A 72,089-nucleotide genomic window follows, 5' to 3' on the forward strand; every position below is an offset into this window, starting at 1 on the left:
CAGTATTAGGCCAATGATAACCGCTAAAATGTACCGACTGGATTACTGTTGATAGAAAAGGACCGGATCGACGATTCAGAGAAGAAGTGCAGGTCTGACAAGCCAAGTTCCAGTTTTGACTTGGACGGTTTCATACTACGAATAGATAAAGCAGGCTCATGCGCAGGAGTCATGAAAGGGGGGGAGGGAGAGGTGGTGAGTTTTTGTCACACGTTAAACCTAAGTATTTTGTTTGATTAGACCATGTCAATTCCAAGCCATTCAATTTGATAATGTGATTATTATTTGGTTTAATGAAAGAAGCTCTTGTATAATGAGGAAAGATAATCAATTGCGCTTTTAATGCATTTGGTTTAATTTACCATTTTAAAAGATAATCGCCCTTATTCTGAATAACGACGTATTGATTTTTCGATCGAATGTGGTTCGATCGAATCATAGCTACCTTTGATTTTGCTAGCGTTATGGGGAATACGAATGAAATACGAGCGAAAAAACGATACGACGTTATTCAGAATAAGGGCGAATAACTGGAAATATTTAACCTTCTTTGTAGGCGACTGCAGATCACTCTTAGATTTCTACCTGTGGCTAACAGACTTGTGTCGTCACAGAATAGCGATTTCTGACAACCAAAGGGTAGATTTGGAAGATCAGAAGTGAAAATATTATACAAGATTGGAGCTACGCTCGAACCCTGTGGAACACCTGCTCGTACGGGTAGCAATTCAGATTTACAATTCTGATAGCTAACCTGGAGAATAGTACGACCAGTTAAATAATTTTGAATCATTTGGATCAAATAAATAGGAAACTGGAAGTCGAACATTTTTGCTATTGAATCCTTTGTTCATTTTTTTGGGGGTTAACCTTTTTTGTGCATAGGGCACATAACCATTTTCACATACTTTATGTTTCGCCTTCGACACGTCAGTACATAACAGTTTATGTTGATATAAACATAAACTGTTATGTACTGACGAGTCGAAGACGAAACATAAAATATGTGATGTATTAAACCTTCGTGCCAAGCACTGTCGAATGCTAGTCGAATGTTTAGAAGATTTATTTGCTTTTGTCATGTTCGTTATTCTTACAAACTGATGAGTAGTTAAATGTGCATGACGAAATCCAAGCTGCTCTGGTAAAAAAATTAATTCTCATTTATATGAGACATCATTCTCAACAATATATATTTTTCAAAAAGTATACTGATAGAAGAAGGTAAACTAATTGGTCGATAGCTTGATGTTCCGGTTGGATTTTCATCGGGTTTGAGGATGGTAATTACTTTTACGTTTTCCCATCTTATAGGGAAGTAAGCTAATGAAAAACCTTTGTTGAAAATTTAAATCAAGAGGTTCAAGGTAACATCGGGAAGATTTTTAATAAGAATATTAAAGATTCCATCATTACCAGGAGCCTTCATGTTTTTAAATTTCCTAATGATTTTTCTCAGTAATGTAATCTTGTAACAACACTTGAGTTGAAATAAGATCATATTTCAGTGAGACTTCATTTTCAATAGGAATCACAACGTTCAAATTTAAATTGTAGACACTCTCGAGCTACTGAGCAAGTTTTTGAACGACGGCTTTTGTAAGAAGTATTTGGTTTCCTTCCTTGAGAGCAGGAATTGGTTTTATGAGGTTTCTTAAGAACTTTAGAAAGCTCAACTTCTTTAGCCAAATTTTCATTTCGCAAAAAATAAATCTATGTTCAACTTCTTTTTGTAAATCCTTAACCATGGTTTTCATAGCCGGATCACGAGAACGTTGATATTGATGTCGACAGAAACGTACCCAGAGGGGGAGGGGGGATATATAATTATTTAAAATAACAAGACAGTAAACGTAAAGAAATGCAATATAATAACAGTTCCAGTGGAAAAGTTTAAAGTGTCTGTTAAAAATACCCGTAAAAGGCAAACCGAAAACTAGGTCTTCGCAGTCTTCAATAACATTTTTTTATCTTTGGGTCCCTCCCGAAACGAAGTCCTGGGTACGGGCCTGTTCGTCGACGAACATTTTTCAACCGAATGAGCAGTTGAAGATTGTCATCGATGATAGGAGAATTTAATTTAGTGTGAGCTTTGGGAACTGAAAGACTCCTAACTTCGATAATGTAATAATTCAAATTATCTATTGCTGTGTCGACGTCCCCAGAATTTTCTTAAATTATTTCATGATCCACATGATTTTCAATGTGAGATCTGTATTCAAACCAATTAGCTTTGCGATAGTTTAATAAAGAACTAATTTTATTAGTTAAAGCTTTGTTGGAAAGTCTGTATGTTACAGGAAGATGATCCGAGTCAAAATGAGCATGCGTAATCAGTTCACTACAAATGTGACTTTGATCTGTTAGAACCAGATCAATTGTAGAGGGGTGTTCATGGAAGAAAAACAAGTCGGATTACTGGAATAAAGAACTGTAAAGTTACCAGCAAAGAGTTGATTATGAAGTATTTTTCCATAACTGCTATTTTGCCTACAATTCCACTGAACATGCTTTGCGTTTTAGTCCCCTATTACGAAAAATTTCGGTCGATATCTCGTGAATTTTTGCAAACCACCTTTAAAGAAATTTAATTGTTCACCGGTTCATTTGAATGGAAAATATTCTCCGGCGATAAAATAAATTCCATGGATGGTTTCAATTTCGATTCCCAATCTTTCGATAACTTTATTTTTGAAAGAAGGTTTCGATGTTCGATTTGCCGTTGGAAAAAAATGTCAAATCGATGAACCACATAATGTGGATTGCTTTTCAATTTGACACTTGGTTTAAGAAATGTTACTGTCACAATAGCAATATGAATTTTGTGAACTTTGAGTAAATTATGAAATTCATCTTCACTCAATTTTAATGATCGAGCATTCCAATTTAAGATGTTTAAATAATTATTAACCATAATTGTTAAATTTCAAATTCATGATAATATTGTTCTCGAATTGCTACCCATCTTGAAATGCTTCAACAATTGATGAAGTCGAATGCATTCGGATGATCATTTGAAAAAGTTGTTCTTGTAGGTAGACCATTTTATTTTCCGTTATATCGCCTGAATCGACTTCGTTTAAAAAAGCGAATGTCAAATTTTGGTTCCATGGCCGAAGCCTTGGCAACAACAATATTGCGTTAAATTTGCAATACCATTATGCCGTTTATAATGTTCCCAAATAAATTTTAATGTGGAACATGGAACGTACTTTTCCAAAGTTTTCAAATTATTTACATCCCAGAGCGTGATTTAGAAATACCATTCGCTCGTTTTTTCATAAGTATTACTTGGGAAGGGGCAAACAAAGCAATTGTTTTAGTTCATTTTTAATTCAGTTTTTGCAATGACTGAGTGGAAACATATATTGGAGAACCCGAAAGAATGAAAAACTTAACAGAAAGGATGAAAAGATACAGGAAAAAGATATGCTCTGAGATAGGACTTGAACCTGCGTTCTTATGCATTCTGTGCATACGCGCTACCATTTCGCCATCCTAAGCCTTGTGATAGCTCTAAAATACGGTTACGCATGATAGAACGTACATCGAACATGGTCCACATCCTGGCCGTCTCCCGACCGGTACCATACATCCAAACATCTTTTCTATTCATCAAACACTAGTCTTCTCACCCTTTATCTATTTTCCGCTCAAGCACTGAGTAGGAGAGTGTATTCATAATCGCTTGTCACCTTCTCTACTGAGGTTGTATTGTTAGTCTGCCCTTTCCTACCAGTAGCAGATTGTTACGGAAAATCAAACCGCAATTGTGCTTAACGATTTATTAATTTTAGTTGGTTCGACGTAAGGACGCCATAACTAAGTTTTATGGCCTAGTGCCATCAAAAACGGCCAAAACTTTGAACAATTTAGCAAAGCGACATCGTTTCTCTATGTAAATTAGACTGAGAAAGCCGCATATATTGTTCAACAAAAATGTACCGATTTCAATCAGTGCACAGTTGAATATCCAGTGAAAAATCATATCGGGAATTAGATTACTTGGAGTGTGAAATTTTAAGGCAGCCCAATTTACAAATGAAGTTTTAGATGTCGGCCTGATACCATAAATTTGCTCCTTCAAAAAAACAATGCTCTGAAGTATCACATTCAATTCTGTCGAAGAAGAAAAATCACATTGCTACCGTCGCAATCACACATAGATTGTGCCAGGCTACACTGTTTATCTTTAAATTGGGTCGAAGCTTTTTCAAAGCAGTGTACTGTAAATAATCATTTGAATGAACACTTTAATTATTTTCACTATACTAGTGCCCTCTTTTGTGAGCAGTATATTGTAAATATTTCATTCGCTTACGTTAGACATGAGCGACAAAAAAAAAAACAGAATAGTGTTGTGAACAACAGGAAGATTTCGAGACGAGCAAGCCTAATGAGTAAAAAGGCGGGTGGGTAATGTCAGAGACATAACTGGATGTCGTGAATACGAAAACAACTGACACGTTCCTTAACACTTCCGAATATCAATTAGTTGATCAATTGTATGAATTATGCAAGCATTCCCCTTTTTCACATTCTTCGCAAAAACAAAGAAGGCTTCACTTGATCTCGATTACTGTGAATTTCACACAGCGAAAAGTGCACAAATCTAACCAAACTGTTCTTGATTTGCACTAAACTGAGGATAATTACCTTCGATTTGCGAACAACAAATCCTAATAGTTCTTTAGAAAACTTTTAAAGCCATTAGAACGGCTGATTTTGTGTAATGCTCTCCACCGTTGTTTTTTCTCCAATGCTAATGACTGGCAGCTGTGACGTAATCGCTCTTGTCGAAAGCGAAACTAGCTGTGCAGACGACACAAAACACATCTGCTCGCAGTGGCGATAGAATCCAAACCGATTCAATTTTTGTTAGGAGCTTTCTATTTACGTAATTTCGTTTGTAGCTTTTTCACTAATGGGCGGTCCTAACGGCTATAAAAATAGTTGCATACAGAATTTTAATGTCGATTTTTTCATTTCGGATTTGTATAATTTATTGAAAGAAACTATCAATATGCTGTAAGGATTCGTTTCTAGCATTCAGAAGGACCAAATAGAGGAACTCACTACGATATTCAACACTTTTCGAAAAAATTTTCTCGAACGATATTTTGTTCTCTTCCTCAGAACGCGTTCTGATTGGCTGGTGTTGACATGAGTCAAATAAGATAGGTTTTTCAATAGTGTACTATTGAAATACTTCAATGCTTTTGCTATACACGTTTAAGTTGAAAAATTTCGATTCTATTGGTAGTTAGATTATATAAATCCTTTCACAGATCACTGAGCTATGAGCATTAAAAATACGAGAAAGGCAAACGCGCCTTATGAATTATCCTCTTTGATACTCGTTTATAACAAACAATTCAGAAAAGTTTATTTTGAATTATTTGAGATTATGTCATACAACTGAAAATTTGATCATAAAATTATGATCATATTTCCGATGGCATGTAGTAAAAATTATGTTGATTCGTTAGATACAACAATAGATATTCACGATCAAAAACTTATCACTCTCTCAGAGGGTAAATTTTGAAAAGGCACCCCATAGTAAAGTAAGTCGTATTCACGACAAAAGCCGGTATTTCTGAGACCAAGCGTTACCGAGTACGACTTGCAGTGAATGAAAGTAGTTTTTTATTATATCTACTATCTACTATCTGCCATTAACATAAAAAACTACGAGAATCAGCCCCATGGAGTTGTTCAAGCTATTGATGTGGAACAAGAATAGTTATAATCAAAAGGTGAAATTATATTAACAATTGATTCGAAATTGACTGAGCTGTAAGTATTTAAAATCTTATTACATTTCTACGTGTATTTACCCTTGAATTTCTAATTGGCACCCCTATATAGAAAACAAAGATGTGGTCCAATAAAAAAAACTAAAGAAAACTAAAATTTCTAATAATCGATATTTTCAATCAAACAGTTCAATCTATAGGCATACTTTTGAAAGCAGGAAAACCCAGAACATAGGCTCTGCCTTGATTTGTATTTGTCTTATATCCGACGGGTTTATATCAGTAGCCCAAGTTTAAGCAATTCTATGTTATGTGCTCACTAGTGTAACGGATTTCGATATTTATGCTTATCTTCGCCAAACTTGTGTTCAAGTTTTGCATGCTTTCATTTATTTTATAGCGTTAAGTTTCCCTTGTGAATGTGTAACATAGGATAGTTGCAGATTTCTCAGACAAAAACGACATAACATAGCATTTCATCAACACTCGAATTACCCAAAATCAAAGCAAATTAGTTAAAGCTTTAAATCGTTTTATAGCGCTTTGTGTGATACTTGCTGTCTAGCAGTAGCCTCCATCTGACATATTTTACTTGAGCTTGAGCGACCACCCCTGGTTGCTACTCCGTTACTGATCGGGATTAGCTGAAATTGTACAGGGAGTTTCTAGTTGATTCTACCTGGGACTGGTAAATCATCCTTCAATGTACATCTTCTGGTAATCCCAGAATTCATTGATCAGTACCGGCGCCGGCCAGGCCCGAACGTAGATCGTCTACGGAATGGAAAGGAATGTTAGCCCAACACTTGTTGTTACTAGAGGCCGTATATACCTCTGCGCACTCCACAAGTGTCACGGGAGAAGGATATTTGTTAGTAAAAGTTTCAGTATTGGTAGTATTCGCGCGCGACTCAGTATGTTCCGGTTTCAAGATGCTCGGATGCACCACTAAACTCACTGACTTCCCGAGTGAACATTTCAACAATATCCTATATTGAAGTCCCGGGAAGTCTTGATTCACAGCTCTTATTCGAGGACACTAAAGAAAAATTTGCAATACTACAGGGTCCGGCACTCGAAGTGTAACCAATTAAAAAGGCCATAAATTCAGTTTGGAAAATTACTTTTACTTAATTCAAAGTACAAAATGTGTAAAAATAATACAAAATTCAGAATCAATTCACTTTTGCTCGATATGACCACCTTTTGTCTTGACTATGGCCTTGAGACGGTCAAAAAACGAATCGCAAGCTGCCCGAATGTGACTTGCAGGTGTATTTTGGCCCACTCGCGGACAATAACTTTTTTCAGCGCCTCGAGACTGGTGTATCTTTTAGTTCGGACTTTGCTCTCCAAAATGGTCCAAAGAGAATTATCCTTTGGATTCGCATCTGGTGAATTCGAGAGCCATTGTGTGGACGTGATGAAGTTCGGAACGTTGTTTTTCAGCCATTCTTCGTTCACTCGAGCTTTGTGAGACGGTGCCGAGTCCTGCTGAAACGTCCATGGTCTGCCACCGAAATGTTTGTCTGCCCACGGCTTCAAAGCAACCTCCAGAATACTTTCCCGATAATATGTCGCATTTACCTTGACGCCAGGCTCGAAGGTCTGAAGTTGGTTACACTTCGAGTGCCGGACCCTGTACCGCGCAAAGAATAAAAACTTCCCTATTTTTTATAAATGAAATTACGTGATACAAAATAAACGAGTGAATAGGATTAAGACAAAATAGTTGATTCATTGCATTGACATATTCTAAACAGTTGTTATAAAATCATTTTGAATCATCAAATAAAGGTCAGTTCGTGCTCGCATCTCAGCCAACAAAGTCGAAAATCGTTTGCGGTCGAAGCAAAAGAAACAAAGACAATACAGTGCAGTGAACAATAGAGTGTACGGAATGGTCAAATACGATTTAACAAAGCCTGAAACTTGGCCAACAAGGCCAAATTCAATTTGTATAGATTTCAAGCGTTGCAAAGTTAGACCAGCAGCAAATGAAATTGAAATCTTACTTAAAGAACGAATGCATCTAGACGCTAATAATGTAACTGAGATTCAATTCAACAAGGCGTCTAACTGTGTGTACATTATGTTTAAACGTGAAAGCGATGCAATTGCATTCGCTTCGGTTAACAACGAGGTGCACAGCGTTGAGTGTGACAACATTAAATACAAAATTCCTGTGCACATGGTGGACAACGCCATACAAGTACGCGTGCATGACCTTCCCCCGCAGTCCAGCGATCAGTGCGTTCGGGAAATTATGTCGCAATACGGTGAAGTTCTTTCCATCGAAAGAGAAGTATGGCGGAATTTTTTCCCCGGCATCCGGAATGGCGTGCGAGTGGTACGTATGCAACTACGTAAGGCAATTCCATCATACATCATTTGTGGTCAAGGTGGGACACATCCGTGTAAAACGCTGATTACCTATGAAAATCAGCTGGTTACATGTCAGTTTTGTGAACAACCTGCACACTACGGTAAACCTTGCACTGAAACTGCGAAAAGAACATCTTCAACCAAAGACAAGGTCAACCGTTCAACAACGAAAACTAGTGAGCGTAGTACTCCTTTTTCTCCATCAAACCAACCAACAACTGCAACCAATGTACAACAAGGCGCTCCTACAGCAACTAGCAACGAGCTCAAGACTGCGAACAACAAGGAAAACGAAAAGAAGACGGAAATCAACAACAAAACCACCGATGCGGCAATGGAGGACGAGACGAGCCACGAACAAAGTGCCCCTCAACCCTCGCAGGAGGGAAATGGAAGCTCTTCTCCTCCTAGAAAAAGAGTGACAACGAGATCCACTTCAAAACATTGTTTATTTAAAAAATCGGCTAATTCGGCCACGTAAAGCTTGTACGCAAATAGGCCTGAATAAAAAACATCTTTTAAATAAAAAAAAAAAATCAAATAAAGGTCAACAGATTTCACTCGCGCCTTGTTTCTTTATTATTTCCGCTTTATTATTTAAATTATTTATTAAAATTATTAATTGGTTACATTGGTTGGTCTGGGCTGGCGGCTACAGAGAAAAATATAAATTTATTGTCTGAAATATATAGTATTTTTACTATGCATTCAATATACCGATATATGTTATCTCTGTTATTAACTTTGTAATATCAACGTATTTGCACAATAGTTGATTTTTATCATTCAATTTATAATCCTGAAAGACACTCAATAATATTGAAGAAGAAAAAATTCTAAATAAAACTTTTCTCCGAAGCTAGACGGAAATTGATAGGTTCAATGAAGAGATAATTTATTAGAATAGAGTAATCAGAAGTGAAACGTTGAAAATATCTGATAACTGAAAGGAAAAAGAAACTCCTGCAATTGTCGCCTTTTACGACATGGAAGCAGGAACCCAGTGGATCTATTCTTGGTTCATTTTTTTCCGCCGGATTCCACACGGCATCTAGGCTGGTACTGTCCGGAGAAAGCTAATAGGTACTATCAATCTCCTAGTAGACCCCAGCCCTTTCCTCATCTGACATATTTTTCATATATTTACAGATTCGCGTGCTTTCACAATTTCGATTTTTCAGTGACTGACAAATCAAAACCATGCTTCTCAGCTGATAAATCGTTTACTCCTGCAAAACCATCGTCTCCGTTAGGGAAATCAAGTAAAGCAGCATTGAGTCTTAGATTTTTAGCATACAAAATAGGTAACTGCCCGCTGTTAACTAATATTTTAGTCATATGTAATTAATAATTTTTTTTTTTTTGTTTCCATTATAGAGGTTTTAACATTGTGGTCATTCATCTCTTCGGACCAGAAAAGTTTTCTGACCCTATGTGCGGGGTTGGGAATCGAACCCAGGTGGGCTGCGTGAAAGGCATCGACTTATCCATCACGCTATACCCGTTCCCCATTAATAAATTAAAATCGAGGCTTATGAATAGTTCTAATCAAACGGTGAAATTGTATTAATCATTGATTCACAATTGACTGAGCTGTAAGTGTTCAAAATTTTATTACATTTCTACGTGTATTTACCCTTGAATTTCTAATTGGCACCCCTATATAGAAAACAAAGATGTGTTCCAAATAAAAAAAAGCTAGTCACTATCAACTATAAACTGTCTAACTTATGATCTAACAGCTTCAAATGCTTCGAAAGGATGAACATTTGGAATCTTTTTCTTACAAATACCTATAAATCAACATGCTTTGCCTCGTCGAAAAACACCATGGCCGATAATGAATACTTATTTGTACAAATTGGAAATCAATTGACCGAACTGTTCCATTTATTAATTATTAATTGATTTATGGTGTATCTACTTATAGATACTCGAAGTCATGGATGGTTTGGAATTGGTTATGAGTAAACAGTGAACCGGCATCGCCGCTGCCGTCACTGTCTCGAACGATATCTAATCGACCAGCAAACGACACGACAATATTTCATCTTTAGTCGTTGCGACACGACACTGATGATAGTTGCGCGATTGCACTGTCAAAAATGTGTCCACTGGTGTTAATGTGTAAGGAATAATCGATATACAGTATGAATTCCACTATCGCATTAATTACCGGCATCCGGGCTGGTGACAAAAGTTAAAATTGGATCAATGAATTTTCCTCCCGTTTCCCGACGCATTCATAACACAAAACCCGAGAACAACAAGAAACTAATAAATTTCAATTCAATATTCACAATTAGCATTCACTTACATTTTCCTTTATTACTATTGTACATGAACGGAATCATTAGAATTCTCCGGCAATGAATTGTCACCAACCCTGGTTGAGTGAAAATTGTACTGCCAGTGTAGACACAGGCCGGCGAATGGAATTTGTCATGTGGGTTTTGTCAACCGAGTGAACCATGCCGGGTAGGGTTTCCAACATTTTCACTGTCACTGTTTTCCGAGACTAAAACTGCTCTTGGCATTAGTCCTGATCCACTTAATCGTGGATAAAATTTTGCTTGCCAATCCAAGGTGCAAAGCTGCAAAGTATTTATGCACCTTTGAAATGGCAGCCAGTAGAGAAGGGAGACTGATTTAATTTTTTTGTTGATATTGACAGAATCAAACTGATTAACATTCAAATAGTCAACTGTAGCAATGGTAACATACATCAATTACAAAAACTGAAAAAAAGATTTTTAATCAATTGGATTCATTTCCAAGGTATCATAGGTATGTCTCTTTCATTCAAACTATTCCAGTACTGACATTCTCGGAGTTCTCACTGTTCTCCAGTTGCAACTCAACAAAGTCTGAATTCGAAATTCTTGTCATTTGGTTTCTCTTGTTTTATATACTCTCTGTGTTAACTTGTACTTATTAAAGTGAACAAAATTCCTTCGCAGTACAGTACATCAAGTCAAGTGAGTGTGGGAGGAGGCCCGAGACAGCTTGCATACGTTGCTGTGTACTGATGTCATTGTAATTACAAACGATAAATTATTACCCGTTCATAGTGCGCGAAAGTGCGACCAAACTGAAACCGAATCTGGCCTGGGGGTTAATCGATGCCATCTAGCCGTGGCGCAGCGTGTGCCTCTGTAAGCAAGTGAACCCAGTGCGGAATATGATACGTTACAGTGGCGTATTGGCCTAAAAACTTCCCGTCTCCCTCCAAGCGTATGTAACTGTGCATCAAAATAATTTATGTTTCGACTCTTGTCACCCGACCGGTACCCCCCTTTGAGCATCATCGTTTCAACGATAAATAGGTGTCGCAACGCTTTGAGCTCTGATGCGGGTTGCAACCGCCAGAACTGTATCAAACTGTTTCAATCAACATTGATTTAGCAGTATAGTTTAGAGTGTACACAGCGGTCGACGCAGCACCGGCTGATGCAATCGAAATGCATAAGCAATTCTAGTTTAACCCAATGTTAGGAGAAAACGGCACAATAGTAAAACAATAATTAGGTATTTGAAAATAACCCAAATATTTATTCATTTCGTTTGTTATTACGATTACATTTCGGAGAAGTTAACCGGAGCTAAGTCTATTTCAGATAATATAATATTTAAGGCCCAACCGTGATTTTACATGACAGCTTAGATTAAATAACCGCACTAGACTACTGGAGGTTGTATTTGAGAATTCACAGAGAATAAGATGAAAGATATAGCTCGCTTCTATAGATCGCCCAGAGAGTAAGTGTTTGGTGAATTTAAAATTGTATTTTCATAGCTGTAACAGTTCGGCTGAAAAGTTCGTATCGTTTAATAGAAACACTCATTTTTTTGCCAAAATTCGTTTTTATTATTCAACATAATTGCCATCAGAGGCGATACAGCGATTATAGCGATCTTCCAACTTTTCGATACCATTTTTGTAGTACGATTTGTCCTTTGCCTCAAAATAGGCCTCAGTTTCAGCGATTACCTCTTCATTGTTTCTACATTTTTTACCAGCGAGCATTCTCTTGAGGTCTGAGAACAAGAAAAAGTCACTGGGGCCAAATCTGGAGAATACGTTGGATGAGGGAGCAATTCGAAGCCCAATTTGTTCAATTTCAGCATGGTTTTCATCGACTTGTGACACGGTGCATCGTCTTGATGAAACAAAACTTTTTTCTTCTTCAAATGAGGCCGTTTTTTTTAAATTTCGTCCTTCAAACGCTCTAATAACGCTACATAATAGTCACTGTTGATGGTTTTTCCCTTTTCAAGGTAGTCGATGAAAATTATACCATGCGAATCCCAACCGGTCGATTGTTGAGTCTTTCCACGCTTTGGGCTCGGTTCATCGCGTGCAGTCCACTCAGCTGACTGTCGATTGGACTCCGGAGTGAATTGATGGAGCCATGTTTCGTCCATTGTTATATATTGACGAAAAAAATCGGTTTTATTTCGATATAACAGCTCCAAACACGGCTCAGAATCATCAATTCGTTGTTGTTTTCGATCGATTGAGAGCTCACGCGGCACCCATTTTGCACAAAGCTTTCTCATATCTAAATATTCGTGAATAATATGTCCAACACGTTCCTTTGATATCTTTAGGGTGTCAGCTATCTCGATCAACTTCACGTTACGGTCATTGAAAATAATTTTGTGGATTTTTTTCAAGTTTTCATCGGTAACCGCCACTGCGGACGTCCACTGCGTTCATCGTCTTCGTTGCTCATATGACCAGTACAAAATTTTGCAAACCACTTACGAATTGTTGTTTATCTGTAGCACAGGTTTTTATAGCGTGAATAGGACGAAGTTATGATGTGGTTCAGCAAGGAAAGTAAGCATTTTCTGATTCTGCTTTTGTGCCGTCAATATCATCGAATGTTATCATTTATATAAATTATACTGTTTTTTATTTTATGTTTTTATGCGTATCCCCATAAAATTCGTCGTTCCATTTTCTTTGCAATTCCATTCGATTTTAATATAAATAACTTTGACAAAATATAACTACGTTTTATACGCAAAAGAATCTAGGAACTAGGATCCATGAAATACTTGGAATATTGTCCTACACTGTACCACTGGAAGAACCTCAACGGCTTTTGTTTGCTTGTCTATTTATAGCTGTTTCAGTCGTCCAAGATAGGTCCTAATATCTACAGGAGCAATTGGCAGCTTATGAATAACTTGGTATCGCGTGTACAGACCGTAATTTATCATAATTTATCACAATGCACAGTGGGGAAAAATCTATGAAACCCCGCAAAGAATTCTGTAACTCATTAACTAATTGAGATAGGTTAACAAACTAAAGCTTTTCTTATGTAAAAATGTCCAAGGAATTCAATGGAATGGTTTACAATGTCGGCACGAATTGCAATTCTGCTCGTTTTACCTCAAATGTACAGCAGTTTTGGGGTTTCCAATAACGTTCGCTCTGTAACATGGAAAGAAGTCGATTGCGGTATTCTGGAATAGCCTATTTTCATATAAAAAAAGTCTCTATAATCGATAAGAAGAACCCACACTGGCCGCAACGTTTTGGTGGCTCCATTTCCTCCAATATGTGAAATTTTCATCTAAATCATCCTTAAGTCTTAAGCGAACCACGTTGAAAGCATACGAAAACTATCTTATATTATGTAAAAGAAGTCTGGAGAATCGAATTGAAGAACCTGCACTGGCCGCACGAAATGTTTTGATGACAATTTCACCCCATTTCCTCCATTTTATGCTTTTTTTTGTAAATTGTCTTCAAAAAATTTATGGGACATCCTTACGGGGTTGTTGGGGTAGAACTGCACAACTATTATCAAAATCACTGCTTTGTTAATCAAATCAAATTTGTTTTGAATACTTGGGTATCAGCTATTGTGTTATATATGAACTCATTTGCGAATTATAATTCGAAAATCATTTTTAGAGAATTTTGGATACCCCGAACGATGATGAAAGGTGCTGATCGCATGCTTCCATACTCCATGATCAACGTCATCATGCAATTTTTTTGAATACCAGGAAACAGTAGAATTTTTTTACTTAATTACTGGTACTTCCAGACAGAGATGTCCATCTCCTCTGTGTGACGAAGAGCAAGCAAAATTTCTCCCCTCGCACTGACAACTTCAACGAGAGCTCTTCTCTTTCTGTTGTATAAAGTGTGCACGCATCATGAGGGCGTTTGTTTATTTCCTTTTACCTCCTCCACTGAATCGCACCAAAGTGTATGGTTTGCGTAGAAGAAGCGTGGGCACGCAAAATCAGCAAAATAAAACAATTTATCGTTAAATTTTCGGTTTTCATTGCAAATTTTTCATAGCAAGGTCAGATCTACTCTCTATTAATTGAAGTTCACAGAAGTGTTCGCTCACCATCGCGCGCAAGTGATCACTTGGGTGTATTCAGGCGAGAGCACGTGAGAACGATTCGTGCGAAGAGAATGTTATTCTCTCGCACCAGCTTCTTTCAACACAAGCACGCACATAAAGTCTGTCTGTCTGGACACTGAGAAGAAGTGCGCTTTCCTCTTTGTGTGACGCGGAGCAAATGTATCCACAGTGTTTAATTGAAACCTACGCCCTGGTGTATCACTGTAGTGAAATGCCACCTCTGCTTCCAGAAACGGAAACTGGCGTGTATAATGGTATCGTGTATAATGGTATCCAGTTCGTTTAACCGTCAACTAATTTAATCAGATATTAATACCGTTTTCGTTTTTGAACCTACACGCGGGCGACTCTGACTCCGAGTAAAACAAACACATGGTACGCGCCCTAAACAACAACTCATAAAAAAAAGATAAAATAAACAAACTCGCATGGATGTCGTGTGCGACCCGAGAAAATTTTCAGAGCGAAACTACGCGATTGGAGTCCGAGCTAGAGCGACCCAAGGTTGCTAAAACAAACATATCAAACGTTGTTTAGGCGACTCTGGGTTAGCTCTCGGGCTGCTCTGATCAATAAACGAAAACGGTATAAGACAGTAATTGAGCCCAGTTTGGATGAATTTTTAATGTTTGCGCCGTCGTATTTAGCGATTTTTTGAAATTTCAATCACTGATGACCCTCATTAAATTGAGCAATTATGTATGATATCATTTTTTTAATCTAAGCGTGTAAAAATCGATTTAGCATTTCATGAGGCAATCGAAAAAAGGCCATCAACATTTTCAAAAATTAAAGAAGTTTCATTGATCGTTTTTTAAGATCAACTAATCAATCCTAAGAAAAATTATCGCGATTTCCCCATTAAAATAAGAAAATCGGTAGTGGAATAATCAAACAAGAAACAGTTTTTTGTTAGCGTTTGCTCCTCCTTGTTGTGTCACTGTGATGCCAATATTTAAACAGGCGTTTTCTATAATTCAAAAAAAAAAGATTCCGAGCTTAACAACGCGCTTTGGCAAAGTGTTCGATGAAGCCGAATCGCAAGCTTTATTGAAAGAAAATGATACGCATACCCAAAGACATGCTTCAGAAGCGCTTGGAATTCATTAGCAAGCAGTTTCCAACCGTCTACAAGTTATGGAAAAGATTCATAAGTGTGAAAAGGGGATGTATCATGAACTGACCGAGAGACCGAAAAGTGTCGTGTAAAACGTAGCTTCAACGGTACAAAATAATATTTTGCCAGCAGCATACTGTCGACGAAAAACGATTTTTTTTCTTTCCATGTTCATGTTTCAGAATAACTGATTGATTGAGGTGTTATGCAATTGAACGGAATCTCTTATATTCGGTTTCAACTATTGCATTCGAAGGTTTATAGTTATATGAATATGTGAATGTGTGCATTAAACAACTTGTCTGCCTTATAATTTATCAAACCACTTATATTTTGATGAGTTATCGCCTTTCTGTGAGAACGGCGAAGTAAGATTATCGCTCTTCCTTGTTGAAAATGGCGATGAAATGCGTGATTCGAAATATAGTGGTATTTATTAAAATATATAATTTCGCAGACATTTCTTTGTTCACTGATATAATATATGGTGTGTATGTGACAAAAAAACTCATTTGTTTTTTCAAGGTCACTAATGAATTTTTAGGATCCAACTTCCGGTACCGAATTCACAAAGTGGTAAATACTTATTACTTCAAGCTGTCATTTAGGGTAACGATCCAAATAACGTACAAAATCTTCTTCAATTTGGCTCAATTTTTTTTTTCATTTTATAGGTTGCGTTAGTGGGTGACCAAACGATCAAACTTCAACTATACCGGACCTCAACGATCAAAAGTAACGGAAGTTGTGACCTAAAACAAACTTTTCCTCGAGATGGCTGGAACCGGTTACACAAACCTAGATACGAAGGAAATGGGTTAAGGTTGATGTAGAATTTAATCCGGATTTCCAGATCGGGGAACACAGGGTGATGTGTTTTGTTTATAAGTTGGCTCAAAACCGTTCTAATTCGTGGGTTATAGCGTAATGATTGAGTCGATGCTTTTCACGCAGTTCGCCTGAGTTCGATTCGCAACCCCGCGCATAGGGACAGAAAGTTTTTTTGGCCGAAAAGGATATGACTTTGATTAAAACCTCTATAATCTAAATTCATAACACCATCAGGTGGATTGGAGTTTTTTGTTTTGTTTAATTGAAGTTTTATCCTTACGATCTGAACAAAAAAAGATTTAATCTATTGCATCGGCATATTTCTTGATAATTTCGTTTATGTTTAAAATTTCACGCACCCAACAAAGTAAGAACAAAAAGTAAAGCGTAAGGAAAACATGAAAAGATAAACAGTAAAATACTGGATTTCCTAACAGAAACGAGACAAGAAACACATGAAATAATATTTTCCGGCCCGTAACCGCGCACACTGTTACTAAAAGATCAACAATGGCGCCCCAAAGGTTCGGAACGAAATGAAAATATTTTCCTCCAGCTTTATTCAATTAACACTTGTCGGTTGGAATCACTCCAGCGGATGGTGAGATCTTCCTTTGCTCTCTTGAATTCAGGAAAATGACGAAAGAAAGTAAGTTTCTTTTTTCTCAAGCAAACAAAGCAACTGCACCCCTCCCACTGACAGCTGGCTGTGAAGGTAGAGCGACAATTTCCCGTTCGGAAGCAAGAACAGAACACCGACACAGCTTGCCAACGGCACATTCTTAAGCAGTTCACCACTCCAACTGCGGGTGGCGTTGCACCCCCGGCGCTGGGTGAAGCCTGAAAAACTTTTTAATTAAATTAAATTTTTCTCACCCTGCTGATTTTTGTTGGTGTAAGTCCAAATTTTTTCGTTTATTGAAATATATGCTCGCTCACACTGATTTCAATATCGACGAGGCTGTATCCTGCTGATTACCCATCGGTAGGATGATAAGGGAGAACGGGGGACGCTTGACACTACAAAAAGGACGAGTGGTGAACGAATGCAGAATCTATTCCATTTACTCTTTTATTTGAAACTGCTCAAGTTTATTTTGTGCTGGGATTTTTCGTATATATGCGTGGGTGCTTGTGGATAATTAAAAAGTGCAATTGTTGATTTAAATTATGCGAACCCTATTCTCTGAGAGATAGTCGGATTGATTTTCACAAAATTAGATCTTAGATTCGTGAGGTTCATGGATTAATATTGAAATTCATTCGGATTCATATTGTGAATCCTCACTCCTCGCCAAATCAACTGCAAAAATGTGTCACTGTTGACACTCGTTCACGTGTACAGTTCATCACTATTTAAAAATTTCATGGTTCTTTTGAAAAAATTCTCTTCTCTTCTAGGTTGCTAAATGTCAATAATATTAAAATTGGCATCTCAGGATTTTTAGTTGAACCTTCAATGTACCCATTTTCCTTTAGATAAATATTGACATCGCATCGAATGTACTGTTGGTATCTATCCGGCATTGTTTTCTATGTCACTGGAACTAGGACATTTGACTAACTATCGGCTTTGTACGAAATAACTAAGCCAAAATATGTGAAACATAGGGAGAGGGATAGACAGAGAAAACACGTGAGAAAATGTTCACTATTAGAAAACGTAGGTATGCGTATTGCTGTGTACAATGATTTTGTTGGACTAATTTTCCGGAAAGTGAGGCAAAATCGTATTTAATTGAATTCGGTTGCAATGTTTGGTGTTGATGTTTCGCATGCGCTTGGTTATGATTCGAGTAAATTCAATTATTATTCCCTCGGGATAATAACATCAACAGTTTTATGGAGAAATTTTGCGAATAATTTAATCAATGTCAATAAAAGCAAGCACGTACTTATGATGGCTGCACATTTAGAGAAGAAATGAAATACTAAAAATGTAAATAGTTGTAATCATAATTCTTAATCGACTTGATCGTTTTGGAGGACCCATCGATTTAAAGTAATGCTCGTTGGTAGTGAATTTGTCTAAATCAACTCTTAATAAGTGGAGGGTTCAGTGATTTTCTGTTTTTGATTTAAGTTTTTTGGATGGCAGAAATTGAAATTCCTCATCAAATGTTAACTTTTGTGTACAATGTGAGCCAGATATTGGGATGGGTTAATCTGTACTTAATGTTGACTCCAAACCCTGCATAGAGGAAGAGAAATTCTGACTAAGAGTCATAAAATTGAAGCCTCTTTCACCTAAAATAAATGAAATTTTGAAACTTCATAGCATGTACAATGGAAGTCAATTTTTCCAAAAAGGGAAAAGCTCTAGCGCTACTGGATTCAAATAAACAATCGCACGTGGAGGATAGATCAGTAGGTCTAGAAGAAAACTTCGGTTGCTTACAGGAAACTGAGAAATATTCATTGGATAATTTAGATGATGTATTTAGAATGTGTCTGCTTAGGGAATGTCGTTATGTGTTACATAAGTTCACGTAATATTTCGGGTAATTATTTATTGATGCATTCAACAAATCTTACACTTTCAATACCTGAGCTGGAAAAACAAATTGAAATGTCAAATGAATGAAAACTCACAGAAAAACTTTTTTTTTGGAAAAATGTGTGCCAGAAGCTTGGATTCAGACAAGCGTTCTAATGCATCCCTTTTGTACACGTTTACCATTTTCGCCACTGTGAACTGTGGTAGACACAGTTCTATAAAAGCACCGAATTGGTACAACATAAATCGAACTTTTTTTAAACTAGCCGCCTCATCTTCTCTGTTCATGATACTCCCCAATTTTCTTGCACTCTCTCAATATTCCACTCAAACACTAGGTCTACCACAGCTCAGGGTGGCGGAAATAATAAACACGTTGGGGAAAGTGGGACAGGTTTGATCACTTATTTTTCGAGTGTTTTTTGCCTTTCTCATATAAAAAGGCTATGCAATCGCTGTGAAAACAGACTTTACAACCGCGTGTCATATACCATTCGACTCAGTTCGTCGAGATAACAAAATGTCTTTGTGTGTATGTGTGTGGCTGAACCGATTTTCACAAACTCAGAATTAAATGAAAGGTTTTACGGTCCCACAGACTGCTATTGAATTGTATACCTTCCGGTTCCGGAATCACAGGGTGATATGCACCAAAAAAATGGAAACAAAATAGTCACGCACGTTTCACAGAGATGGCGTGACCGATTTTCACAAACTTAGATTCAAATGAAAGGTCGAATGGTCTCATACAATTTTTGAATCCGACTTCCGATTCCGGAATTATAAGGAAATATGTGGAAATTTAGAAAAAAACAGCGCACTCAATTTTCTCGAAAATTTCTTTATCGATTTTCACAAACTAAGATGCAAATTTTTTAAAAACTCCCAGAAAAATTGATCAAGATCCGACTTCTAGTTCCGAAATTATAGGGCGACGAGTATCAAAACATTCAAATCGTCATTCAAAATGACGATGCAAAACTGGTACGAGTCGGTACGTGCGGTTTTGCTCCATTCGCAGCGTGCTTTGTTAAATTTTGTATAGCGTGCAGGGTTGCCATGTTTAAATCTATATTTTTCAGGTAAAAAAAAAGTAAACATGCAAATATTTTATTCAATTTTTATTAATTTTTTGTATAATCTATTGTCCGAGAAACACTTGTACTTTGTGCATGATGATTTGTCGACAATACGATTCAGTTACATAATTCTTCCTCAGGGCTCATGCTTACAGTTTTTTATACAGGCTTTTTATACAGTTTATACGTTAGCAATATAGATGAATGTATCAACACATCTTGTACGCTAAGACAACTTGCCGATAATAGCGTTGTGTCTGTTATAGGACCCAAAGCTGCCGATCTCCAAGGACCACTACAAGATACCCTCAACAACTTGTCGACATGGGCTCTTCAAATGGGTATCGAGTTCCCTACGGAGAAAACTGAGCTGATTGTATTTTGAAGAAAACGAGACCCTGCACAATTACAGCTTCAACTATGGGGTGAAACCATAGCTCAGGTCTTCGCATTTAAATATCTCGGGGTCTGGTTCGATTCCAAAGGCACCTGGGAATGTCACATTAGGTATTTGAAGCGAAACTGGATCATGGTGGGGTGCCCTCCCAGGGGACTTAATCAGGTTGTACCAAACTTCCGATCCGCGGCGAACACCCATTTTATCAAGCTGGAAAGGGTTCAGTATCGTTGTTTGCGTATTGCCTTAGGTTGTATGTAGTTTATTTTTTTTATTTAAAAGATATTCTTTATTTACCTATTTGCTTTACGTGGCCGATTGAGCCGATTTTTAGAATATTTTTTTTTGAGTTGGATCTCGTTGTCACCCTTTTTCTAGGGGGAGAGGAGCTTCCATTTCCCTACTGCGAGGACTGAGGGGCACTTCGTTCGTGGTTTGTCTCGTCATCCATTGCCGCATCGATGTTATTGTTGTTGGTTTCGTTGCTAGTTGCTGTCGATGAGCCTTTTTGTACATTGTTTGCAGTTGCTGGTTGGTTGGATGGTAAGTTGTTAACTGCAGCTAATGGACTTTGTTCTATAGGGGATACGTTGGATGGTTTCGTTGAAGAAGATGCTTAACTGTTGTTGGTGACTGTTACAGGTGTACTGGGGTCGCTTTGGGTTGGTGTGAAGGAAGCACCGTTGTCCTTTGGTGTGGTTGTCTCCTTGTCCAGTTTATCACATGGCTTATCGTAGTGAACAGCTTTTTGGCAATATTGACATGTGGCCATCTGATTGTCATAGGTAACAAGCGATTTGCACGGAATTCTTGTATCTTGATGGAAAATCACATAAGAAGGTATAGGCCTCTTCAAGTGTATGCGTAATAAACGTACGCCATTTAGAATACCGGGGAAAAAATTCTTCCACTTTTCTTTTTCGATAGAGAGAATCTCTCCTTATTGGGACATACTTTTGAGAATATATGAATCGGTGACGCTTGAGGGAAGATCATGCACACGCACTTCTATAGCACTATCTTCCATATATACTGGAATGTTGTACTTAATGTTCTCGTGCTCCACATAGTGCACATTGTTATTGTCTTTTGCGAATTGAATTCCATCCAACTCTTTATAAAACTGGATGTAAACAACATTATTCGTCTTATTGCATTGAAGTAAATGCACACGTTTAATGTCAAGATGCATTTGCTCCTTAAGCAAACCTTCAAGTTCTCGTATCGAATGTCGAATTTTCCACTGCCTGAAGTCAACAACAATTGTATTCTTTCGTGTCGGCGGTAGCTTTTGTTCGTTTGGTTCACTCACTTGGAGGTCGTTCTATTGTTCACTACACAATACTGTACTTGGTTTCTTCTGTCCCGAACGTAAGCGGTTTTGTTTTATGGACTGACTTGGTTGAGATGTCTGAGTTGTATGTAGGAGACTCATACGTTGAGTCTCGAAGTGCTGGTGGGTGTCTTCTTGTTGAAAAACCGAACCGTTGAATCCGATGGTGATTGAAGACTTCGAAAGGCTTGTCGAGTTTAATTAGCGTTTTATGTTCCTATATTTTGATTACATGGCTTCGAATATTATTCCTTCATTATTTGTTTTCAACCGTGCTCATTTCGTAGATACTTCTAATTCTACTGTGTTTGACAAATCCATGAGAGAAGAGATTCGTGAAATTATGGACCACGTAGGCCCTCAAGTGTCCCCTAATTTTTTTTAAAAATAAATTTAGAACAGTCAATTGTGAAAAGATGTTTTACACTGACGGATCAAATTTCAACGGGTCCACAGGCTTCGGCATATTCAATCACAACATCACCGCTTCGTACAAATTCAGTGATCCGACTTCAGTTTACGTCGCAGAATTAGCTGCTACTCAATACACCCTCGAGTTCATTGAAATCTTGCCCAAAGACCATTACTTCATTGTGACGGATAGTCTAAGTTCAATAGAATCTTTCCGGGCAATGAAACCAGGGAAGTATCCCCCATATTTCTTGGGAAAATACGAGAACACTTGAGAACTGTCTTTTTCAATATCGTTAGTCTGGGTCCCTTCCCATTATTCCATTCCAGGAAATGAAAAGGCAGACTCAGTACGGGGACGGGTATAGCGTGATGGGATAGTCGATGCCTTTCACGCAACCCGCCTGGGTTCGATTCCCAACCCCGCACATAGGGTCAGAAAGATTTTCTGTTCCGAAGAGGCGAATGACCTAATAAGATGTTAAGCCTCTATAATTGAAACAAAAAAAAGGCAGTGGCTAAGGTGTACACATTAGAAGGTGATATTTATGAAAGACCAATCTGCTTCAATTAATTTTTCAGTATCTCTCGTCAGAAAACTCTCGAAAGTTGAAGCAATGGAGACGCCAGATCGAAACTACTGGAATCCCTTAGGGTCCGAGGTAGGAGTCCCGAGGGGCCCGCCTAAGGTTCCGATTCGGGATTTGTTGGCGAGTCGGGATAGTTCGTGTAGGCTTCTCATACACCAGTACCTTAAAGACATGAACATACAAGTGTAATGCTTTGTATCTGGCAGAGAAAGTTCTCCTTTATCTTGTCGAGGCTAAGAACAATCGTCACCCACAGGTTCGTCACTAACATCCGCCCGATTCTCCCGACCCCGCTTCTGTCTGCCATCTCTATAGAAACTAACAAGATCTTTTTGCTGTCACTGACCCTCACACCACCACCTTGGTCCAGGCCTTTAGTCAGTTGATGAAAATCTGCAGGGGTGGCTAGGATGCTTAGCTGCAAGCAGCCAAACGAGTCCACAGGTTGCGGATAGTGGAACGGCTTCCAGATATGGAGTAGTATACGTTTATCCAACTGAGGGTTAGCATGACCTTTTTTTCGATCCGTTTTCGGTTTATTCTCCTTCCATTTTTGCTATCTTTCTCAGTGAAAGAGTGAAGAGAAGAGTGTAAACAACAGGACGCAGTCATGAAAATTCTGAACCATTGCGAAATGGCAGCGGTTTTTGGTTGCGTCCATACTTTCTGGGACAGTCTTCAGACTATGAGCGTGTCCTGGGGCGCCATGGTCTTAGAGATATGAGCGACAACGGTGAGCTGTTTACAGAGATTTGTGGCAATAACGACATGGTGATCGGGGACTCGCTCTTCCCTCATCGCCCAGCGCATACAGTCACGTGGGGTCCCCGTGATGGAAATACTGAAAATCAAATCGACCACAGCTGCATCAGCCGGAAATGGAGACGGAGCCTTCTTGACGTCCGGAATTAGCGCAGTGCCGACATCGCGTCTGACCACCACCTTCTCATTGGAGAGATTGTTCAACGTATTACGCGGGTCATGCGACAGGAGGAGAGGCTCGGGCGACGAATCAACACATGCCGATTAGAAGACCCAGCAGTTAAGAGGTCATTCGTGGAAGCACTGAAGACCAGAGCTGCGGGTATTATTGAAGGTGGGAGCGTTGAGGAACAGTGGACGAGGTTCAAGAATGCCTTTACAGAGACCTGCAAAAATAACCTGGGTGAACTGCGCGCCCGGAGGAGGGAGTGGATCACAGATGATACTTGGCGGAAAATCGAGGAACGGAGAGACGCAAAAGCCGTGATAGAGCGAGCGAGAACCAGAGAAGCGAAGCGCCAAGCCCGCCAACAGTATTCGGCCCTCTCAAAGGAAGTAATGTGCTCGTGTGAGCAGGATAAGCAAGCGTAGGTGGACTCGCTGGCCTATAAATGTGAGAAAGCCGCAACAACCGGCGATAAACGTCTTCTCTATGATATCTCACGACGCCTTAGTGGAGCAAGGATTAATACACGGGTGCCAGTGAAGGACGCAACTGGTCAGCTGCTAACCGACCCCACTGACCAGTTAAAACGTTGGTTTGAACACTTCGAACAACTTCTTCAAGTTTCGACGGTCAACCAGCCATCAACATCTCGGCATGAGCCGCCAAGAGCGCGACGCATCTCTCGTGTCAGCTCCGAGGCGCCATCTCTACTGGAGATCAAAGCCGCCATCCAAAGCATGAAATCCAACAAGGCTCCTGGGGTTGATCGCATATCAGCGGAGATGCTCAAAGCTGACCCCACGCTATCAGCTCAAATGTCTCATCAAATATTTCGGAATATCTGCGACACCGCGACATTCCCGGTCTATTGCGACAATTGGAGAGGTATCATGTTACTGTGTATTGTTCTCAAAGTTCTGTGTAAAATTATCCTCAACCGGATACAGGAGAAGATCGATGTGACTTTCCGACGGCAGCAGGCAGGATTCCGTGACGGAAGATTCTGTGTGGACCATATTGTCACGCTCCGTATTATCCTGGAGCAGGTCATTGAATTCCAAGAGTCCCTTTACTTGGTCTTCATTGACTACAAAAAAGCATTCGACCGACTCAATCACGAAAACCTGTAGGGCGCTCTAAGGCGCAAGGGAATCCCAGATAAAATCGTCAACCTCATCGAAGCGCAGTATGAGGCCTGCACGTGTAGAGTACCGCATAATGGATCCTTGTCTGACCCTATTCGCGTAGTCGCTGGAGTGAGGCAAGAATGTATTTTATCACCGCTACTGTTCCTTATCGTGATAGACGAGATAATGGTTGGTGCCATTGACCGTGTACAAAACCGTGGGCTGCTTTGGCAGCCTATGACTATGGAGCATCTCAACAACCTCGATTTGGCAGATGACGTTGTTCTAGAGTAAGCTCAACGATCTCGTCGAACGCTCCTCAGCGGCGGGTCTCAACATCAACGTCAGCAAGACTAAATCGTTGGATGTCAACGCGTCCAATCCATCCAACTTTACGGTAGCTGGTCAGGTAGTGGATAAAGTTGAAAGCTTTCAATATCTTGGCAGCCAGATAGCGTCAGACGGTGGGACCAAGAGCGACATAGGCGCGCGGATTATGAAGGCAAGGTCTGCCTTTGCGAGTCTACGAAATATCTGGAGATCAAATCAGATCTAAGATCCGAAAACCCAAACGTGAAATCTGTACTGTTATACGCCAGCGAAACCTAGGGTATACCATCTGAAAGCATGCAAAAGCTGCAGGTGTTTATCAACCGATGTCAGCGGTATATAATTCGTGTCTGGTGACCTTACAATTGGAATTGGAATGCCGAGCTCCGTCGTCGTTGTCATCAGAAGCCGATATTGACTGAAATTCGGGAACGTAAGTGGCGGTGGGTCGGCCATCACTTCGAAAGAGCGGAACCGAAATCTGCAAGCAAGCGCTAGCATCCAGCCGGACATCGCAGTAGAGGTAGACTTAGGGGCTCATGGCGGCGGCGCCTGAACAAGGAATTTAAGCGAGTCGATCAGAATTTGACCTGGGCCCAGGTCAAGGCGAAGGCAAACAATCGCCCAGGGTGGAAATCTTTCTAGTTGGCCCTTTGCACCACTGCCTTCTCACTCCTCCTTCCTCGTCTCTTCACCATCTTGTTTGTCAACTAACTAGATCTTATGTCGTTCTTAGTCATTTCGTTCCCATACCTCCTGTTTTACTCCATTTTCCACAAAATTTACTTCTTTATGTTTCTTTCATGCTCTTTGGCAACATCACCATCATCGCCCACGGGAAGCCGCCTCAGTTGATGATCAACATGCGGACCACCCGTAGCTCGGGGTTGTTTCCCGCGGACCCATAGATACGTATCAACCTTGCCTGGAGGACTATCATATATTCAATCCATTGGCCACTGCCGATCACCAGTTGCAGACTGAATCTGACAGAATCGACCATTATGACCGGAATACGATATTACCTAATGATACTATAATAGTTTTAAGTTATTCGTTAATTGAAATGAGAAAATGCCCTTGGAATCGTAGAGCTTAAACAGTGTGCATTCAAAAAAATTATTTTAATAAATAAAAAAAATTATGTGAAACTAATCAATCGATTTTATATATTTCGGACCAATTAGAGGAATAAATATCCCTTTATACTATGAATAATTAACTCACATCTAAGTAATATTTCAAACATATTTGCAGCGCTATAATTATTTGAAAGAATTACTTGTAACATAAAGATGGATGAAGACGAAATGCTCCAATTAGTTTCTATTTCAATATTAAACGAAATCATACATGAGACTTAGTGTTTAATTCACGGCAATACCATTGAATGTGGTACAAAACCAATTGCAGCATTTACTAAGCAACGAACACCTCTTTTTCAGACCTTCCTCTAGAATCAAGGCAACAACGATATGAGTCTTTATGGGAACAGTTGTGGTTGCAGTTTCGTCTGAAGATTTTTTTAGATTCAAAACAAAGTTATTATGCAGATTTTTTTAGATTCAAAACAAAGTTATTATGAATTGAAAAAATAGTAAAACTAGCATATAAATGAACACAAAAAGGTTATAAATCTTCAAAAGTTTGATTTTTATGCTCATTTGATAGAACGTTTTGCTAAGAATCTACGAATAGTTTAGGCATCATTTTTTCAAATTTTTGCATCTAATTAGAAAGCGATACCCATATGTAAAAGATCCTGCAGTTGAATTCTTGAACTTTACAGGCAGTTGACTTCGAAGATACTCTTGAATCTGGTCTGGAAAAATCAAGATCAAAAAATCATTAAACCATATTCATTAGCGCTTGTGATCTTTCCCAATAAATCACATCGATCTTCCGTCACACATAATCGATAGAGATTTTGAGCTACTATTTCACTGATTCCTGTAAGCTCACATCACAAGCCAGTTGTCGTATGTTCAAGCCTCGACTTGGAAGGATTCTTAGTGTTAGTAGCATCGTAGAACTAGCCATGTAATGATTTTGTACGTTATAAATCGGCTACGAAGTCTGTTGAAACAGAAAGGCCAAACTCCACGGAGGAATGTAATGCCAGGACTTTGATTTTCGATCAGCTTTGAGCATTGTAGAAAATCACATATTAGCAAGATCAGACATGAGTGCCGATTGATTTACGTCTAAAATCCATTTTTAGTCCTTTTTTAGTTAGCGTAGCAAAATCCTGCACTTCTGTTACTTTTGTGTATGATATTCAAGCTTCAAGCGCTCTGTGATTGGACACGTTTTTCTTATCATAATAATTATTATTCATCTCAGCATGTATGTTAAAATTATTAGCTGCTTTTATTGATGATATAAATCCACTACGACGGAATCACTGAGTAAATTTCAAATACATCATCAATTTCAAATATACATACCGACGAAATAAACTCATCTAACGAGCCTAAAATTATTAATATCGGATAATCCATATCCGAGAAGTTTGAGCGGTAATCAGTTTTTACGTTTACGTCACTTATACCATTATATCACCGGAACCGTGAGTGATAGCCATTTGAACTTCAAACCTGTTTAATGAACACAGAGTAGCATTAAACGAGCCTAATTTTGTTGAAATGTTGATTCCGGTTATCGGACAGTGATACCAAAACCAAAATTTATCTTATCAAAAATCATTCGTTTCAAAATTCATTATAATATCTACAATAAATATGTGATATGAAAAGATAATATTGACTTTTTTTATTTACTGTGTGCGCGTAATGAATTCTCGAGTCTGTTTTTTGGTTCAAATCACCCGATGGACACGAAATAGCTCTTGGATACGATACATATAGGTATTTTTTGGAGAAGTTTACCAAACTCAGCGCATTATTAGCGAACTCGGCCTGCGTACTATTTGAACAAGTGACAAAGTGATTTCTAACTACGATTATAATTTGGAATTTGACGCAACATCCAAACAAAAATTATGGTAACTCCATTTTGATATAAAGTACATTTTCTATGGTCGAAAACGAAAAGAGTATGACAGATTTTATATCCACATCTGCCGTATTGATATGAAATTTACAGGGAAGGTGAACTGTAGCCGAATGAAGTTAATGAGACCAAAAAATAACGATGAACATTAGCAGGATGTCGCTATGAGCAATTATATGTATTGCGCACTATTACCCGCCTCTCCCTTATATCCTGCTTTCAATGTGTACTCTTCCACATTTTAATTTTATTAGCACAAGCAACAAAGGTTTCATAAGGAAACCCTCGGATTTCACTTACTTGATGAATGCAATATCTCTGTTTAAAATGAAACACAATTCGGATTCCATCATATCAACGCTCGTTGCGGCACGATTTCTTTTTCTCTTACATATTCGCTTCGTACTGAAAGTCTGTAAATAAAATTGTATACTAAAATATTAATTCTGTTAACATTTTATTCTTATGTAAAATGTAAACTTGATAATTGGATACAATTGTGCAAAAATCATAAACAAACAATCGAAACAAAGAAACTTTGGCAAAAAAAAAACAATCCATCCCATCTTATACAATGAATACTATAAATGTCTGTGCGTTCAATAACACTAATTCTAGTTGCTCAACATTTTCGTTCTTGTTTTTTATCTGAATAACGGAACAATTTAACTGTACTTCAATTAACATCAGAATACCCATTCAAATAATAAGCCAATGTGCACGTGCAGTTGAGTGCATCGTTTAATCCCAACAAAACTAGCAATTTAAATTTCAACCTGAGTGCGTTCTAAACATCGATCCTCATCAACAATTTAACCGCCCATCCTGGATTCCTTTTGCACCTCAGTCCCTATTATCGTAACTAATTTTCCCAGCCACAATCGCTACCCAGCAGTCTATTGATTGGCCATCGAATTTGCGGCACAACCCCCTAACTTCATCAGGTGCAACACTTGAAACGAGGAAAAAAACTGCGCTATTCACCAACTAATTCTAGTGCAATCAATCTAGTATCGACTACTCCCCAGTTTCAGTTATTCACTTACGAATACACACACGCACATACACACATAAACACATACACACATGCACATCCATAGCAGGTCCCTTTATCACATTCTGCCCCACGCGTACGTTGTTTATTGCGGACGCCCGCAACAGAAGAACTTCAAAGCATCGCTTTGCCGTAGGTCTGGATATGCCATTGAGCGATACAAAAAAAATGAAAATCATACGCCTCGTTAGGACATTTTACCCAACCAATTAGCCTCTGTGAGTGCCAATCGGGGGTGGCATCGATCAATGAATATCCGTATGTGTAATTTTAGTTTTGAGTGTGAGTTCATTTGCGATGAGGGTGGAATTGGTGTTTCTAAAAGTACTCGCAAAACATTAGCAAAGATAAATATAAAATCATTGTTTATAATTAGGTTCATCACATTATATGATTCCGTTCGATACCAAAAGTGAACGAGTCGGTACCTCAAACGTATGTACGCGGGACCTTCGAACGACAAAATATTCTAATAATGTTTTCGTTGGCATGCATAGAAGTGAGCTATGGAACATGTTTTGTCACTTGAAAAGCTGATTAACTATCGTGAAAACCTCGAACAACTCAGAATAACCGGTATAGGATAGTAAACGAAAATAAAATCATATTACGACCACTAGCAGCAGTACTGCCAGATATATTAAGGATGAGCTATTGTTCGGACCTTGTGTCGGTTTTACTTCAATAACTTTTTCTGCAAATATCAGATTATTTTTGATATCGGAGTCTTTGAAGGTTTTCTTCCTCATGAAATTTTCTACGAAATCAACTCATTCGTTAATTTTTGGAGTCTATGGAGTGATCTTCAGACGGCTTTTTTGAAAAAGGTACTAAATTCCATATAAACTATAAACATGCTCTACCCAAATCCATATAAACTATAAACATGCTCCACCCTCGATGCAACAGTATGCTTCGATTTAAAATATTTTTTATAGATTTCTAACGGTTGTTGTAATGTAGCTATGAGAGGATAAAAAATATTGCTTCCCGAATGCTAGGAATGGGTATCGAGAGGTAAAATATCGAGACTTGGAATCGCTATACCGTTTTGTCTTTTCAGGTATCGATACCATAGAAAAAAATATCGATACTTTGTATTGATATCGGTATCGATCGAAAATATAAGTTGGGCCGATTTTGACCAAACTAGTCTAAAATAAAAGACCTTCCCAAAGAGCCAAAACGCTGTTGATTGGTTTTGAGATTGAGTTTTAATTAACAAGTTTGCGTTGACGGTGTTATTATTTCTTCTATGAAAATCAAAATTCGTTATCCAAACTGGATAAGAACACTCGTTGAAAGTGTGCAGACGTCAGACGACAACATTATCTTACCGGCTAATGAAAACAGGCGTTCGTTTTTATTGAGGTCCCCAACGTCGCAAGAACATTTTTTGGCTAATTGATACAAATGATGGTAGATCGATTACCCTGTTTGCAGAGGGTTGGAAGTTCGTTATACCGAGTTTCTATTTAAGAAGCCTTCATTTCAGAGCGAGCCTCGCTTGAAAAATCGTCGACCGGATGCCGATTACTAAAAATCGTATCATGTGAACTCCATAGATTTTGATCGGTCGCTGATTCCGTCGTATCTCCGCTAATAATCGAACTCGACGTCTCCATAACCGCAGCCTCGTTGGCTTCTTGTTTCAAAGTTTTTACAAGTTCAGCCTGAATCAATAGTTGCGAATTCGAAGATGCCAAAGCACTTTGAAAATGCAACCTCATGAACCTGGGATCCAGTAGTGTAGCTAAAGCGCACGGCATTTTTTCTCTGATTCACCGAATCCAGCTATTTTTTCGTCTCCTCATCTGTTGTGTTAGGTATATATGGGAGGTCGCTGTTTGGTAATTTCGGGAACAAATTTACCAATTAGATTATTTTATATTATATGCTCTTACCGGATTGTTATGGGAGCGGGTCATTTCACCGAAAGCCATTTCGCCGAAAGCCGTTTCGCCGAAAGCCATTTCGCCGAAAGTCGTTTCGCCGAATAGGTCATTTCGTCGAAAGTCGTTTTAGGTCCCAACGAGCGGTAGCGAGGTCGGAGTGCACATCAATCAACACGATGTGGCGAAGCCACATTAGATTTTTTTTAATTTTCACTTAATAAACGAAAAATACCACATACATTTGCCTTGTAGATACACCTATACAATTGCCTTGGTGCTTAGTAGCTAATAGTCAACAAGGGAACTCCGTTCTGAGATACTTGAATCAATCTTTATTCAAGAGTACAAGAATCAATCAAGAAGTACAATTGTAGGTCAACAAAACGGGCGTTAACGCTATCATCTTTCATTTGTCTTTATTTTAAATCAATTCTAATTACGATTTTTTGGATTCGGCGAAATGACTCTTTCGGAAAAATGGCATCCGGCGAAGTGGCCCATTCGCGAAATGTCATTCGGCGAAATAACCCTTTCGACGAAATGGCTATTGGCGAAACGGCTTTCGGCGAAATGACCCTGATCCAATTGTGTTATATATATTCATCAGAAATCTTTCATACAATGGAAATTACCTTACTAGGAGCTGTATTCTTTTTTTCGGACATTTCTTTGGTTGCAAGATATTTGCTGCTCTTACAATATTTGCGGCACTGTCGATCACACAAATCGAAACTCGATTGGGAGAAACTCCCCATTTAACAGAATTTTAAAATTCGATATTCTGATGTGTGAGAACTTGCGGCGAATTTAACTTCTAAACGAGAGGTGAGCGTTGAACGGGGAGTGTGAAATATGACCGCGCTTCTCTCACTTCATACTCTCTGGCTTGTTTGTGAAAATTTACTTACCAATGGCGATACTAGCAACTACTGCGAGCCTGTGCATGCCAAATACAAAGTATCGATATATCACCTAGTATCATAGAGCAAGTAATCATAAGTGGCCTTACATGAGACAACGTTACCGTTAATACTATTAATACTGCTAGTGTGATCGAAAACGACAACGAATGAATGCATTGATGACGGATTTAAAATACTGATTATTGACAATAATATTCTCCCGGGTTGGCAGTTCAATCCATAGGGCGCTGGTCTTACGAACCAGTTGTCATGCACATTCATCAACTTTAGAGCTTCAACATGGCAACAGTATTTCTTCTAAATCAACCCATCCAACAGGTCCACACAATGCAATCCATTCACGACATCTTCTTGATCTACTTGCCAGTGTCACATCACTCTTTTCCACCTGGTGAGTGACCCCTTTTCCCCCTTTTTGGTTAAGGGCGAAATAGATTAAACCAATTTCAAATAAACATACTATCTATCAATCACATTTCTTCTATATTTAAATCTTCTCTCTCGCATATTCTTCCGTAGTACCAACGCGAACGAGAACATATCCCTTAAATTCTAAAAGTACGCAAATTAGTCTAAGAAATGAATTATTTTCACCCACACGCTTCAGTGTAGACAGATAAGTCATCTCTATATGGCAGAATAGTTCTTTTTTTAATGTATAGCCACGACAAGCATGGCCCATTTTAGTAGGCCTTCCCACAGAAAACTGACAACATACTATCATTTTACCCTGAATGTTTCAATTTACTAGTACCCTGTAGCCTATAAGCCCGGGTTGGCGGTTCAATGCATACGGAGCTAGTCTTACAAGCCAGTTGTCATATGTTCGAGCTCCGACCTAGAAGGATTCTTAGTGTCAGTACGTAGTACTAGCCATGCAATGATTCTGAACGCTATGAATCGGCTGCGAGATCTGTTGAAACAGAGAGACCAAATTCCACAAAAGGAATCTAAAGCCAAGATTTTGCTTTTCTTTGCTGTAGCCTATAAGAACGTGGTTTCGCTATTAGTGCGAAGAATTTTGTAGTAAGTTCCTAGTAAAACGAATTCGTATTGTGGCGATTCTGCGAGTCATTTAGGTTTTTGGTTAAAAATAAACTATTAGCTTTAATTGCGCCTAACTACGAGGGCCACTACTTATATTTCGGAAATAGAGAATAAGAACAAACATTTTTAAGTGAAAATGGCTTTATTATTTTTCAAAGTATTCTCCATGATGATCGATACACTTTTGCATACGTTTGAACAAATCAGAAAAGCATTTTTGTCACTATAAAAATGGTGCTTCAAAAACATGGTTTTTGAATGCTTCAACGTAGAAAATCGTTTTTCTTCTTAATATGCTGTTTTGTATCCAGCTTATACTTATATATCCATGATTCGTCACCTGTTACGATCTTATATACGTCGGGTGATGCACCGCGATCGTATTTTTTCAACATATCCTTGCACCAATCCGCAAGAGCCTCTTTTTGAGCGATTGGTAAATTGGGCGGGCTACAACGAGAACAATCCCATATTATGGCCAGATGTTCATGCAATATTAAATGCACGCATGGAACTAATGCACAACGATATTGCATTATCAGTTCAAGCACAGCATCGATGGTTTCTGGCAAAACAACTGATTTTGGACGACCTTCACGAAATCCGTCGGCGACCGAACTACGACCGCGATTAAATTCAATATACCATCGTTATACACCAGCGTTTGAAGGTGCTTCATCGCCATACAAAGAACTAAGGTCATCGACGCACTCTTGTTAAAATAATCGACGTCGTGTCCTCAATTCAGGGGGACAAAAAAATTTGGGGCCAAACCTTATACTTTAGAGCTATGATGTCCTCAAAACAAATGATCAATGAAAGATAAGCCATATTCTGATGTACATGGTATTAGGGTGCCTCTTATTATTAAGGTGATCCACAATTATTTTCCGGATGTGTTGAGATAGAAGACTTATATCGGGCAGCTATGCATACTCCCGAAAGTATTCTTTCCCGATAAGTAGAAAAAAAATTATTCATTTATTCATGATGTAATTAGCGAAATATTTCTTCAGTAAGCAATCTTAAATATCCACTCTTATAATGCGAATAAGACAAAAAACTATTTTGTTTTCTGGTAAATCGTCAAATTGCCCGTATGTAAGAATTTTGTTTGACCAGAATTATAAACTATTTCTTGAATAATCCTGACCATATTCTTGAACGTATGACGATATCTGATATTTGTTTATGCAGGATGAGAATAAGACAATTTTAGTACACTTTTTGACCCCTGGAGATATCGGAAACAACCAAGCGATCATTCTTATCAGTGAAGCAATACGATACGAGAAAGAATGAACTCAGACCAATTATTTCAGAAATCTCGTTTCGAGCATCGGCGAACTAGCCTCATCAGCATAATCATCAGCCCAAGTCAAAACCTTCCTTGTAGAGCTTGGTCCCTCAGCGGAGGAAACATAAACAACCGGCTGGTAGCGGGTGCAGACTCAACAATAAAGCTAGAAGTCAGAAATTATAATCGTAATATTTGCATAACTCGTTAATAATATCATTTTATGCTTGTTTCCTTTGAATTCTAAGAGTCTCCGTTTCGCATTGTGCGCATTCGTACGAGTCCCAGAGCATTTACATTGAAAAGTGCAAGAATTTCACTCGATACTGCATCCTTTTAACAGTCGCAGCTTAAACACTCGAATAATATAACTGTTGAGCTCACTGCTAGAGGTTTTTGTAGTGATGTCAGCTCATTCTATGATGTGGATATTCTTTGTGTTTTCGATAAGCATATTTATAAGTGAAATAATAATAAAACAAACACCGGTGATGCCATTTAACCGGCATCGGCTTGTTGACCGCCCACCGTATGACTGCAGAAAGGATGTGCTCTGTGGTGTGTATGTAAAAATGAGGCGATTGTGTAAACAAAGTAAAAGATATTGTTAAAGGTAGCCCTCGAATCAAGAGCCGGGATTTCGGAGGACAATTGATAGCAAAAACAATGATCAAGGGTTTTACGTGCAAGAGCAACAGCGAAAAAAATCAACACCGCTACGTTGGTCGTATCTGGAAGAAAAAGTTAAAACAGTAAAACGGCCACTGAGACCTGTGGGAATTCAGCTGCAGGGTTTGCACTCAAAGATTGTTCCATCACCTATGTTGCCAACGATTTTTCTGAAAGTTGTATTGATTTAGAAAATTTTATCACAGAACTAGGTTGATGGTGTTTTGAATTTACATTAAGTTATTAGTTCAACTGTGTCATGACAGAATTCAGCCCTGATTCAATTTGCAACTTCTAGCTGACCTCCGAGAGATACTAGGCCGCGACTTGACAGCGATTTTACTTGCCATATCTGCGGTCGGTCGGTCAACGTTGCTACCGTTTTCAGATGGTTTGAACAACGTTTACCAGCTTAGAGCAATCACCGTGTCCCTATGGTTGCCACTGCTTAATCATCGTTTGTGTAGTTACCTACACTCTACTACTTTTATTTATATTTTTCCATTTCTCTATCGTGGTACTCAGGGCGGACTTTTTACCATCGTTACCTCGTTGATGCACCGTGTGACGATTTGATTATGAAAAAACAAGCTTGTAACCGTATGTATTTATAGCATCAAAACAACAACAACAATGGTAACAATCCTTTTTTTGCGAGTCTCAGAGAGAGAAAAAATGAAAACAGTAGTACGCAAACAGACGGTACGAGATAATGAGATGTGAACCCAAAAGACAATGGGATATCAATGTTTGTATTTTAATGAGGACGTGGCCAAGCAAACACATTATTCAGGAAGCCAGGAAGCGCAGAATCCATTTTGCGCCATGTTGCTAGCGTACATCAAAGAGCTTCCTAGTAGCATAACAAGCACAGGTAAGTCGAGGTCGGGCAGAGAAATGATACGCTTTATGCTAACCAGATGTGACAACGCAACTTTTTGTTCGCAACCAGCACGATGGAAATCCCGGGTGAAGGATCCAGATGGCTTAGCGGTCCAAACCGGTGATGCTGGATACAAGTTTTGCAACAATAGTTTATATTGCTCAGTGGTTTATGCATAACTGTTTGGTTAAATAGGCAAACAATGAGACTCGTGAAACGTTCACATCGTTCGGCAGGAACAGTTATGGAATACCTCTGATGAACATCAGTCGACGTGGTTGCAGCGTTAAAATTGGATAACCTGTTAATTATTTGAATTAGACGACATTTGTGTACTGCTTCGAATAAAGAATCCTATCATCAAACGTGAATATACCATTCTCCAGAAGAATTCCCGTGCCTAATCGTGTGATTGCATGCTCAATACAGTACAGTGTAGTCGAATAAACCCTAATACGAATTCCAGAAAATTTATTTGTTTCTCACCTCAATCCTATCCGATTAGGCTAAACGGATACCAAAGGGACAGTACTCAAAAGACCGAGCATTTGCATAGTTTATTCTCGCCCATACTACGGATTTCGATAAGAATAGGAAGTTAGATGATGCATACCTGAGCGCAATCTCTTTGCGAGCTCCTCTATATCAGATCAGTTGTACCACTCTATCGGTGGCGTAAATGTAAAGAGCGGTACTAGACACTTATCCCACCTGCATACAGAGTAGAGCCGTAGGATGCTAAGAGTAATAGAAATTTGAGCTAGTGCTTTTCTCCGCCATTATTTCTCAGTTCTTTTACCTACAGCTAGAGTAGATGATGCATTCCTTTGCGTACCGATGTACTTTTCTACAACCCCTATTGCAACTGGCAGTGGAAGCTGAAGAGCACTATATCAATTGGTTTCCACTTGAGTATGCAAATTGATTTGTTCGTTTTTTCCTTCATTGTATATTCTCTCTCATTCCGCCTAGAGAAGAATTATTTCGTATAGTGAATCGCTTTGCCCATGTTTATGATTATGATATTGAACTAGCTCTCAATTCATTGAAGACGTTTTTTATCAAATCTTCTAATTTACTCACTGTGAATCAACGGAACGGCATGAATATCCTTATATTAATTTTGTGTATGTTATCGACTTTAATGCTTCAAAACATTTATGTTACAACCTCTTTGTTGGTCTTTGTTGCTGTAGTAGTTTTTGTTACTCTGTTGCAACCTACTAATGTGTATGTTTATTTGTGTTGCATATTGTACTAAATGCAAGATACTTGAAAGTAGTAGATCGTGCTCAATGGGCTAAAATTACTTAGAGCATAAAATGACAAATAACGCGGATTACCACGCTAACGCAGGTCACTGTAGTATGGGAAGGAATGCTAGTTCTACGCTTCCTGCTACTAGTGATTGAAGAATTCTCTGCATCATCACAAGTGTAACAGGGAAGAAGTGGTATTAGTGAAATGAACAAATTATCAGGATTTGCCTTAGTAGATATTATTTGCTAATCATATATACTTCCACACGCGATGTTCGTACGATTGTTCGTACGATTGTTCGTACGATTGTCGTTTATGTGTTGTCGACCACAAACCGATTGAAATCAAATATTTTCAATATCAATATTCCCTAAATAACACGTATTTCTACCTGGTTCTAATTCCGCGCGGTATTTATTTTCCGATGAGAAAACAGATATGGATAGATAACTTTGTTAACATGACTTTCGGGAAGTAAGAAAACTTTTTGCTGCATTCAAAACAAATTTGAATTGCCTGAAAATCAACACAAAAGTTTTTTTCTGATTTATTTTATAGTATCATAAATTGAAGAGCATCAATCGGAAAGGTGAGTGGATTGAATATTCATGAGGTGAAATCGATCGATCAGGCGACTGGTGATCTCTCGGTATTCGCGAGAGTGGCGCATAAATCACCAAGTTTCATACTTCATGTTGTCTTGTACGCGAACGGCTACATTTTTTTTGCAACCAAAGATTTTTTTTGTCATTTTCAAAATGTCTACCGATTTCGACTACCGGCACCCCAAGGTGTTCGGTTACCGGCAACCCATTTTTTCGACAAATCGTGAAAAATTGTCAGTGATATGCAGGCTGCTGTCGAGACAAAGTAAGCCAAAGATGCTCCGGCTAAGAAAAAAATGTGGAAGACCGGCCAAATCAACACCAAAGGCGCCACCATCCAAATCATCGGCCAAGAGAGTCTAGGCGAAGTCACCATCAGATAATGAAGACTTTTGTCCAAAACGCCTCCGAAATTAATAAATATGTTTTTTCCTTTGAATAATTTCAGTTTTTGCTTATATTTTTCCATTTTAAGCGAAATTTTTTGGGGTGCCGGTAACCGAACACCTTTTTTGAAATAACCAAAATTTATCACTTTACTAAATTGATAATATCGTTTTTTCGATCAAATGAATCAACTTAGTTTCTTAATTAGTTGTTAGCTAGGGACTTTAGCTTTCCATTGATGTATAGCTGTCCGCATAATGTACACTAAGTCAGAAGTTATGAGCTTAAAATAAAAGGGTGCCGGTAACTGAACACTCTCCCTTACATCGCATGTACTTACTAGTATATCGGATTTCGATATTTTATGGCGTTAGGTTTCCCTCGTGAATGCGTAACATAGCGATTTGTGATCGTTTTATGGTACTACCATTCGGCGATTTCGGTTGAAGCGATAAACTTTTTCCCATTATTAATCGAATTAATTCGAAATTAATCTTAAGCACTCGAAATTTACCCTGGGAAAGTTGTAGATTTTTTCTCAGACAAAAACGACATACTAGCATTTCATCCAAACTCACATGACACAAGTTTCGCTTTTGCAACTGACTGAATTTCGATATTTAAACTTGTTTCGCCATGTTTGTGTTCAGGTTTTATTTATTTTGTTTATATAATTTATTTATACCCGGCTTTAACCTAGTTGCGGTCGCCAACGGGTTCGTATGTTCAAGTTTTACTTGCATGTAGTTATTTTATAGCATTAAGTTTCTCCTGCGAATGTTTAACGTAGCGCTTCGTGATCGCTTCACGGTTCTTCCAGTCTGCGGTTTCAATTAAAGCGATAGAATTATTATCATTATAAATGGAATTCATCTTATTTAAACGAGAAATTACTCTTGAGAACTTCAAATTGTCCCTGACTCAGTTCCAGATTTCTAAGGAAACCGACATGACAGAGCATTTCATCCAAACTCGCTTAGCCCTAGAATCAGACGCGTGCGAGATACATTGCAATTCATAAAAACACCTATACTGAAACTTCAAATCATTATATAGAGGTTTGTGTGATGCAAACTGTCTAGTAGCAATCTTTATATTTCATGTGAGACCAAAACATTGGCAATAAGTTTATATTTATAAATTCACAGGCTTCCATAGTTTTGCTTTTGCTTTGAATGATCGAACAGAGCGAAGTATACCAGTTGTTATATCGCTTACTCCTTCAAAGCCATTGTCTCCGTTAGGAAATGCCAGTAAGCCAGTATGGTGTCCTAGATTTTTATCAAACAAAATAGGACACTGCTAACTAACGGGTGATTTGACGTAGGACTACGTCTTTCTGTACTATTCTCACTTGGGTACAGTTTTAAAATTTTACAACACGAAAGTGTAACGAAATTACTCTAGATTTGTTTCCCTAATAACTTTTTCCCTGTTTGATTATTTTCTCTAATTCTTTCACGAAACGAATGGAAAAAGATGTAAGATTGTTGTTAATATCACGTTTATTGCGAAAACATTGTTTAAATAGTAAAAAGGCTAGTGAGTAGTATCACAGACATAACTGGAGGACGTGAATACGAATAAGAATGATAATCGTATCGAATAAGAATGAAACTGAACATGACATAACTCCGGAATTACACAACGGATTGCAACCAAACTTGGTACAGATACTGCTTGCTCTTCGAATATTGTCATTAGGCTAGTTTTATAGGGGACGGAGCGTAGCACATCAAAAATTGCCTAATTCACCCAGTGGTGTGATAATGCCTTTTTCTTTCCATTAGAATACATTAAGCTTTTCTTTGGCATTAAAAATGCCTTACCCTTCACTACACGGGGCCGGGTTTCAATTAATAGTTTCAAAAATAGCCGCGTATCCTTTTTGTGTCATAATTTTGAACGTTAATAGCTAAGTCATTTGTTGATGGATTGATATAATTTAACAACCAATCGATTCGGAAACTTTTAAATTAAACATGTATGACAACGTTGTTTCAGTATTTCAATAGCATACTATTGAAAAATGGTCAGAATCGACCTATGTTTTCAACCACCAATCCCAGTTGTCCAAATTGACGTCATTTTCGGTATAGCAAGCTTTCCGTCATGCATAAAAACACCACATCGTTCTGCGTAGTATGAAGAGGAATCTATAAATATATACTGCAAATCATTTCTTGATTTCAGTTGATGCTTGACTGCGAATGAAACAAGTAGCTCGTCCAATGAGGTGATTACTAGATTGTATATGCGTTCGCTTGCTGGATTGTTGCCTTTGCTTACTCTTAAGAATACGACGCTGGGTGTCAATTTAAAAATGCAAAACCAACCGCGTAATCTTTCTCTGTCATATTTTTGAACGCTTATAACTCAGTAATTTGCTGATGAATTTATATAATTAAATTACCAATCGATTTGAAAACATTTAACTTAAACTTATGCGGCAACGTCGTCCGATTTGCGCAGTATGAACTTGTTATAGCACAAAATAAATTCTATAAATATATGCCCGAATGCATTTCTGCTTTAGTTTGCCCATCGGCCATCGAGGAAAGGTGAGTGGACGACAAAGCTGAAAGTTACATTTATTCTCTCCCTGGATAGTTGTTATTGTATGAGTGCGATGTGTTGGTACTGTATTCACTAGTATTGAACGCAAGTTAGCTGTTTATTTTGATTCTCCGGTAACTAGCAGGCCAACTGAGAACTATCGGCGATAGATTTTTCGAGCCTAATTTGAAGCGTTTGTATCTCTGTGATTTATTTAAGAATTTTGCTCAATTAACTTGATTCGAAATAGTTTAAAATTGTTTTAATTTGTCAAAGTGTAGTGTGCATACTGAAATCTTGATTTACATACGAACAACACGGTGGCGCGCAAATAGATTCAGTATAAAATTGTGTTATGATGATAATGATAGGGACTTCTTTTCCATTAAATGTGGCTAAACACAATGAACTATCTCTCAGCATAATCCCTCAGACCCTATTATTGAACTAAACAATAATCGGGTAACCAAATTGAATAGTTAGAAATTAATCAAATCTTGTAAAGCATAATATTTTGGTCTAATCTTGCTTCCAAGGATCTTATAGAAGGGATCCAGACTATGTGTAGTAAAAATAATGCAATGCAAATCGTTATGCAGTATCAATTTGAACTAACTGTCCAGGAAACGTTTCAAAAGATTCGGAACTTAGTACAAATAAGTTACACAGACGCACATATATAGAATTATGAGATGCAATAAAATATAGTATTAGAGATAAACTCAGGATAAGCTGATCTGCGATTTTACATGTATCATTTGAATCCTCACTAAACTCGGGTCAAAACAACAAGTGTCTTATCACTACATGCGTTGTAACTATGACAATATTCGTTCCTGTATTAATAAAATCAAGATACAATATAAACAAAATTATGGGGACGGGTATAGCGTGATGGGTAATTCGATGCCTTTCACGCAGCCCACCTGGGTTCGATTCCCAACCGCGTACATAGGGTCAGAAAGTTTTTCTGGCCCGAAGAGGCGAATTACCTTAAGGTTAAAACCTCTATAATCTAAACAAAACATAAACAAAATTGAGGAATTTGGTTGCATGTGGCCTGGGGTGTCCTTTGCTGTATCAAGAATACGTCTCCACATAACTCGGTCCATGGCTGCTCGTCGCCAGCCACTCAAGGCACGGACGCTTCTGAGATCACCCTCCACTTGATCGATCCACCTAGCTCGCTGCGCTCCTCTTCTTCTTGTACCACTCGGATTAGATTCAAGAACCATTTTCACTGGGCTTTCGTCCGACATCCTTATGATATGCCCAGCCCATCGTAGACGTCCGATTTTAGCAGTCCGTACTATAGGTGGTTCTCCTAGCAGCTGTTGCAATTCGTGATGCATACGCCGTCTCCACGTTCCGTCTTCCATCTGCACTCCGCCATAGGTGGTCCTCAGTACCTTTCTTTCGAAAACATTGAGGGCGCGTTGGTCCTCTGCCAACATAGTCCAGGTCTCGTGGCCATAGAGAGCAACCGGTCTAATGAGCGTTTTGTAGATGGCCAATTTCGTGCGGTGGCGTACTTTTCTCGATCGAAGGGTTTTTCTGAGTCCAAAGTACGCACGATACCCTGCCAAAATACGTCTCTGTATTTCTTTGCTGGTGTCATTATCGGCGGTCACCAGTGAGCCCAAATACACAAACTCGTCAGCCTCGATATCGTCACCGTCTATCATTATTCGTGGTGGGAGGCGTAGATGTTTCTTCTCTAGAGCCTCTTCCTCTAATGTATTTTGTTTTGACGCATTTATGGCCAGTCCGATACGCCTAGCTTCAGCTTTCAGTCCGATGTAGGTTTCCGTCATCTTCTCAAGGTTACGTGTCACAATATCAATATCGTCAGCGAAGCCAAAAAGTTGTACGGACTTTCGGAAGATCTTCCCTAATCGTGTCGATCCTCGCTCTTCGAAGCACACCTTCCAGGGCAATATCGAACAAGATACAAGAAAGTTCATCACCTTGACGTAACCCTCTCCGAGATTCGATGGGACTCGAGAGCGTCCCAGATACTCGGACGTAGCACATCACTCTATCCATCGTTGCTTTGACCAATCGCGTCCGGGAAACCGTATTCGTGCATTATCGAACATAGCTGTTCTCGATCTATTGTGCCGTATGCCGCATTGAAGTCAATGAATAGGAGATGCGTGGGTACGTTGTATTCATGACACTTCTGGAGTACTTGTCTTATCGCGAGTATGTGATTCGTAGTGGCGCGGGCTCCAGTAAATCCCGCTTGGTACAGCCCTACGAATTCCTTAGCTATTGGTTTTTCATAGCGGCAAAGGATTTGGGAGAGTACCTTGTAGGCGACGTTGAGCAATGTAATTGCAACAATCTAGCTTATCGCACGGTAATTGCAACAATCTAGCTTATCGCCCTTTTTGTAGACGGGACATACCACTCCAGCCATAAATTCCTGCGGTAGAATCTCCTCCTCCCAAATCCTAGAAATCATCCAGTGCAGCGCTCTAGCTAGTGCCTCTCTGAGTTTATTGGTTGACGGTTATTCACATTTTTCACATTCACATTTTTCGATCCAAATATATAAAATCTTCTCTAATAGTAAAAAATGATTAAGTTTGTACGTTCTCTGTTTTGCAAATCATTATGATATAAAATCGTTTCATTTGTCCAGATTTATATCTTGAGGTTGTTCGTATCCAAAATAGATCTTTTAAGTAACTTTGAAATCATCATAATTGACTTTCATTTAAAGGAATTTTTCCAAAAATTTTGAAATGAAAAAAAATGACTGAATGGCTGCAGGAGATTAAACAATGTAGTTGTGAACGGAATATCTTGGGTTTTTCCCTTACTGTGTTAAGCGGAGCTATGGCACAGTGGACGATTTCATTCTTCGCAACTCGTGGGATTTAAATGATTCAAGCATTTAAAAAATCCTTCCATTGTTCGCTATAGGCGATAATAAGCCAATATATTTTGTTTATTCTAGTTGTTGTACGATAAGTGCTGGATATGTAGTGTTCATTACTTTATCTGATAATGGTTAGACTACCACAAGCATAAACGTACAGCAACTGTGAATCCATCCAGACTTCTTCAAGAAGGTAAAGCTTCTATAGCTTTGGTTCAAGAACCATATTTCCAAAAGGGAAACTTCTATGTTGGAAAATTGTTAAACCCAGTCTTCGTTGCATTCAACAAGAACGGTATGACTAATCCACATAAAATGCCTTGAGCATGCATACTTGCAAATAGTGCTTTCGATTTTTCTCTCATATTGGAGCTCACAACTCGATATATTTGTGCTGTCACAGTTGGTATGACCAGTGGGCATTTCACCAGAGTGATACACGCTGGTGTCTGATTCAGTGAAAGTGAGTTTTATGAGGGCGGTTGAATACAACTTCTCCATCAGACAAGAACACATCGTCCGAAGTTCTTTCAGAACAAAATGGCCCACCTAAGCTTATAGTATGATACACATTTTTGCCTTTCTCATATAGAAAGGTTATGCAATCACTGTGAAAACCGACCATTTAACCGAGGCCATATACCATTCGACTAAGCTCGACGAACTGAGCAAATGTCTGCGTGTGTCTGTATGTGTGTATGTGTGTTTGTAACAGAAATGTGCACTCGATTTTCTCGGAGATGGCTTAAACGATTTCCGCAAACTTAAATTCAAATGAAAGGTCTCGCTGTATCATACGGTGTGTTAAATATTGAACAACGTCATTTAAACCGGCGAAACAAAAACCGCTATTTTTTCTAAACTGGACTCAAAACTACACACATCGATAGCCATTATCAGTAGGCAACTGAACAAACCGATTCGGGCTATCCTGGTTCCCGGATTTCGATTAACGACGGACAAAAAATATTCATATGGTCAAAAATGGATCTCACTAACTTTTCTCAGAGTTTGCGGAACGGATATTTCCAATCTAAGGGTCAAATAAAAGGTCTTATGGTCCTATATATTAAATTAAAAAAAATATTACAGCATATTTTCGGATTACAGCATATTTTCGGATTCCACAAAAATTTAAACCGTTGTTTAGAGTAAAATGGTATAAAAACTTCAAAATTTGAATAAAAACTAGTAGAGTTTGTACGTCATGTTAGTTGGTGACAGTACGAATCGACTTCGTTTTTACCGGTTCTCGGGTTCCGGTGCTGGAAGTACATATAATAGTGAGCCCATTTCGTTTTCTTAAGAATGACCTACGCGAGCAAAACACTGTTTCCCTCTGTATGTTATACTAGTAAATGCATAATCCCTTGATTTTCTCCAAAAATCGAAGAGAAACTAATTGAATAAAATATCACAGTATTATAGATATGAGAAAGGCATCATAACACCACTAGGTGAATTAAAACAGGTTTTTTTGTGTACATCGCTTGACTGAGGTTGATTTTGCGGCAAATAGTCAGTCTAACCGTGGCAGCTCAAATATCTCGAGTGTTGTGCTCAGATATGAGAGATACATCGATAGCAATATTTGCTAGTTTGCATGTTCGAGGCATTCTATGTGGAATAGTCCTACCATTCTTGTTGAAATCAACGAAGACTGAACTTTCAGACGAAGGAGCTCCATTTTTGGAAATATCATTCACGAACTTGAGTTATATTCTCAGTCGATCTACTTTTTCTACTTGAAATTACAACTTTAGAAATATTTTCCGTTTAGACTATACAACCGCACTATACTATGGATAACATTCGATTTAAGTAATCACACCATCAACTTCATTACTATCGTATGTCGTTCGTGACACAGATGCGTACCAGTAAGCCTCAACTAGAGTTTACAATCTCTGCTCAATTTGCATGAAACAAGAAATCTATTTTCTTCTACTCTCGAAGCTGCAATATTTTTTCCCACCCAAACCCGAAGCATCTAATCGTCATCACAGCAGTAGCAGCAGCGAATCTACTAGACACCACTTCACCAACCCGGCAGACCAGAGGCAGACTGATTGAATTTTGGAAGCAGGAGAAGCAGTTATAGTCGCGTTCAGCAGAAAAACCATTATAGCGATTTTTTCCGCTTCAAGCGACGTAATCTCCAGGAATTCACCATTTACATGGAAGTGGCTCTCCCAACTGATACCTTGTTATACCCTTTCTTTGAAGTGGAAACAATAACTTTTTACCGCAAGGCTGCTGGGTGGGCTGTAGAAATTCTGCAGTATTCGTTATGCGCTCGAGGAATCGAACATTTCGCGTCTCTATCTTTTGCAGTAAGTCCATTGTGTGGATCGATCATCTCGTTTTATTCCACCAATTCAATTTATCTTATCCTTTCTGTTGCGCCAACTCTCCTGGAAAGTCGGTAAGGATGAATGGTGGTTGCGTCGCACTAGAAGGATGAGCGTCATTATAATGTCGGCTAGTTGTACGCCACGAGGATACACCGGTACTGGTTTACCAGACTGCCACTCATCCCAGCCGGTTCGCGTAATCATGCCTTTGGTTAGCAAGAGAGTTTAGTAGATAAAAGACACACGTACACTACCGCAGCAAGCATGCTCCCGGTGCAAAAAGTAGGAAGTCTTTTTAAGATTGTAGTTTCTAGAGTTTAATCATCTCCCTTTTGGGGTCGTTCTGTTGATCCACCAATGGGCGTTTTTCGAGCTAAGCTGTGCAATTTGACCAGCATTCGAAACTGCACCCACACGGCATACACCCGTTTCCGGTGAATGGTAATCATTCTCTACTTCCATAGCCCCTCAAGCCAGATGCAAGAAACCGTAATGATCAAGAAAAAACTGTAATCAATTGAAAGCTTCAAACAAACGGTGGCCGTGTACAAAATGAAAATTCTGAGCTCCTGATGGAAATGTAAACTCTGCGAGGAAACGACTTCTAACATCGTACGTGGGAATGAACTTGTTTCAAATGTATCTTTGACCGCAACACGTATGAATTTCTGACACATACAGTTGTAATTGTAAATTATAAATTGTAATTATTTATCGATTTGGTCATAAGTCTGCTTGTATGCATGAGTTTCCGTTCTGAGTTAAATCCGCTAGGAGTCGATTAACATGATTTGTCGGTACCGCTGCATACATTTTGGCGTTATAATAACCTAATCTTCGAGTAACGCCTAGCAGTAATTCATTGCCCATTTCCCATGCACGTTTCCAATACTGATGACACACGAATGACGTGGTTCATCCCTCGTTGTGGTGCTTATATTGATCATCATTACCCATGACTGGATACTTTTGAATCATGATGATGCACTCAGATGGGAACTTGTTTCCCCCTATTTAATGGCTCTTATCTTTCGCTGGAATCGATTGATGTGCGAAGCAGAAAAAAGAGTACGTAAGTCGTTTCTCTTATTTATTTTAATTTATTTTAATTTTAACAAACTATGGAACCGTTGTCTTAGGTAAGGAAAACTGCATAAAATCACGATTCAGTTACGCTTAAAGGACTATTCACATTTATTCGATCCGGTTCAGTGCCGGCACGACACCGTGCACGGACACTGATACTATAACACATGGATCAATAAGTCCCGAGACTAAAGCAGAGATGGCGCTCGTAGTAAACCAGTAACCACATCTTTCTAGACTACTAACCTTTGCTTGAAACGGGTCAAAATTTTAAGTCGATCCGACCAGAAACAGCTCCAAAATTTCATCCAGATCCAACTTCTGGTTCCGGAATTATAGGGTAAAGTGTGTCAACACTTCGGTACCGTCCTTAAAGCGGTGAAACAAAAAACGTAAAATAATTGAGTTTTGCAATGTCTGAGTAGAAACAAATACAGAAGAAGCCAAATGAATGAGAAATTTACTGGAAAGATGAATTTTTGAAAAAAGATACGCTCAGAAGTAGGCATGCAATCCGTGCTTACGCGTTCATAATTTCCGCCACCCAAAACTGTGGCAGACACAATTTTACAACAGCACCAAGTTGGTAAGCGTACATCGAACAATGATCTAAATCCTAGCCATCTTACGACTGGTACCCCATTTGCAATGGTCCTCTTTGTTTATCAGACTACAAACACTTGTCTTCCCGCTCTATACCTATTTTCCGCTCAAGCACTGGGTAAGAGAGTAGCACTGCCAGCTCTAAGCATATCTATTTAAAAATGATCTTTTCTGTGACTTTCTCATTCATTTGGTTTCTTCAATATATGTTCCACTCAGTCATTGCAAAACTGAACTTAGTTATGGCGACTTTAAGTCAAACCAACTAAACATTAATAAATCGGTAAAAAATTTTCTAAGCTTGCTAAAAAATTATGCCCATCGGTAGTCATTGTCAGTAGAAGTCCAAACAAATTAATTTCGGCTGTCCTGATTCCCGGTTTTCGTTTAACGACCGAAGATTTTAGCCATAGACTCGAAAATGGATCCAAGTCTTTTTTCTCGCACCGACTTCCATTATACCGGTTCTCGTATACCGGTTTCGAAAATACCTGCAATCAGTGTTGGTGAATGCCGTAAATTTGACAGAAGCTGCTCGATATTTATCTATATTGTATACAACATTTTCAATAGTAGATGCTACAAGAACTCGTGTCTCTCAATGCATGAACCGTGAGAAAATGTTTCTACATTTCTTCGCTCCACTTCATACTCTGAGTATTTCACGGCCCTTATAAAAAATTACAGGATGATAATGATTGCTGCTGTGTGGAATTTACGAAGAGAGAATCGCAAGTTGACAATTATCGCAGAAAATCGAATCGATGATTCAACTTGATGATTCTCATACTAGGTTGTAATATTTCAAAACCCTTGAGTGGAGCATTCACATACATTTTCATAGACACAATTATACAATGGTTATATGTACATAGTTAGAATAAGCGGCAATAGTAAAACGATTCTATCGCAATTATCTACTCCCCATTCAGAATCGGATCGCGAAACGAGAATAATGTTGTAGAATGTTGCTTCAGAGAGAATCCCCACAGGAGCGAGCTAACCTATGATTCTGAAACAGGTCATCGAGAGAAATTCGTTCTCGCACTGGTGTTTTCTGTGTTAAATGAACCATGCCGGTTTTTTGTTACTGTGATGATATCCATCTCTCTTTCATGGCACTGATTGAATCGTGTGAAGAGTTGCTAGAGACCGTTCTTTGATACGATAAAAGCCATCCTTGCCTGCAATAATGGAACTCACTTTGTTTCCTCAGAGATGACCTAACCGATCTGAGTTATGTTTCACCATGTAGATTATACTAGCTTATGGACAATCTCTTCTGTTTTTCAAGAACCAAAGAAAATTATTTTGAAAAATTATATATGAGAATATGTTAAATATGAGAAAGGCATCACTAGCTTCTACCACTAGTTGTAATAAAATAGGTTATTTAATGCAAACGCCCGAGTATCGGAGAGTTTTTTTTGGCAAGTTGATCGACTCTCTCGTCTTTTGTTAGTATTGTTTTGGTGTGATTCGATGAACGAAGATCGGCACGAGTGGTACGATCTTCCGATAGTACGTAAAGCTTTTGGAAATCGCTGACTATGTTGATAGTGATACAAGTAACTTCGAAAAGATGATACCACCTGTCGTACGGACAGCTAAAATTGGACGACTGCGATGGGCTGGACATGTCATCAGGATACCGGAAGGTAACCCAGTGAAAATAGTTCTTGGATCTGATCCGATAGGCACAAGAAAAAGATGAGCACAGCGAGCAAGGTGGATCGATCATGTGGAGGAGGATTTACGAAGTATCCGGGCTTTGAGTGGCTGGCGAAAAGTGGTCATGGATCGAGTAACATGGAGACGTTTGCTAGATACAGAAAAGAACACCACAAAACTAGGCTGAAAGGTAAGCATAAAGCATACCATGTCGCGCGCGAATACTATAATCACTGAAATGTATACTAACAAACATCCTCCTCCTGTGAGATTTGTGGAATGCGCAATAGTGTATTCGGCCTCTATTAACACGAAGAGTTTTGAAAAACAACCATTTCTATTCCCTATCCGACCTACATTCAGACCTGACCGCAATTTCAGCTGATCCCGATCCGTAACGCAGTGCAACCAGAGGTTGTTCAAGCTATATGGTGTAATAATGCATTTTTCATAAAACACGCTAACTTCGGATATACTGTTCCCATGTTTCTGATTCCAGAACGGCCAAAAACAGTCGTCAAAAACTTCCAAACGCAACTCTGATTTTAATTATTCTTGGTTTCAAATATTCTCCCTATATGCGACTATTATATCCGACTTCTGGTATAGCAGGGTTAGTTGTAAAAAATTCAAACTTTAATTTGAAGTTTCGATGCAATAACATAAAAGCTACTCGAAACTGTGCTAAAACTATTCCAAATTACTCATATTGTTTTAAGGTTTCTTCGTTGACTCATCAATGTTAAGAGTTCATATTGAACTGCTTATGCACTAAATGCACTAGCTGTTTAAAAAAAGCACGAATAAGCAAATAAACAAATAAACAAATAAACAAATAAACAAATAAACAAATAAACAAATAAACAAATAAACAAATAAACAAATAAACAAATAAACAAATAAACAAATAAACAAATAAACAAATAAACAAATAAACAAATAAACAAATAAACAAATAAACAAATAAACAAATAAACAAATAAACAAATAAACAAATAAACAAATAAACAAATAAACAAATAAACAAATAAACAAATAAACAAATAAACAAATAAACAAATAAACAAATAAACAAATAAACAAATAAACAAATAAACAAATAAACAAATAAACAAATAAACAAATAAACAAATAAACAAATAAACAAATAAACAAATAAACAAATAAACAAATAAACAAATAAACAAATAAACAAATAAACAAATAAACAAATAAACAAATAAACAAATAAACAAATAAACAAATAAACAAATAAACAAATAAACAAATAAACAAATAAACAAATAAACAAATAAACAAATAAACAAATAAACAAATAAACAAATAAACAAATAAACAAATAAACAAATAAACAAATAAACAAATAAACAAATAAACAAATAAACAAATAAACAAATAAACAAATAAACAAGTAATGATATAATTGAAGGTAAATAATAATATTTCTTTCTGGTTTTTAAGAAACGACGTGTTTTTATGTTTACCTTAAATCACATTTCAATCAACATATTAGGTGATAAGGTTATTTCAGTGTTTAATCATGAATTGTAAACACATTGTAGTAAAAATGTATAATTTTCTCAACAAAATTAGTTAAACACATTTTCAAAATAGTCAAGAGAGTTTTGTAATATATTGAACTAGGATGACCCGTACCCGATAAAAATAAATCAAAATCTTTACCCATACTCGACCCGATCTGGACATATTTTGATTTCCATACAAGAGTCTGATACGTGCCAGTTGGGTTCGTTTTCAGGTCAGAAAACCCGAACCCATTTAAACAGAAAAAACCTTTTTTAATCCACCTAGTAGTGTAATGATGATTTTCTTATATTACTTATGTAATAAAGCTATCATCACCTTTTCAATTTGTAAACAGTTATGTCAAGTTAATATAGATTTAAATGTGGCAACCCTGCACGTTATACAAAATCGAGCAAAGCACGCTAGGTGGGTGTGTTTTTTCCTCTTCCGTATCAGTACGTACCGATGCGCAACGATATTGCCTCATTTTGTATGACAAGTTTTGATACTAATTGTCCTATAATTTCGGAACCTGAAATCGGATCTTGATGAAATTGCACAGTGTCTTTAAGGACACTGAGAGCATCAATTTATATCATGATTTGTGAAAATCGGTTAACCCGTTGCTGAGAAATCCAAGTGAACTCCGTTTTTGGAGCTTTTCTTCACTATTACCGGTGCGTTCGGAAGTATGATGAATTTACTAGTATTTTTTTATGAAAATGTGCATCTCGTATCGCCATCGCTTGTGAAAAAATACTCACGAAATTGAAAATTTTTACTAATCGCACTGTAATTCCGGAATCGGAAGTCGGATCTGGGTCAACTTTTCGGAGACTTTTCAAAGAATTTTAATCTCTTTCATTTGCATCTTGGTTTGCAAAAATCGGTTGAGATATTTCCGAGAAAATTGAATGTGCATTCTCTCATAGAATTGCACATATTGCCTTTTATTTCCGGAACCGGAAGTCAGATAAGGATAAAATTCATTTGCGATCTATGGGACCGTAAGACCTTTCACTTGAATCCGAGTTTGTGAAAATCGGTTCAGAAGTGTCTGAGAAAATCGAGTGACATTATTTGTCACATACACACATACATACATACATACACACACGCACATGCACACATACATTTGCTCAGTTCGTGGAGCTGATTCGAATGGTATATGACATTCAGCCTTACGGGCCTCGGTTCAAAAGTCGGTTTTCACAGAATTATATAGCCTTTCTATATGAGAAAGTCAAAAGCTACTCATCTATTCAAAACAATCTCATTAAAAAATGTTTTTGCTTTTCATTAAATAATTTCTTAAACTAATTTGGGGATCGACAATTTGCAATCCTTAACCGTAGAGAGCACCCCTTACCCATATCTGATTTAGCTCAAATTTTGCATGGGGACTTTTTTCGAGGTGCTTGAACTTTTGAACACTACCGCTTCACGAAGTTACAGAGGATATACCAGGCTATATATATATATATATATATATATATATATATATATATATATATATATATATATATATATATATATATATATATATATATATATATATATATATATATATATATATATATATATATATATATAGCGAACCACATCTGTAAGGTACAATGAATGAACGAATTGGAAAGAAACATTTAGTCACTTTGCGTTATACTGGCATATTTTACAAAATGTGAACTTTGTTACTGCCAAATCGCTCAACGACCGTGCGATCTGAATTGAGAAAATGGAAACAGCTGCGGCTGGTGGCTGGTGGCTGGTGGCTGGTTTATGCCTTATGAGAGCACTTGCTTTGATGGACAAAAACCACTCCGAGAGGCGCCCTTGCACGACGATACCAATGAAGAACTGCTTTTTACCACGAAAGCTTCCAAAGTTGTACCATATCCTTACTCTATCAACCAGCTCCGAGCAGCGTGGCTCTGCAAATCTACTATGCAATCTTTCATTTCTTCCATCCCTCCGGTACTTGGTTCAAGCCCATTGGCAGTATAGTGGCATAAGCATGTAGAGTCCCATGTACATCGAGTATTTACTCTTCAACGAATTTTCTTCACCAAGATTCAGCCAGGAAATGGATCCATTGCAGCTCAGAACTACATCCACAGGTAAGAGCTTGTCTAATACCGGTTGCTCGTTGAACAAATGAATATCCTTCATTTTTCATTCTATCAAGCGTTCTCCGCAAACACACTACCACATTTTGTGCCTTCTAAATAGAGTGTTAGTTTTTCGTACTTCATTTCTGGAATTTCCCTGAAGCTTATGTCTCAGCACATCGACGAGGTCGCAAGTTAGTTTCTAAAATATATACGGTTGTGACGTACGAGTGAGTTCCGAGTAATTTCCTGCGCCTCTGAAGGTCTCCTTACCTAATATTGTGTGGGTGGCGAAGGAAATATTCATCGCATATGAAATAAGCGACAGTAAATAAAACCTAACGAGTGAACATGAGAAATCGAAAATTTATTGCATTGTATTTCCTTTCGAGAGCAAATCCTTGTTACTATTTCGTTTAGGCAGACGAGTCACCGGGGATGATAACTTTCGCATCTTATATGTACGAAATTTCACATTTCTGATTCAAGCCTTTCATAAAGAGATTCACTTAATGGTAATACCAATTTGTGTAGAATCAATTGCATATCAAAATTTACAATAACAGTAAAGTTGATTTCTCAACCATCATCATTCGGCACTGTAATGAAACCACGGAAATAAGAAACTACTAAGTTGATTTGCAAATTGATTACGTGTGTAGATTTACAAAGCGAATTTCACTTTCTCGGAACGTGAAATCACTTAAAGTGGTCAACATAATCTGGCTGGCACCTAAAGTGCGAGATAGTTGCCACACACGGAAACTCGGTTTCGGTATATTGATTGTGTAACTCTGATGGTATGCATGAATTTCAAAATAACACCACCTCATCTGCTGGGGGGAACACTGTAGCCACTTGCGAATCCATCTGTTTTAAAAGCCCCTAAACCAGATTCCGGAGCTGGATACTGAATAGATACATGTAAAGCAACCGAACTACAACACGAGTACCGGAAAACAGAGAGATAGTGAAGCATTTCCATGAATAGAAAATGTTTTATCGGGTTATTCTAAAGGCTTCCACTTCATTCGCCACTGCAATCGGTAATCGAACGTACGAACAAACTGAGCCAACTGACCTGGTCAGCTCACTGTGTTGGTTTGTTTCCGGAACTGATGGTATTTGCGAGAAACTATTCGAATCCTTCGGGGACGGGTATAGCGTGATGGGTAAGTCGATGCCTTTCACGCAGCCCGCCTGGGTTCGATTCCCAACCCCGCACATAGGGTCAGAAAGTTTTTCTGGCCCGAAGAGGCGAATGACATTAATGTTAAAGCCTCTATAATTGAAACAAAAAAAAATATTCGAATCCATTCAACACAACCTAAACAGTTTCAAACGGTGGATTTCACAGGATTTCTGTGCTACTGCTTCGAGCTGAAATAAATTTGAATAATTTGATTATTAAATCATTTGAAACGAAAATTAAATTGATTTAGTACTCGAAAATGTGCAATCCAGTGGAACACGACATTCTGAGTGGAAATCGAAGTGCGAAATTATGTTTAGCTAAAAGGATGAATTTTAAGAACATAGTATGCAGCAAAAAATATGAAATTTCCAAGAGTAGCAAATCCACATATGACACAATTCATAAGACCGTAATTTGTACAATGACTAAATAAGTGTCAAACATATCCAGCCTTCAAGTAAGCGTGTATTTTTGCATGTCTAAGTACTTAAAAATATGTAACAATGCATTAAACAGGTGTTAGATTAAATGTTGACATGAGTCATTTTTGACGCATAAATATGTTGGTCTCAGAAGATGTTTATTTACACGATTTATGCCAGGTGTGTATATTTTGAAATTGTGATATTTTTAATTCAATGTAGTATTTTATTAATATTATTAGCTTGGGCATCTAAGCAATCATTAAATTCTTTTCCATCCAATATCAATATTCGAAATAATCAAATAATAATAAAGCACATTAGAATAAGAAAAATTAGCATAATAGGCAAATATTCAATTAAAATTACAACTCTCCCCATCGTGCGGAAGAGATAGCACATAAAATTTATGATTAACTAAAACGAATTCGGTTCAACCCTTTCTGAACATTAGCTTTGGCATCCGTACTCGCTTTGCCTTACGCCGGTATTTCAATCAACCGGATCATCCCGCCGACCGGGACCGGTTTTCTTAGATTCCTGTTGTCTGTGCCCGCTGGTAAAGTATTCATTGATGCTGGCAAGTATAATTTGATTTACGAATACGTGACATCCGTGACACACTCATTAAAGCGTCAGTTAGATGGACAACAGGCAGTCACAACCGTCAGAGCCAATTGATTCGGAACAAATTTGCCGAGAAACTTCAGTAAGCTGTAGGACAACTTTAATTGAATAAGATTACACTTATTAATGGTTGCTGTTGAGTTAAACGTAGGGTAAATATTCCGAACGAGGGATTTTCAAGAATAGAAGTGAGAGCAATAGTTTCGCAGGAGATTGTTTTTTTTTTTTCATAAATACGTTTAATTCATAGGGCAATATATATTGCGTTGCCTTCGCGGCGAGAACCGGTACTAGGGAAACATTGTCATCTAATTGTTTTAAATCAAGCCCGATAACACTCATTTTCAACTTCACTATATTATCCTTAATTCCACGAGCAAGTAAATTTTTCCCTGACCGATTCTAACTCTAACTTTCTTGGCTTCATAATTTTGATACTTTCCGCACTTAGCTTGTTAAAACCTAACTATTACCCGTGGGATCTGGGCCTACCATATCTGATAAATACTTTTTACAATTCATTTATACTTTCTGTCTAGGCACGGTCGCGCAAGGAGCAGTGTTCTGAACAGTTGAAGTATAAACTATCCCTGAATTAATCCGAAAAGTTTCCTTTTATACCTAAACTTTGCTGACCCTATACAATAGTATGTATTACATTGTTCAAAAACTTTGTATTTTTGCTAACCCTTAAATGGAAAAGGTTCGTATAGCGCATTGCGCGAAGTCGTCTGAATTATTTAAATGGCACATTCACTGTTAATTACTTGATTTGTACCACCTCTTGTATTCGGTATGGGCGTATCGATATATTGTATCATGTATTGATATATACTTAATCGCGGCGCTTAGTTCAATTGCGAAATTTCTTGTTTCGACATATTTCCTTTGTTACATGGTAATGTTCACAGTGGATGATGCAATAAGTTGCTATTATAAGTGGCGTGGAAATTGTGCTTCTACCATATTAGTACCGTATGATATATTTGGTTCAAAATTCTTGGAAGATACTAAGATGTTGATAAGAATAGATATTTAAACTATTTTGAGATAAAATTAAGGGCGTTGCAATACATTAGTTTTTCTTCGCCGTAGCATATCTACCACTTAAAGCCTAATATAATTCGAATACAGTCAAAACGGTTAGCATTTAATAGAACGTATTACCTACTAGCATAGTCTTGGCATTACATTCCTTTTGTGGAATTTGGCCTTTCTGTTCCAACAGACTTCGCAGCCGATTCTTAGCGTACAGAATCATTGCATGACTAGTATTACGATGCTACTGACACTATGAAATTCTACCAGGTCGGGGCTCGAACATACGACAGCTGGCTTGTAAGACCAGCGTCCTATGCATTGATCCGCCAACCCGGGAAAAGTCAATACAAAGGCGAATTCTTGCTCTCGCAAATAAACAGGATATATTACTGTAAGAACAGTTTAGGTTCTGAGAAGGAAGATCCACCATCCACCAACTCACAAGGGTTAACAACGTCATCCAACAAAACAAGTCAGTGTCCAAAACGACTGCCATGGCAATATTGGATATTGAAAAGGTATTCGACAAAGTGTGGCACGATGGCCTGGTGTTTAAACTGCATCGGTATAATTTTCCGATGTATCTTATTAAAATTATCAAAAATTATCTTGCGGATAGAGCATTCCAGGTTTCTCTAAATAATGCACTTTCAGAAAAATTTACTATTCCTGCTGGTGTACCCTAAGGAAGTATCCTAGGTCCCATCCTAAACAACATTTTTACTTCAGACATCCCATTCCTGGTGGTGGTGTTCTGTCACAATTTGCTGATGATACTGCCATTCTTTACAAAGGTCGTGTCATTAATGCTCTGAAGAATAAACTACAGACAGGTCTGGACGCTCTAACTGTGATCAATGCAGCAAACACTCAGGTCATATTGTTTTCACATTCAACATCTCTAAAACTTGTTCCATCAGACGAATGCTGAATACGATCCGATAATGAGGTCATCCAGTGGTCCGACGAAGTTATTTAGGACTCACCTTTGACAGACATCTGATATTCAGGTCACATGTTGACAAAATCGTTCAAAAATGCAGCATACTCATTAGGTCTCTGTACCCGCTGATTTGTAGAACATCTAAACTATGCCTGATGGATGTCTATAAACAAACCATCTACCCCGCAATTCACAGTTCGCATCCGACACAGTCGCATCCGACACAGTCGAAAATTTCTTACGGTCGGGACGACAGAAACAAAGACAATACAGTGTAGTGAACAAAAGAAAGTACGAAATGGGCAAATACGATTTAACAAAGCCTGAAACTTGGCCTACAAGACCAAATTCAATTTATATTGATTTCAAGCGCTGCAAAGTTAGACCAGCAGTAACCGAAATTGAAATCTTGCTTAAGGAACGAATGCATCTAAACGTTAATGATGTAAGTGAGATTCAATTCAACAAGGCGTCTACCTGTGTGTACATTATGTTCAAACGTGAAAAAGATGCAATTGCATTTGCTTCGGTTAATAACGGGGTGCACAGTGTTGTTCATGACAATGTTAAATATAAAATCCCTGTGTACATGGTGGACAATGCCATAGAAGTACGCGTACATGACCTTCCCCCACAGACCAGGGATCAGTTTATTCGGGAAAGTATGTCGCAGTACGGTGAAGTTCTTTCCATCGAAAGGGAAATATGACGGAATTTTTTCCCGCGTATCCGGAATGGCGTGCGAGTGGTACGTATGCAACAACGTAAGGCAATACCATCTTACATCGTTTGTGGTCTAGATGGATTACATCCGTGTAAAATGCTGATTACGTATGAAAATAAACTGGTTACATGTCAGTTTTGTGAACAACCTGCACACTACGGCAAACATTGCACTAAAACTGCGAGAACAAACAAAACAAACAAAAACAAGGACAACCGCTCAACAACGGAAACTAGTGAATGCAGTGCTCCTGTTTTAAAAACACATTCTACCCAACTATCAACTGCAATCAATGTACAAAGCGCATCTACAGCAACTGCAAACGAACCCCAAACTGCGATCAACAATGAAAACAAGGAAACGGAAACCACTCAAAACTTCAACGATGTAGCAATGGATGATATGAGCAACGGACAAAATGACCTCCAATCTTTGCTAGAAGGAAATGGAAGCTCCTCTCCCCCTAGAAGAAGGGTGACGAGATCCAACAAAAAAAAAAGAATATTACGTAACAAAAACATGGGTAATTCGGGCACGTAAAGCTATACGCAAACTGGCCTGAATAAAAAATGTTTAAAAAAAATCTACCCCGCAATTGAACACGCAGTCCCTGTTTGGCGGGGCTGTGCACGAACGCACAAACATAGGCAGTGCATTCAAAGTAAGATCTTAAAAATGATTCTAAATCTACCCCCTTGGACAAGGACTAGTGAAGTACATGAGATGGCCTCCCTGGATAAACTAGAACAAAAATTCGAACAATACTGCACGAAATTTGAAGAGAGGTGCTCAATCTCTGTAATACAAAAAATTCAAAATTTGTGTTAGGTTAAGGATAGTTATAATTAGGTAGATATTTTATTAATGATTAAAATAAATATTATGATTAAACATTAGTATGTAAAACAAGAGTAACTAAAACATCTATTATTAATAACGAATCGTATGAAAAACAAAGATAAGGCCAAAGGGTCAAAACATTTGTACTGTAAAACATTGATGTAATACACTAAAAGCAGCTGGAAGCACACCAAAAGCCTGCAAGTGGAGCTCGTCACTAGTCATGAGAGCGTTGCTCGAAGACATCACGCTTTTGGAATGAAGCGAGACGAAAAACAGTCGCCGCATATATTTGTTATATAGTTATTGATTATAACGGTTTGTCTACTTATCTTAAACATACACTACGAACCAACATCGAACACACGAACCCAGACTCTATTTGCCTTGATTCGTGTTTGTTTTGTATCCGATGAAATTACATCAATAGACCAAAAAATGCAAATTTTCCAACGTTAGTAATACCGCAACGGATTTCGATATTTTAGCTTCTCTTCGTCAAGCTTGCATTAAAGTTTTGCATTTCCAAATGCTTCGAAATGCTAAAATAAATAAATAAATACTAGGAGGGATGAACTGCAAAAAGCGAGTCAATCACAAAAGAATATGACGATTTATAGTCCGTTAATACTTAGGCTGTTTTTTGCCTTTGTCACATAAAAAAAACTTGAAAAATCGACTATTAAAAAAATGTCTGGCTATGTGTGCGCGTATGTATATGTGTATGTGTCAAATAATCTCACTCTTCAGTTCGGTTTCACATCTCATCCAAGTCAGTCGACAAAACAAAACCGTTTACGTTCGGGACAGAAGAAACCAAGTACATTATTGTGTAGTGAACAATAGAACGACCTAAAAATGAGTGATCCAAACGAACAAAAGCTACCGCCGACACGAAAGAATACAATTGTTGTTGACTTCAGGCAGTGCAAAATTCGACCTTCAATACGAGAACTTGAAGGTTTCCTTAAGGAGCAAATGCATCTTGACATTAAACGTGTTCATTTACTTCAATGCAATAAGACAAATGATGTTGTTTACATCCAGTTCTATAAAGAGTTGGATACAATTCAATTCGCAAAATACAATAACAATGTGCACTATGTGGAGCACGAAAACATTAAGTACAACATTCCAGTATATATGGAAGATAGTGCTATAGAAGTGCGTGTGCATGATCTTCCCTCAAGCGTCACCGATTCATATATTCGCAAAACTATGTCCCAATACGGAGAGATTCTCTCTATCGAAAAAGAAAAGTGGAAGTTTTTTTCCCCGGTATTCTAAATGGCGTACGTTTATTACGCATACACTTGAAGAAGGCTATACCTTCTTATGTGATTTTCGATCAAGATACAAGAATTCCGTGCAAATCATTTGTTACCTATGACAATCAGATGGCCACATGTCAATATTGCCAAAAAGCTGTTCACTACAACCACAACCACACCAAAGGACAACGGTGCTTCCTTCACACCAACCCCAAGCAACCCCAGTACACCTGTGACAGCCACCAACAACAATGAAGCATCCTTTTCAACGAATCCATCATCATCCTTTATAGAACAAAGTACACCAGCTGCAGTTAACAACTCACCCTCCAACCAATCAGCAATTGCAACTAATGTACAATAAGGTGCATCTACAGCAACTAGCAACGAAAAGAAGACGGAAATCGACAACAATACCATCGATGCGGCAATGGATGACGAGATGAACCGCGAACGAAGTGCCCCTCAATCCTCGCAGGAGGGAAATGGAAGCTCATCTCCTCCTAGAAAATGGGTGACAACGAGATCCAACTCAAAAAAAAAAATTATTCAAAAAATCGGCTCAATTGGCCACGTAAAGCTTGTACGCAAATAAGCCTGAATAAAACTATCTTTTAAATAAAAAAAATAATAATCTCACTAGGTTTTCTCGCAGATGGTTGAACCGATTTTGGCAAACTTATGTTCAAATGAAAGGTCTTGTGAATAGAATTTTCCATTTTGGCTACGTCGCTTTAAATTACGGTCTTCCGGTTGCGGAATTATATGTTTAATTGTGCTGAAAATTTTATACCGTCACTTAAAGCGGCAACGAAAACCGTAAAAAAAATCTAAACTGTCCTCAAAACTACACGGTAGACAGCCGAGTGATGATTTCGCCGATTTTAACAAACTTAGGTTCCAATGAAAGGTCTTGTGAATAGAAGAATATTTCTCTTTTTTGCAGCGTCGCTCTAAATGTCGGTTTGCAATATCAAACACACATCATCCTGTAGCTCCGGAACCGGTAATCGAAAATTGAATAGCAGCGTATGGGACCATATAACTTTTCATTTTAGCCTAATTTATGGAAATCGGTTAAAGCGGCTCTGAGAAAATCTGTCTAGAGTTTTGACCACTATTTCCGGTACTTCCAAAATCGGGAACTGGAAACCGATGTAGCCGAAGTTGGTTCGAATGGCCAGACGCAAACATAACTTTCGAATTTAAGAAATTGACCTTTCATTTGAGCATTTCACATACACACACTGGCATCACTGCTATAAAATTAGAACTTCTTTGCGTGTGTGAAAATCCTGGTGTGTCTTGGTTCATAACAAAATCAAGGCCAATCAACGTATCTTACACCATGTACAAAAGAACGACTTTTGAATTATTTTTTTAAAAGGCCATTATGACCATGAAGAATCAAGAGTTTTCCAATTTAATTGACAATATTATTATTTCGATTATTTATCCAAATGGATCGCACTCACTTTTCTCGTTGACTTTGACCGATTTTTACTTAAAAAGGCGCCACCAAAAAGGGCGAAAATCATAAATAACTGAAAACCACTCCAATTGATAGTTTTTAGCAGTAGACGGTCAAACAAACCGATTTCGGTTATTCTTTCAAGAATCTAAGAAAATTATTTTGAAAAATACCACATTTTTTATATGATAGTATGATTGAAATGAGAAAGGTGGATTAAAACAGATTTTTCTTCTACGTTTTGGTACATCATGGATACCGGTTTGTACTAGAGTGCACATGACTGTATTTAATTCTTTTACGTTTCGCATTAAGCTCATCAGTGCATCAGCAGATTATGTTGGACTGCTAATGCCACCTCCCAGATCAACATAATCCGCTAAGCAGACGTTAAATCATTGCTATTTGCAGCGCACTTATTTTGCTTGGAAGTGCAATGTTTATCCTGACGTCTTATAAAGCCGTAAATTTGTTTTCGTTTGAGCCAATTATCGTTTGTTCGAATCCCAACCTGGAAGAATCCTTAGTGTCAGTAGGATCGGTAGTACTAACCATGCAATGATTCCGTAGGGCTATAAGTCGGCTGCGATACAGAAAGGCCAATTTCCACATAAGGAATTGTTTTGATACCAAATATTTCTGGAAACTTTAATTTGGAACTATTTGTGGTTATATCATACAACGAAAACCCATCATCTTTCCGATGGCATGTAGCAGATATTATGTTGATACGTTTTACAACAAGGTGCTCCATAGTAAATTAGGACGTATTCACGTCAAACGAAATCATCGATACCTCAGAGGAGTATTTTGCAGACCTTCCGGAAAATTATTATTCGGGAAGGAACAATTTTTTGTAATATTGTTGGAATAAATTTATCGACCTTGAAAGGGACTACACACAACAGTTTTAATTCTCAAGGAGGTTAATTTCCATTTCATCTAATAAATTTGATTTGAACATAACTTCATGAAAATCGAACCAGTAATGTCTTAGAGTTTAGAATTATTTCGCCACACTTTCGCAACCAAAATCAGTGTAGCCTAAGAAATTTCAAACAATCCGATAACAACATTGCACGACAAAGATGGAAAAGCTGGACTGCTTCCAGCCAAGTTGAACAAATCACCATATTATGAGCATCTGAGTGGCAGATGTTTACTCAGCTTCTCTCATCATCACATCATTGACTGCGAATGAATAGAATTATTTACCCTCATTCTTGTTTGCGTCCGTATCGACCATACGATGAACGGATACTTTGGAACGAATACGAATATACCATTCTTGTTTTCAATCGAACGAATTCGAACGCGACTCGTTTGCCACAATATATTTATATTTAAAAAACCTTTTTAAAAACTGCTTAGCCATGATGAAATCACTCCAGCTCTTGTGATTAATCATATGTGAAACGATAGAATGTATGCCAATTTAATATCGAACGATATAAAAAAACCCAAAATTTGGAATATTGCGAATAATTTAAGGAAGGATGACTCAACAAATTTTACAGATTCTTCAGAAAGTCAATAAAACCTTATTAAATAAATATGTGATTCCAGAAATATGACTTATTAGTGTTCTACTTAGAAAAATACCAAAAAAAGAAAAAAAAAAACAATTTTCCCATAAAAAAAAAACCAAATTTACCGGGTTTTTCGCACGGAATTATTCCCGAAAATAAAAAAAAAACGATTTGGTACATCACTGGCCGTGATATAAAACGAAAGAAATTGCGACTCACGTTCATCCCCCTGAACCAAGGTTTTATCGATATCCTAGATATAATGGAATGTAACCAACGTCCCAGTTCGTCATTGCTCCATGAAGTTTCGAGAGTTTTCTGACGAGAGATACTGAAAAATTCATTGAAACAGATTGGTCTTTCATAAACATCACCTTCTAATTAGACAACGAGTCTGTCTTTTTTCGACCGGAGAGCCTCTATTGAACTCTGACTGTTCGTGACAATGAAGTAATGGTCGTTGGGCAAGGTTTCAATTACTGAATAGCAGCTATTTCTGCACTGAAGCCGGATCACTGGGTTTGTACGAAAAAGTGATGTTCTGATTGAAGATGTTGTAGCCTGTGGACTGTGTTTGATCCGTCAGTGTAGAACATTTTTCACAGTTGACTATTCAAAATTTATTTAAAAAAAATATGAATGGCCTCTTGAGGGCGTATGTGATCCAGAATTCCACGAACCTCTACTCTGATGGATGTGTCAAAAAATACAGTAGAATCAAAATTCAAAATCGGATTCAAGATATCGCATCGGATAAGCAGTCGATATTAGAGGTCCTAAAGCACTTCCAGACTTATCGTATGGATGATCAGCTCAGTTTTTTCCGTAGAGAACTCGATACACATTTGAAGACCTCATGATGACAAGTTATCTAGAGTATCTTGTAATGGTCCTTGGAGATATTGTTTAAGTAAAAATTATATAAAAGGGAACTTAAGCATGAGCCCTGAGGAAGACTCATGTAACGGAATCGTTTTGTCGACAAATAACCATGCTCGGAATACATGTGTCTCTCAGACAATAAATTATATTAAAAGTTGTTCCAAATTGACGACAGATCATGCTGGTGCAGCTTCTCAAATAGGATATTTATAAAAACTGAGTCAAAAGCCCCCTTGATGTCTAGAGAAATTGATGCCATTTGTTCTTTATGAACGAATGCCATTTGAATTTATGTTGATTACAGCCCAAGACAATCGTTCGTTCCTTTTCCCCTGCGGAAACCAAATTGTGTATCAGTATAAGGTTTTTATTAAAAAGCTTCAATGCGGAAATATAACTACATTCCTCGTGACGAGGTCGAAAATTTCAATTAAGGAAAACATTATTCGTTTATCACGTTAATTTAGATTTCCACTCTTAATATCTAATTCCCTACACTAATTCATTACGCCTCTCTTCAAATTGTAATCTTCTCGATAAACTTCATTCATGTATATAATAAGGCTGAAAATCATCACTTGTAACTGAACACTCAACATTCTAAATTTAATTTATATTGGTATAAATAATACATAAAAAATAAAATTAACTGTTTCCAACGAGTGTCTCTTTTTATACTAAATTCCGCAGGGCACCTGAGGACCTGTGAATTTATTCCTGTACTTCAACGATGTAGGATGCAGGGTAAAAATTACCTTGGGACGAACGTGCTTTACATGATGATCTTAAGGTATTTAAAAATAAAAGAAAAATTTAACGTATCTTAATGATCACCTTCCGGAAGTTTTTCTCTAAAGTTAACTGGATTTTTTTACTTGATTTTCATGTTTACATACAAAGAAGTCCTTATTTGATACATCTACAACCTTAACTGAGCAACAATCAACAGAGTCGGGTGTATTAGAGATCTCGGTGTTTTTGCTTGTTTTGTCTTTCTCATATAGAAATAATATGCAATCATCGTGCAAACTGACTCTCGACATATATCGACATATATCGATTCAGTTCGTCGATATCGCAAAATGTCTTTGTATGTATGTGACAAAAAAAAATGCACTTGATTTTCTCAGTGAACCGATTATCATAAACTTAGGGTCCAATGGAAGGTCATACCAAATACAAATAATAATACCCCTAAGTCCCATACAAACGAACCGCCAATGTTTGGTTCACAGCCTGAACAAGTAAGCCTAGCAAATTACTCCCTTTCATTGCGATAGTTTGAAAATGTGGAAGGAGATCGTTTCTGACAACGCTTTATGCTAGTTGTTACGGTACAAAACAAACTTGTTTGTTTGTGTTTATCGTTGCTGTATTAAACTGCAACAATCAGTCTAAATATCACCGGCACTAGCACAAAAGATGAAAAATGAACACAAACACCCACGAATCTACAAATATCAATACAGCTAGTAGTATATTCATGGTGGCTTAACCATTCTAGATTATTGTTTAACTTACATTTCGCTTGTGATCTTGATTATCAGATAGAAACTGTTTGTTAATTTATTTTTTACTATAATAAACAGTAACTATGGTGAACTTCTTCTTACCCTTCAGTGTTGCTAGTTTTATAGAAAACTCGTTAAAGTACATTGTCACTCTGACAGTGTATCATGACAGTGTACCGCACGATGCAAAATGTGCCTTGAAAATTTGTCGAAGTATTCCGTATTATAATTAGTATTTGGGCATACTTTCAATTTGTAGGAAATGTTAGTATCTGACCACACGACCCGATTTTGCTATACCCAAAAACTCTAAAACGGAACTCACTTTCTCAGAGTCGCCTTAACCGATTTATACAAATTAGGTTCTCAAGAAAGGCTTTTTAGTCCCATAGGTTGCTATTGAATTTTATCCGCTTCCGGAACTACCGGATATAGTAAGTTTTCGTCATTTAGAGCGATAATGCAAAAAAGGAAAAAAATCTTCTAAATATGGCTCCAACCTGTTTTAATTTGTGGGTTATGTTTAGTTATGTGATCAGGTATAAACTGACTTTGGCTTTACTGGTTCCCAGATTCCGGTTCCGGAGGTACCAGAAATAGTAGCCAAAATCATGAAACGAAATTCACTTCGTTTTCCTAGCAATGACAAAACCGGTTTTCACAAACTTAAGCTGAAATGAATGATCTTATGTTTCCATAGGTTGCTATTGAATTTCATTCGGATTCGACTTCCGTTTCCGGAACTAAAAGATAAAGTGTGTTTAAAATTGCAACCCACCATTGAGATCAGCGATGTGAAAAACGCAAAAAATTCTTCTAAATTTAACTCGTAAAAAAATCCTTTTGTGTAAATCGCCCTTCTGTTTCAACAGACTTCGAAGCCAATCCATACACGGGTAAAAATCTATTGCCATGATTTTTTAATCATAAAATCATGAACCATATTTTCTTATGAAAATTTATGAGCAAAATGATTGATATCATGAAAATTTTCATGAAAGATGTGTTATTGTTCATGATTTTTAATCATGGTTCCAGGAATAGATTTTTATCCGTGTAGCGTACAGAATGATATCATGAATGGTGCTACGAGCCTGTTGACACTAAGAATTCTTTTGGGTCAGGGCTTTAACTTATGACAATTCAACTCGCATCTGTTCACAAATTGAAAACGTCATATTAGTTTAATTCCAAATAAACTTTCCAGTTTTTTTTAAGCATTACGAACAATCGACTCTCAATCGTATAGCAAAAATGAAATTTATCATCTCACGATGACATAGAATTTAATCATTAGTATATTTTAAAGTGATTATATGGGAAGTCCTAACATTAGAAAAGGAAACAGTAGACCTAATTTTAGTTCATTCTGAAGCTTTACTATTCGTAAACATTAACCTCCACTAGTTTTACAGTAGTTGTTCATGTATTCCATTCCAAAATCAAATTTTGCTGGCAAGTTCAGTAAAAAAATATGAACGGATCAATGGCTTGAAGATCAAACAAAAACAAATACCATTCGGCTCGTTAACATAAATCGCTATCGGCTTCTGAGTCCGAAGTGTAGGTATGCCTTTCAAGTTCTTTAGCCTATTCAGAGAATTGTAAGAGAAAACCTTTCCTCACCCAAATACTCGTCCCCGAAGAAGTTGGAAAATAGAAAAAAATCTAGAGGGACTAAATCCTCTTGGAAAGACATATTTACTTAGATAAGATCTAACATAGGGATAAACAAGTAAACAAAGAGTGAAAACTCTATTTACCGGTTTCGACAGGAACGGGAACTAGGAACGTAGAAAGGCAACAGATATGCCTAAACAAGAATCCCACTGTTGCAGTTTTATGTAAATATTATGCTAATCAGTCCGAATCGTTCCCCCTTAACAAGGGCATATATACAAACTGCGTATTTTGATGCTTACGCTTCGATATGAACTATCTCCTCTGGGTTTGATGACATATTTTACCTCTACAGATATCAATCTCTTCGGCAAACAGGATCGACGATAAAATATAGAACTCTTTTGAAGTGAAAATACACTTCAAACTTGACGAAACAACTAACTTTGAATGTATAATTTTAATTTGTAGTAGTATTCTTCTGCTACGAACGTTCTTAAGTATCTCATGAAATCCTCCTGCACTGCCAAATGATAAAACCTAAATCAAAATATACCAATTGCATCCATTAACATTGAATCATTCCAATACCAATATTGTGATCAGAGATGTCTATCTCCTCTGTGTGACGAAAAGCAAGCACATTTTCTCCCCTCGCACTGACAACTTCAACGAGAGCTCTTCTCTTTTACATTTATACAAAGCATATCAAAGTCCCGGTATTACATTCCTTCCGTGGAATTTAACCGTTCTGTTTCATCAGACTTCGCAACCGATTCATAGTATTCAGAATCATTGCATGGCTAGTACTACGATCCTACTGACACTAAGAATCCTTCCCGGTCGGAGTTCGAACATATGACTTCTGGCTTGAAAGTTCCCTATGTATTGAACCGCAAATCCAGGCATTACATTTATACACCACTATTGTATAAAGTGTCTACGCATCATGACTGCGAGGTTCTATATTCTTTTATCTCTAGCAGAATTATCAAATTCTCTAAGGTGGATGCAGATACTTTCACAGAGGTGTACACGCCGGTGTCAAAGGTGTATGATTTGAGTAGAAGGAGCGTGGAGCATGCAAAATCATCAAAATAAAACAATTTATCGTTGAATTTTCGTTTTTCCTTCCAAATTTTTCTTGACAAGGCCAGAGCAGTTCAGTTCACAGAAGTGTTCGCTCACCATCACGCGTCAGTGATCACTTGGGTGTATTTAGGCGAGAGCACGTGAGAGCGATTCATGCGAAGAGAATGAAGTTCTTTCGCATCAGCTTCTTTCAACTTAAGCACACACTCAAAGTTTGTCCAATGGACACTGAGAAGAAGTGCGCATTCCTCTTTGTGTGGAAGACACCAAATGTATCCGCGGTGTGGAAATGAAACTCATTCACTGGTGTATCACTCTAGGAAATGCCATCGCGGATTGTTTTTCCTAATATCCGCATCGTCTCATTTAAAGAATCCTGCTCTCATCTCGATAAATCAACGAGTCGTTCTAAGGTCCTTCATTTACATAATTAATAAGAAAAAGATCACAAAGAAAAATTCGACTCCCACTTGCAAAAATCCTTTGACAAATATATGAAAATTCAATTAAAAGGACTACCACTTCAGCGAATCGAAATAATAATCAAACACAATGAAAAAAAATTCGGGAGCTCACTCAAAAAAGGATCACTGAAACAAAATGAAAGTCGGAGAATGATAATCACCGGAACCACTTGCTGCAATCCCAAAAAAAAGAAGGTGTAGCTTGGAGAAAAGTTTTATTTTCCATTCCTGATGGGGTTTCGCATGTTTGGCATGGGTACACTCTGGTGCGCTACTGCAACAACTGGAACGGATTCAAGCCGGTGTGGTATGCTGCCAATTGTGCCAGCAGATCAAATGGGCAGGGAGCGACCCAAAATTATGCTAACAAGTGAATTCCATTTCATCCCTCGCTGAAGAAAACTTTTTTCTTGTCCAACTGCTCTTCCGCCTAGAAAAAAGGGTGATTTCTTGTTCGGGAAAATATGGAACTGCTGAGTAAAGCAATGTGGTGCTCCCTCAGGGGTAAGTGCCAACGCCGCCAGGACATAATCCTTTCCATTTTTGGTAGATACCCTTCTGTTGACGTAAAGTAGCCGCAGGTTCACTTTATCCCAAGGGTACCCACACTAGACCCCCAGTCTTCTTGTGATGGGAGGGAATCAAAACTATCAACGACTTCTTTACTGAGCCATTTCTGTATAGAGATATAAGATATATGATGGTCTTTCTCGTCATAGATAATGATTTAATGGTATTCAACTAAACCGAGTATGTACATATCACATTTGTAATGAACTATATCTTCATATATTGTTTCAATTGCGCATTTTGATCTTTCGTGCTTTTATGTTTTTACCTTTCTTATATGGAAAGGTTATGCAATGACTTGAAAAATCGTCTAGTAAAATTTTTTCCGGAGAGCCAAGTGTCATATACCATTCGGCTCAGTTCATCGAGCTGAGCAATGTTTGTGTGTGTGTATATGTCAAATAATCTCACTAGGTTGCAGATGGTTGAACCGATTTTGACAAACTTAAATTCAAATGAAAGGTTTCGTGGTCTCATACGGAATATCTGAATTTCATCTGAATACCCACTTGACTCAAAACTACACAAATCGATAGCCATTATCAGTAGGCAGCTAAACAAAACGATTCTGGCTATCCTGGTTGTTGGTTTTCGATTACCAACGATAATAGTCATATGCTCAAAAATGGATTTTAATAATTTTTCTCAGAGATTGCAGAGCCGATAATCCCAATCTTAGGGTCAAATGATAGGTCTTATGGTCCTACCAAAAATAACTGAATATTTTCGGATTCAACAAAAATTTAAACCGTCGTTTAAAGTTCGAAGTCAAAATTGTGTAAAATCTTCAAAATTTAACTGAAATCTAGTAGAGTTTTCAGGTCTAGTGTTAGTTGATGGCCATACGAACCGACATAGATTATACCAGTTCTCGGGTTCCGGTGCCGGAAGTACCTACAATAGTACAACTGACTTCGTTTTCTTTAGGAAGACCTAAGCGATCAAAGCACTATTTCATTCTGTAGATTCTCCCGAGCGCAAATCGAAATCTTCTTATGATAGCAACATCACATTGAAATCTTAATTCGATCTCAGCTCATCAATTTTTCAATCACATTATGTTAACTGTTTGCTGTTACTTGAAAAATAATTATTCAAAAGCAACAACTTAATAACTACACCAAAATAGGAATAATTCCATAAGGCAAAAATAAATGTTAATGGAATAATTATTCCTTTAATTCTTTGTTGCGATTTACAAAAATGCTTCCTGTGGCAGTTGTCCCGAACCATAACCGTGATCAAAGAACAAATTTCTCAACACTTTTGCAGCACAGCTTATTTCCACATAATTGCTCAAGATTGTGATAATGATTATTTCATAACGAAAGGCTGTTCATAACTACGTTAGATAATACTTTCGTTCTATAGAATAACGATTCAGTTGAGTCAAATGTTGTCGTAAATTTATTTTCATCACCTTTGGTCGACAGTTTTCTCAATTTACATAAAAAATGCACACTAATTTTATGATTTCTTTGTCAATTCCGATCAATTCTACCTTCCTTGGTTAAGAATATTCATTTCCCCTGCCTCTTGTGAATAGTTTTGTGACCCTAACTTAGTTGTTATAAATATGCAGTACTGGTCAAGAAGTATCATTTTTCGTAAAATCCGATCAATTCACTTTATACTTCCCATGTTTGGGGCACTTGTTACACTCCTTCCTTGAAATAACCCTATAATCTATTTTGATGTGAAGGTAGTATCTGTATTAATCAAGAAGTATCGTTTCTCGTCCAATGAATTTTACATTGAACTCCCCTTTTGTTAGTAAACTTGCAACAGCTCTCTGCCCTCTGAGTAGTGTAAAAAGTACAGAGGGGTCTCGTATAACGCGGTTCACCGGGGGCGTGAAAAGCGAATCCGCGATAAACGGGACCCAGAGCATATGGGATTTCGACTGATTAGGGCTGTGAACGATTATCTCGCTTCGGTTGACAGATGGAGCTATACAATCTTCGGCAAAAGTTAGCAAGGTAAAAGAATATTTCGGAATCGCTCCATCAGATGGAATTAGTGTGCTTGCTATGGTACAAATTTCAATATCAAAATTATTCTCTACACAGATAAAAATATTTTGTGAATTTACATCTATTTTCATGCACATATTTGGAGCCAGCAATTAAACATAAAGTTACATTACAATTCTGTAGGTTTAAATGTAATTTTATCACAAAACTAATCGTTAATTGAAAGATACAGTTATATTCATTGAAAATTCAATGCAATCCAATTTAGTTTTGCATCGATGAAGGTTTTCAATCAAAATTTTGATTCAACTCATATCTATTCCATGTTACTATTGATTTACATGTCGTGTAAATTTCATTATTTCTTTCTGTGTAGTGAGAAAACTTAAAGATTTAGAGCGATTTTGTCTTCTACAAAAATGTTCGGAATGAAGCGGTCTACATTATGAAAATCATATTAGTTAGAAACTCATCCACCCAGTGGCATTAGTTTGATCACAATTTTGCCAATGAAAATTGATTCTATCATATCTTTACAATTTATTGAGATAGAATGTTTGTGTTTTCGAGAAGAATGTTCCAGAGTTCAAAACAGATCAAATAGTGTAAACAATATCTGAAAATTCTCCAATTGGTAACGTTAGTGTGCAATTCATGGTTGAAAATTCATGTTGACTCATTCAGATGGTTTCTTCGAGAAGTTTCTAGGGTTTCAATACCTATTAAATGATTGACTAAACGGTTCGTATTGTATCTACAAGGTGGTCTTCTGTAACTAAAAATCAGAATTGTTTACGAGAGTGATGTTATCAATCAGTTTTTCAAGAAGTTGGTGAAAGATTGACAGATTGAAAACTGTGTTACTAGAAGGTGCTAGTAAGCTACTGGAGTATTAGGATGAATATCGA

At 37.8% G+C, this 72,089-nt stretch overlaps 1 long non-coding RNA gene across 1 annotated transcript; it reads left to right on the forward strand.

Annotated features, from left to right (window-relative positions):
* The first annotated feature begins 11,140 nt into the window (after nucleotides 1-11,140).
* Nucleotides 11,141-36,262, forward strand: LOC131436367 (uncharacterized). The gene is made up of 4 exons (XR_009230615.1): nucleotides 11,141-11,299; nucleotides 35,605-35,679; nucleotides 35,744-35,953; nucleotides 36,032-36,262. It is a non-coding gene; the product is annotated as an uncharacterized LOC131436367 (long non-coding RNA).
* The last annotated feature ends 35,827 nt before the right edge of the window (nucleotides 36,263-72,089 follow it).

The sequence above is a fragment of the Malaya genurostris genome, chromosome 3, assembly GCF_030247185.1.
Source record: "Malaya genurostris strain Urasoe2022 chromosome 3, Malgen_1.1, whole genome shotgun sequence".
Classification (NCBI taxonomy): domain Eukaryota; kingdom Metazoa; phylum Arthropoda; class Insecta; order Diptera; family Culicidae; genus Malaya; species Malaya genurostris.